Here is a 71,245-nt window from a genome sequence, read left to right as displayed (position 1 = left end):
TAACTGAACTTATATACCTACTGATATACATATTATTAAACAATAATATTTACTAAAAGACTTAAATGATTAAATATCACAAAAGTACAACTGAAAATGTTAACGGCAACTTTCGATTTTGTATGGCAAAAATGAAAACCCAATAACAATGGCTTTTAACCTCTTGTCAAAGAGATAGGTTCCAATGTTCCGTATACATTTTTTTAGTATTTCTTATTTACCTTCAAATAACAATTAAGGCAAAAGTATCGTTATTTATGTAACGGGAAGTTAAATAAAAGAATGGCGATTTTATAACAAATTCATTTAAACCCAAATTTCAATTGCTTATTGTAAAAAAAACGTAATTGGAACGTAAAATGATCTAGTGTAGAGAAGTAGCATTTTCTGCACACCTTTTAGAACAACAATGACCCTCTTTCAGAGCATGAGAAATGAAAAAGTCGTTTGTAGTGGCACTTTATCACGTTAAAGCCAGCGCAGAGGGCCTACCGCCAGCCACGTTCGACGTAGTGCCTCTCTGTCGCACTTGTAAATTCGTACGTACGTGTGACAGGGAAGGAGGCAACACGTCGAACGTAGTTCGCTGTAGGCCCACAGCTACGAAACTACGCTTTCAGTAGCTGCACTGTATTTGTGTGATTCTGTCCTATATTTATTTAGTTTAACTGCATGACTCGCGGACACGGTAGGCTGCACGCCACTCATCACTTATCCTTTGTTGCGAACGCGAACTTGGTCGTGTATCATAATACCAGATATTTGCATGCTGTACAGACTCAATTACACTTGGTATAAGTCAGGTGCATCAGCTATGAAAATAATTACCATTAGCGGGTAACATTTATGCGGAGATCTCTGCAGTCCAAACGGCATCCTTCTAAATTCATACATGCCTAAATAGTCGCAAGACTCGCAACGTAAAAGCTGTCTTTCCTCGGTGTCCCGATTCGCGGACACGGTAGGCTGCGAACGACTCATCACTTAGCCATTGTTACGAACACGGCCGAACCTGCGCATGTATTATAATACTAGATATTTGCATGTCGTACATATACACAATTACACTTGGCTTTGGCTTAATTAGTCGTGCACATTGGCTTTGAAAACTGGCGTGGGGATACGAGTCCTATAATTACTTATTACATTCCACTGCGGCGCTGTTCGACATTTTGGTTTGCTTGTGACTTCGTCAATTTTGTAACAGGGCGATTTGCTACTACCCCTGCCAGTTGGAAAGCGGTATGAAATTTAATGAGTTTTTTCATTGTTAGATACGCCTATTATGCGTAGTGGGGCACGGGGCACTAGGGCATCATATATTTGTTTACAGTGCATCGATCGGGGACATTTTGAAAATTATATTGATACAGGGCAGCGACTGGAAGCTCGTTTGTGAAGTTTTATAAATGTTACAGTCAACTTGAAGATACAAGTAGCATCCAAGCAAGGGGTTGAATCCCATTCATAACGCTATTTTTTCTTTTTGCTGTACCAGGCCTTTTTGCTGATGATGTAGTAGTACGCTATGGGAGCCTCCGTCAGCAGATTCCTCCGATTTCTGATGTTAACGAACTCCGCACTTGACAATGCTCTTGATAAAGCGTCGTTTAGCGACTTCACTGTTCCCATCATTGTTAGGCCCGTTACTCGCGTTATAGGATAATTACTGTTAGACAACTATATTACCAGAAATAGACTCTATGTCTTTGGGATAAGGGTTACGAACTGTCGGTAACTTTGTGGTCTTTACATAAGGTAATAGTCACGGTAAAAACTGCACATTCCTAACAGCACTGTACATATCATAATTGTCAATCATTAGAACCACGTACGAGTAGCAGTGTATTGGATAAGCAATATGACTAGGGAATAATATGCACATATTTTCCAACAGCCCTAAAGAGGTTTCTGCTTATAGATATGTAACTGTTTGTCACTAAATATTAATGTAAAGTTCTTAAATACAAGCATAGCTAAATAGCTCAGCTCAAAGAGCTGGTTTGTCCAGCGTTCCCTAAAATATTCGTTCTTAGAGGTTGCAATTAGGCTGTGCTCTCTAATTGTCTATACAAAATTAGTACCGAAATCGTGGATACCCGGTTCTCTCTATACAAATTTAGTCTCGAAATCGTTCCCTAATTCCTAAAATTTAACAGATGGACGGATTGCAATTAATGCTAATTGCACAATTCCTATAAACTTCGGGGACGTAATATAATATTTATTCTCACGAAGCAATTAACTCGGAATTGTGGACTTAACCATTTAACCTACGAGTAAACCTTTGTTAGGTAAACAAGTCGATTCTTGTGAACTTCCTATTTATATACACATAAAGGACCCCGTGACACGTGATTTTAATGTAATTTAACGCTCCGCCGACGCCAAGTTATGCGATGATTGTTTAAAGTTAAATTTAAATTTAGCTTGATAAACGAGCTTTGTTCTTTACGTAGATGTCTATCTAGAGTCTGAGAAGTCATTATCACTTTGCAAAATAAGTGTAAAACTGTATTTACTATAACGCAATTAGGATTGTTTTACGAGTACCAGTTTTTTTTTGTACGCGACGCTTTTCAAAATTATTGTGGTTACGTCTGATACATCTGGACAGACGACAATACCGTCACCCTCATCTTAAAAATTACTTATTCTGTTCCAGTGAAATAGTACTTGGCAACACTACCATGGATATCAACATTTGCTGAATATCTAACAATCTTAGTGTTTTAAGATATAGGATGCATGCATGTCTTTTTTCATTGACTGTAGAAAAATTGACAGAAAAATAGCCAAACTGATGAGAATCGAGTTTGGAAGCCTGATGGCCACTGCTGCAAAAACTCAAACGGACTCCACTGCAGATACTAATGACGTCAGAACAGAACAAACGACTTCAATCGATGCAGCTGGTTCAGTTCCCATAGTTTCTCCATACAGTGGCGATGGCAATAAGTTTCTCTACAATTAGCACGACCATAGAGTAACTTATACTAGAGCGGTACTATCATAGTAAATTTTGTAACCCCAGTAAATTCACTGCCATCTGTCGACACACTTTAAAACTAAAAATTAAGATTTATAAAAATAACAGTAACCTTCACTCGGCTCCATAAAATTAAAAAATCATTCATGGGTAACTGTGTAAGATTTTATAATAAACTTCCAAATATCATCACTGAATTATCTGTTAATAAATTTAAAAAATATGTAAAACGTAAACTTATCTCTAAAGCCTATTATAGCACACAAGACTACATGAATGATGAAACACCGTGGGATTGTGATTGAAAATAATTAATTATTTATTATTGTGTTAATAATGATGAAATTGATAATTCAATGAATACCTATATTAGGTAATCTGTATTTTATGACATTTAGATTTTTATTCTAGAAAGTTTCTAGACTAGTATTTTTTATACAATTTTGGTGTTTTTTTTTTTTTTTTATTACAAAAAGGCAAGCACTTGACCGCAATCTCACCTGATGGTAAGTGCCGATGCAGTCTAGGATGGATCATGCTTACCTAAAAGATGTCTATTCACTCTTGATTTAAAAAGATCCAAGTTATAGTGGACTGGGAATATATTTGCAGGAAGTGAATTCCACTCCTTAGCCGTTCGTATGATAAAGCTGGATGCATAGCGCTTAGTACGAATCAGTGGCAGAGTAACGACGTAAGGGTGAAACGCAAGTCCGCGTCTAGTCCCACGGTGACAGAATGGAGATGGGGGGATTAAATTATGTAATCCCATCGCACACATCCCATGGTCGTGCCAAAGATAGATATAACTCCGTAATAGATGTTTACAGTCTAAGGAAAAAACGTGCCTCGAAAATCAAGAAAATTTGATTCTCGTTCAGAGGGCGCCACTAGTTTTGGCCCACTGTCGTATAGATGGCGTTGACTGTTTCGTTTGTTATTTAACAAATTTAACGCATATCAGTGAAAGAACATGGGTCAAAATCATCAAAATAATTAATGCAATAAAAAAAATCATTTATCTATATTTAAATACATTTTATCGTATTTTTACAAATCTTCAATTTTAGTTTTAAAGTGTGTCGACAGATGGCAGTGAATTTACTGGGGTTACAAAATTTACTATGACAGTACCGCTCTAGTATAAGTTACTCTATGGCACGACGAAGAAGCCATATGCACACAATGCTTATTGTGCCATTCCAAATATATCCACACAAGAAACGTAAGTAGTCATTGATAAAAACTAATTTCGATTGGTTGTGATTGTGATTTGTATGTAACCGTTAAGGTTTCTTCTTACTTTTTAACGAGTTTTTGAAAGCATTGGTTTCCCCTTGAAGCCATAATTAATTTATGCATGTACAATGACACGGAATACAATAATAAAGTATTAATATTTTCTGTGTTCAACCTGTACATTGCGTATCGAGTTAGGATTTCCCCTGATATATCAGGATTTATTTCTGGTCCTTCGTCAGGTTACGGGAGGACTTGATTAGAAGCTAGCTAAATGAGTTGGGCAGAGAACGGTTATGCTATAGCTATAGCACATGGCGGCGGCGGCGAGTTAAGGGGCTAAGTGGTCAAAAATAAAGTTGTCTTCGATTTGAAGCAGACTGGACGAATTCAGAAACATTACAGAAAATACACAACTTTGGAACAAATCTTTTTTTTTTTACTAGCCTATTATGGTGTCCCACTGCTGGGCAAAGGCCTCTCCCCTTGTCTTCCACGACTCCCGATATAGAGTGCCTCCTCCGGCCAGTTGTTGAGAAAGGTGTCTAGGTCGTCCCGCCATCTCCGTCTGGGCCTGCCGGGTCCGCGACCCTCTTCTGGCAGCCACTTGGTAGCTACGCTAGCCCATCTGTCTGGATGCATGCGGCAGACGTGACCGTCCCAGTCTCATTTGAGCAGTCTTCTCGCCGACGTCAGCAATGCGGGGTTTTTGCGCGCAGCGTGGACTGCGTGGTGTTCCGGATACGATCGGTCCTCTTCACACCTAAAATGATGCGCACAATAGCCCGTTGGCAAACCTTCAACTTGGACTTCTGAGTCTCTGTGAGTGACCGTGTTTGATTATTTCATTAAATATTTTGATTTGTGTTTTTAAATAGTCACACTACTCACACTACTATATATGAATTAAAAACTGAAATAGATCCGGCCTTCACCACTGGAGGGCTTCGTCACTTTTTCTTTAATATATGACATCTATTTCAGTTTATAATTACAGAAAGTGTTTATCATAAAATAAAGTGTAGGTACTCTAGGTACCCATCTACATTATTGCCAGTTTGCTAAGAATAAAAACAAATATTTTTTTATAGAAGCCATTTTACGTTTTCATTTTTCAGAAAGAATAAAAACAAATATTTTTTCCCCTCCCTAGCTCGGAAAGCCGTCTTTTATCCTATAAAACAAGCGGGGAAAAACGCATTTTATCCACTAGTGGGGAAAGTAATTTGACCTTGGATGGAGCGTGTTTAATTAAGTAGCTTGACAGATAACAAAACGTAAAACGCTCATAATAATGGTTCGTTCGATATTAATTATCATTAAATAAATGGTTTGAGAATTTAATAAAAAATACCAGATTCAGCTTTATTTAATGATTTTAAGTCATAAACCTTAAAATAAACGTTTGTTTTTTAATAATTATGTTAAATATAATTCTGAACGCACAAGATAAGTCGATGCAATTTCAAAACGCATCATTGACATTTCATACGTCAGAAATGTCAACAGTCAACAAAAATTTTACTTAAAAAGTTCTCACGTAAAAGTACAGAATTTCCAGAGTTTTTTGTTATAATATCGTAAAAAATTAGTGCTTCCAGTTGATGAAGATGATCTAACGCCTGTAGATGTTGCACTTTCCTCGCTATAGCGAGGGGAAAAGTTTGGTGTTACACACGGGTGCAAATGTATTTTACTTCTCGTGTGTTAAAACACTCGCTACGCTCAGGATTCTATTTTAAAACCACTCACTTCGCTCGTGGTTCAACTATAGAATCCTTTCGCTTGCTCGTGTTTCAATTCCACACTCGCGGGTAAAATACAATTTTGCACCCTTGTATAACAAATAACTATTTATAGAAGCCATTTACGTATCCTCCGAGTACCTTAAAATTATCTCTAAAAGGCAAATCCGGCAAAAACACGGCCATTCGAAATAATTTACATACAAGTCTTAAACATTAAAACGGACTCTCATTTTAATACCATTTTATGATACGAGAAATGATGCATATATGGTGTTAGGGACCCTCATTAAAGATCTTTATAATTTATTAGTTTATTGCTGATCCGGCTGACATACAAACGAAATGTATCAATAAATATTTAATATAACTAGGTATTAATTGACATATTATAAGTTAGGTTTTCCAGCAGACCTACGCACGAGGTATGCTGCTGCTACGAGTATCCACGCGATATAGCAATGCAAGTATTATTAGGGTTCCGTATAGAAATGAAATGAAATGAAATGAAATGAAATGAAATGAAATTTATTATTCATAACACACAGTTATAGGTCAATACATAATTAGATTATTAGATTATTTCACATTTGGTATATTTGAGTACTTATTTTTAAGTATTAATTAATTAATTTATTACAATACATTATATATATTTAATTACAAAAAATTATATTATTTATACTGCAAGAGGCAGATTGAAAAAATCTTGATAATTATAAAAATTATTCTCCTCGAGCCACGTCTTCAGTCTACTTTTAAAGCTTTGGGCGGATGCTGCATTTCGTACTGTGCTTGGCAACCGATTATACACGGAAGGTCCTAGGTAGTATACTGATCTTTCCGTTTTGGCGAGTTTGTGCGAGATTGTACTTAGCCTATATTCATATTTATTGCTACGCAAGCTGTATCTTGGATTCGTACCCCTGCGCTTGAACTCATCGATGTGTCCATAAGTGAACATGGCTACTTGGTACAGATATAAGCAAGGCAGGGGTAGTATATGGAATTCTTTAAACAGCTCGCGTGCTGAGGTGTCGTCGGGCACGCCGGCCATTGCTCGGACTGCTCTCTTTTGCATCGAAAACACTCGCTGCCAATCCGAGGATCGACCCCATAGCTCGGTGCCGTACGTTAGCAGCGAGTGGACCGTTGCGAAGTAACAGTCGCGCACCGCAGCCCGCCCAGCCGTGCGCGCCAGCCGCCGAAGCGCGAAGCATGCGCGCCCCAGCCGGCCGCACACCTCATCTATGTGAGTGTCCCACACCAGGGCGCCGTCAAGGTGAGAGCCGAGGAGACGCGTGCAGGTCACATGCTGTATCTGGGCATCGCCCGCACTTACCTTCAGGTTCTGTGTTGGATGCCCATTGAGTTTGAACGTGATAAAGCACGTTTTTTCTTTATTGAGTGCTAAACCGTTCGACTTAAACCAGTCCTGTAGCTGCCCCACGACGCTGTTAAGAGCTCCCTCTAGCTCTCGTGCAGATGGCGTGCTCACCACCACTGGCTGGCTAGTCAACTAGGATAGGAACCTTTATAGTTTCGCCATGTCCGTGCGTCTGTCTGTCTGTCTGTCTGTCTGACCGAGGCTTTGCTCCGTGATCGATAGTGCTGGAAAAGATGCAATTTGGCATGAAATCTATAAAGTAAAATGTAAGATAAAAATTGCTTAAGTTTACTCATTCGATTGTGATTCAATATTTACTTTCTCTAAAGTTTCATTGGCTGAAATTGCTGAATGAGTAATGCAACGCCGTTGACTATTGGCAGTTTTAGAACGAAAAAGTAAAAAATTAATAATAAAAAGTAAGAGGCATCCCGCTGATTTTCATGGGTACTTTAATTAACAAATCATTTTAAAATTACTGCAGTTTCTTAAAATATGTTTTTTTTTTCATAAATATTGCATTTTAATATTTTTCGCTATGAGTTATGACCTATGACCAGAGATGCAGTCTCCGATTGAAAGTAAGTTCTAAGGAAAAAATCATGGCCATCCGGACACGTCTATTCGTCGGACACTTTAATAAACTACTGATTGTCTTTTTGGTTTCCTCGTATTCGATATGAAAAGTAGATTGTTTGACTCGGGTGAAAGGCACCAAGCATCATTTCATCCCTTTGTTAACAATCTCCTATACCAATAGGAGGGTTCCAGGTGAGCCTATTGTGACGGAAGGGTAACTACGGAACCCTACACTGAGCATGGCTCGACATGCTTTTGGCCGGTTTTTTTTAAATTAAAAGAGACAGCCGATGACTTGTTTATTACGCAATCAAGTCGACAACGGCGACCATCATATCCGTTAAAGTTAAAAGCAAACAAGTTAGGGTCGGTTGCACCAAACTGGTTGTATCGTTAAAGAGTTCGCTAAGTTTTATTGTATGGAATTTATGGAAATTTCATAGTAAACTGCCGCGGCGCGCCGGGTGACTTTGATCAGTCTGTCAAGTGCAGATGGTGCAACTGGCACTTAGAATAATACTTGTACGGCAGCCGGCTCCTCCTGTCCAGTGTCCAGTATTGAGTGCACCGACAAGCTGCCTTACACGGAGGGTCGCGGTCGGCGCGGCGTGGGCGCAGCTTTTGGGCAGGGGAGGACCGGCCGGCTGATGAGGCATGCTCTTACAATCCAGCAATTGACAAAGAAAACTGTTTTATCAAGCCAAGGTATTGGCAAGGAAGGATGTCCTTGTTTAGACAATGAATTCAAAGATAACAGGCGCGTGGTGTGTCCAAGAGTTTGGCCAGAGTTCTACGACACGAGACTTCTACGGAATATATATTTTTTCTTGAATTACGGCGCAATAATTTTCTGCTAAATGTGTTGTTGACACAATCAAACGTTAATCTACTCTACACCCCAAATGCAGATAACGTATATGTGCCTGGGTACTTGTAACCAAGCCGATCTACCCGACTTAGTTTAAACGAACTACGGAATCGCCTAAACAATGAGAATTCTGACCAGCATTGCTAATACGAATCATTGAGATATCTCCAATCGGACAGTTACCCACAAATTACGTCCATCTTGAGTCGTAAACGTCGCTTAGCGGCCGTAAACCCAACCAACCGCGTATCTAGCAGTGCATGCGTGTGGGTGTGATCGTTAACTATTTTTTCTATGCAAAATTTCTCACTAACTGTACGAGCACGAGCATATGTAGTAGTAAATATGTAATAAAGCAAATCACTGTTATAAAATAAACAGCGGAAACTAATGACACAGAATCATCATTCGCTTGCCCTTATCCCATTCATTTGGGGTCGGCGCAGCATGTCTTTTTCTTCCATACCTCTCTCTCGCCCGTCATCTCATCACTCACTCGCATTTCGTTTCATATCATCTCTCACACAGTCCATCCACCTTTTCCTCGGTTTTCCTCTCCTGATACTCGGTTTCCCTCCACATTCATTCGTAGTGGCCTTTCTGGTCACATGACTTTCATCCCTCCCCATTACAAGTCCGTGCCACGCTAGGCGATTCGCTCTGAGTTAGGAGTGATATCAAAATGAAATCATAATTTAAATTACGCGCATCTGTGTACCGTGTGTACGTATGCACATCGCACAAGTGCCTAAACTGAAAAGCACTATATAAGAGGGCCACATTTTTTGATAAGTTACCCGTCCGTTCTTGACTTGAGTTTAGCCAAAGAAACGTGATTTCTTCCTTCCTCCATCTGTTAACACCGCTCATGCATGCAATATTCTCATGTATCAATATATTATACATCGATAAACTAGAAAAGAGCATTCTTTCCATTCAATATTCCAAGAATTATTAATATGTTATCAACCGACGAAATTACAAGCGATAGGCAACCTTATTGCTATGTAGTAATAGCTATTATTGTTTGGTTTGCACGGTTGTAAATAGTTCACAAATACAGCTATCACTTCTGTCAATAGGTTTGTGTGTGACACGTGTTTTGCGATAGCCTAATCTTTTACTTAAGGAAGCATAAGTTAGGTCACATAGGCACGGTGAAGATGGTACGCAAACATGTAGATTCGGTGTATTATTATTTTATCGTTATAGATTTGTCATTTTATCTTCATAGAAATCAAATTTTGGAATCGGTAGGCACGTAGGCAATCAATAGGTGTACCCATAAGTCGAGAGTATATGTACATGATAAGTACAGTCAGCTACAGAGATAACTGACCGCAGCAATCAATTTGTTTGCAGGAGGAGTCAACTATCTCTGCAGCTGACTGAACATTCATATAGCTCCCTTATCGTCTCGCCCTTCTCCGATTCGGTCGGATTTTCGCCTAGACTCACGACGAGTGTGTGTGAATAGCCAGCATATAAAGTCCTTCATGTGCGTTTAGCTTAGCGATAAAATTAATAGTTCAGTATAAATGAAGCGTAAAAGAAATGAATACCGTGATAGTGAACAATAAAACCGAATAAACACAATAAATCAACGACAGCGACTTAAATTTCCTACGAACGATGGAGGTAGTGTAATGAAGTGTGAAATGAGATCTAACAACGAAGCGTAGTCGGGATAATTAAATTCATTACAGATTATGATCCGAGGTAATGACCTGATTGTAATATCATTACACTTCATTAGTGGTTAGTGCGAAATGTGTGGAAATATAAGATTTTCACACCTATACACTTAATTACTGACTTGATACACTAACATTGGTTCTCTCACCAAAGGTCATACGTCAGGATTTCCCCTGACTTGTCAGGATTGTTGATCCTTTGTCAGGATTACGGGGGACTTGGCGAGTGTCAGGGTTCTTAAAAACCTCGACTCACTACTAAAAGCTAGCTAAAAGTTTGGAGTCAAGCAGAAAAAATGAAAGGTTTTGCTGCAGCTACAGCAATACTCGTATAATGGCGATGGTGAGGCAAGGGGTTAGAGGACCACTAGTGGCTCTTTTTTGGAGAAATGGCCGACCAAGAATTGTCAGGATTTTTAGGGAGTTGTTCGGACTTTAGTCAGGATACCACCCTCGCCGTTCACCATGCATAACAAGCGAATAACCATTCCATTGGATTGGAAAACCAGTTCGAACTCGGTTCTACAGTGCGCGAGAATACGGCAAACAATTGAATTAATTTTCCACTGTCACATACGGTTGTTATATGTGGTAGCGTTGTAGGGCATAGGGCGGGCGTTTCGTCCTGTATTCTGCCATATCCTGTTAACATCCCTTTGAGACGGGATGCGTAACCGCACTTTCCCAATAAAACTATTTAATTTCAAATTTTAAAAAAACCCTACGCTAATCATAAGATTTTAAGGGGGTAGAAAAATAATATCAGACATGAAGCCCATGAAGGTGACTACAGAGAGTCACAACGTAACATTCTACACTAAAACAGTAGGAGACAGGAAAACCTGTTCGACAGACGACGTAGTAGCGGTCACCTACTGAAAAATTCCTCAAACCAGTTTCCTTTTTCGGCTAATCAAAAAAAGGAAAATTAAGTCTCACTATATGTCTTATATAGGTACGAGTAAACGGACTAAACTATAAATAGTGTACAAAAATAGTGTAAATTGACGCCTGCTGTTGTATTTCTACCTACTTGTAAACATATCTATTCCTAGCCTAAAACTATACTATAAACTAGGAGGACAATTCAAACGTACGTGTTGATATCTAAATTATGTCGTTTGTATATCATTCGCCTATGCGTGCCTCGCGCAAATGATAACAAATGAAATATATAGTTTTGATATTAAAGTGTAAGTTTGAATTGGCTTCTTAGTAAGCCTATCATCGTTTCCGCTGTTAACTGGTACTTCGTAAACCTTTTTACAATGCCATATGGTTCAGATGGCCAGTTAAATGTTGCTGTTAAACTATCATGTGAAAATACATCGCAATAAAACTTGTCCAAAAGTTCCACAACATTAAAAAACGCCTTCCGAAAAAGGATTGCTTCCTATTACGTCGGTATTTGGCCGGGCGTTGTTTAGGCTGCTTAGTATGTGGGAAGTGGCGGACGGACGAAATGGCAAATATCACCGCTTTGGAATTAATAACTAACCGCAGCGCTAGGGTTACCAATCAATCCTTTTATAATGTATATATGTATGTTTATTTTTTGTAGTCGAAAACGATAAAATGGTCATATATATAATTGCAGATATATAATTTAGTCACCTAATAGTTAATAAGATTAACCCTCTCAGATTTATGATTCTACAAAACAGATTGTATCAGATATTCATTCGCGGGTATCTATACTTGTCAATTAAACTAAATATCCTGCAACCACTATTTTTATCGATTTATACAATACAAAACAACAACATCCATCCACTTTAGCCTAGTCGATACATAGTATCTGTCTATAATGCGACGCAGAGGACCGACCGCGTAACACGAAAATCGAAATTTCGTTATCTGCCCTCTACCACTCTTGCATATTTGAGCGATAGAGAATTTCGTGTTTCGGGGTAGGCCCTCTGGAATCAAGTTGTAATCCCGGTAAAGACGTTTATTTGTATGATTGAGTACGAATACAAATATTGTTCCTGAATGCTTGGTATACAGTCACGGAATTTGAAGGTTCGACTTTTCGATTCTATTATGTCATTACATGATGTAGTCATCACGCTTTGCATTTTTAAATGTAAAATTTGACCGCTTTAATTCCGTGACTGTAATTAATTTGATCAATGTTCTTACGTAATTGGTACGTGTATCGTTGTATAGTACAGTCGCCATCAGATATATCGGAGCGGCCGAGGTGCTCAAAAATATCTGAACACGCACCTAGCGTCTTGACAATAGAGGCGTGTTCAGATATTTGTGAGCACCTTGGCCGCTCCGATATATCTAATGGCGACTGTAACTAGCTACAGCTAGGTAATAGGTTCCCATTATATAAGCTGAGTTTGCTTAGTTTTCCTAGGTCGAAGGGATGTCTGTAAATAAAAGTCTGTTTCTTAATATTGATTTGTTTCGTTTTTCTTATATTTGACAGCCCTAATAATATAAGAGCCCGACACACGTATCGGCGTTTACTTCCTAAACGGGACAGGAAGCGGTCGCCGGGACCAGGGACGACCCGAGCTTGAAAGCTCCAACCACCGACTCTCCACAATGTGATAGCGTGTTATACAACACATATTGACTTGTCACCTTTGGACATACAAACAATACTGTGGACAATGTCCTAATGTACTGTTATATCGGCCAAAGGAAGTAACTTGTGTTAAGTACTCATTGTGTGTTGTTATGAATATTATACATCCTTTAAATATGTATGTATTCATTAAGTAGGTATAATACCTATGCTTTATTATTATAAGTTCAAGTGTAAAAATATGGGTGCATATAACTTCTCAAAGATATGTCCCATAGTTATTAATTCGCTGACATAAGAGCTATGGGAGAGAGTATTTTTGAGTATGATATGTGCACCCATATTTTTACGCGTATGATTGTATAAGATATTGTGACTCTATCTACTATCCCTATCGCTCATTTAAAGCATTTGACAAGGGTCACAAGATGGACGCAATTCCAATACTGTCTTGGTACTACTTAATGAGAGCATAAAACTGCAATTCAAAACACCTCCATGTTAAAAGTATCTCATAAAAATTACTAATGGGACACATTTATTGTACATGCACTTATTTTTGTCGCCTCTAAACGTCGGATACGATCACTGCAAGCGCCATCAAACATGATTTACCTACTGCATCATTTTTAGTATCGTGTCTCCCTGTACCCAGTACCCACGCCACACGCATAAAATCGACCACTCAACCGCATTTTCATAACTTTCGGATATAAAATGACGCAACATCCACCTCGTAAACTGCTTTAATTACAGTTGTCTTGGCATAAAAGGACGGAATCCGATAGAAAAAACAGTTTCCTACGCTGTTTCATTATTGGAGAATAATTAAGTAGTAAATAAGAAGACACGTGGCGATGCTGATGCGTACGACGGGGGCTGGAGGCAGTTAAAAAGCTGTTAAAGTGATATTTTGATGGATAGGACTTTCAGAAGCTTGTATTTTGGGAAATTCTGTGTGGGGTGAGATCTATTGACACTCGTTTAGTTGGTTCAGTACTAATAGTAGGTACCTACCGCTCTTAGCTGACCATTTATTCAATCGTAGCGATATAGTTAAACAGGCAAAATAAAAACAGTGCGTGGAGTCCCTCCGCGCGGAAGAAGTGAAACTTCGTAATGTGGAAATGAAAATATTATCAATGGTAGCGTTAAACGTTTAACGCAACTGTCAGTTGGAAGTCCCATAAGAAGTTTCAAATCAATATAAAATAATATTTTCATAAGGCAACATCCAAGTTTTGCACTCATTTGCACAGCATCGGGGCACAGATTATATAATATCGGGGGTCAAGTCTATTAGATCCAGATGGGCTTTCCGTGTATAATGCGCGGAGTGGGCACGTCTTTCGAATAAAAGTGTTGGCTTAGAATTATTATTATTTATTTATTTATTTATTAGAATTTACTATTATTGACAGATATTAAGTAGATTCTAATTATTAAATTGCACAGTGAAGAATACGAAATGTGCTTATTAAGTATAAATTAACTTTTATTGAGTTTCTATATTAAATAAAATTACAAAGGTGATCGCGGGACGTGTCGTTAGTTCGGATCGAGAAAGAAAAGAGTTGCCACATTCAAATTATAAGGCAACTACAAAATATGTTGCTATATTAAAAAAATACCTTAAGCTAAGCCTGCACTCTATATGTCTTGTATTATATTAAACACACAGGAATGGAACATGTTGATCAACTTACCTGCTCAGCGAGACGTATATGGGTAACGTGGCCATTTTCTCATCAAATCTGTAATCAAAAAATGTTTTTTAAATACTTATTTTTGCGAAGATCGAAAGTTATTTAATAGGTTTATGATTATGATGTAACCTAATGTACAGTTAAGTAGTTACCTGCAATAATATTTTTGACTCATAGAACTATAAGAGTTGTGTCAGATATTTTTGCTGCAAAATTTTATTGCAGGTCACTTTACCAGTTTGCCAAAGAAAGGGATAAATGTTATAATACTTTGTTACACAACAGTTTTACCAAAGTATTCAACAAAATGGTCAAATTGGTCAAGTTCACGGCATTGTTTTTGTGTTTTTCAATAAGTCCATGTTGGGCGGATGCGGTTGTTTTTGACCGCCATAGACAATAGAGTTCGATGAGCGTGTGTCTATTGTTCCGATTCGGATAACACAATGCCATCGAGTTGAGGTGACGGTTTATTTTTAATTACATGAAACAGGGATCGTTGACGCGTAAAGGTTGACACTCTGACGGTGAAGCCATCGCCGAATCCGCGTTCGTACGAATCATGGAGACTATATAAAGGAGCCAAATCTCTATGTATGAAAAGTGTCCATCAAAAAACAGTAATTAGGCGGCGCCACCATACACCGAAATACTACCAAAAACAACCTACGTAATTTGGTCGGGTTATTTGTTGGTTCATGTTATACTCATGTCCCAGAGCCTAACTAGCGCCACCGGAGAGATTAGGAACTATTATTTAAAGCTGAAAGCGGTCACTTTTGCAACAATTCTGCCATAAGAGATTTGCGTCCTTTCTATACCATCCATAGTACGAATACTTCTTAGCTCCTAAATGGGCTTATAATATGGTTTATAGTATAATAAATGGGGATATTACGCCTAAACGAGGTTAAAAATTCACAGATTACAATGATTTCAATTCATCCGATGCGCCGTTGGAAATGCTTCCGAAATTACGATATTTCCACATGGAATTTTTTTGGAAACTTCTCATATTTCTGTATGGAGTAGAAATTTACTATTTCCAACATTGAAAGATTATGTTTCTTTGGATTTACCATATCTTTGGCATAAAGACATTTTTTTTAAACGACTTGCAAAATTATCTTGCACAACGAAGCGTGCAACTCGAAATGAGACACTGTTAAATTAAATTATTAAATTAAATTAAATTCTTTATTCAACGACCAACTAGGATCAATCAGTGTTAGTAATGCTTATGGGTAATCTTATACTACGGTTAGTAACAGCAAAATTAATTATATTATTATCAATTCCGTATTACATATTTATTTACATATTTAAATATTTATAAGTTCCTGCGCACATGAATGAGGCGGCAGTTGTTCAAATAAACACCGTCAACCCTGTCTGCAATCATGGTCAGGATGCTGTTGGAGCTAGCCCGGACTCTGCGCACCAGGGAGGTTGCTCTCTTGCGCATAGTGGTGTAGAAGCAGTCTACCCGCGCCTCCGCGAACATCCCTGACGCGCTACAGAACCTAGGCAGCCCCATCAGCACCCTGTACGCGTTATTATATTGAACGCGCAGAGCGTTGTACCGTTTACGCGTATAGTCTGCCCACAGACTGCTGGTGTAGAAGGAAGTACAATAGGCTCTAAAGAGACTGAGCTTTACCTCCCTCGAGCAGTGAGCAAATCTGCGGGCTATCATATTCGCTCTGACGGACAAACTGTTAAGGGGCCCACTGACTATCAGTCCGCCGGACGATATCGGCATGTCAGTTAGAACAAAAATTTGACAGGCCCGAACAACTGACAGGCCGATATCGTCCGGCGGACTGATAGTCAGTGGGCCCCTTAAAGGTTAAGCCTTTATGCTAGTACGCTCTATGAATAAAATTACTTTAGATATATTATTTATGTTTTGGCGCTTCTTACACATATAAGAATGACAAAAACCGTATAGTACCTACTCGTAAAAATATATTAAGGCCGTGCCATCGGCTTGCCGCTGTCACTGTCACATTTCGCAAGAAAGAACGGGAAAGATAATACGCGCCAAGTGTCAATTTTGATCGAACTTTGTCGATTTTTATTTATTTTAAAAACCTACTACCTTACAATATCGAAATTCGAAAGCTATGAAATTACTATTTAAGTTAAGATTGTTTTTTCTTCTTTTTTTGTTTATAGTATCACATAATAAATAACCGAGTAAAGTAGGATTAAAAGTCCGAGTTAGAGGTTACTTTGGGAATTAATTGTATCGAGCGAAGTGTCATAATTCTTGTATCGGAAGCTATGTTGCTAAAGATAATATAGTCAAGAACTATACATATTTTTTTTTTACGTCTACGAATATCAACGCCTCTTAGAAAAACATGATCATATAAGGAGATTTTTCGCCTTCTGGCTCAGGGAACCGCCTTAACTCGTTTCGATTGATCGTTAGTACAGACTACAGACGTGTAGACAGGGTAGCTTTATAGGGTGAAAATTTAACCTTGAAGTAAACAAAGTCCCTAATGTACATTTAGTTTGTATTGGGGGAGTCGTTCGATCAAGTGAGGGTGCAACAGGAAGCTCAAAGCTGTCTCTGCTAATAAACGCGCCTGTGTTTATCAATGTTGCCAGGGCCAATAACTGGGTGGGACGTGGGACGCACCGCCTAATTTTGGCTGAAAGGTGGAAAAACTTTTTCTTTGCCTTTTTTTCAAGTAGGCATATTACAATGCGCTTATGAACGTCAAATAAAGCTTTACTGTGTTACGCTATGGAAACTGGAGTCAGATACATATATATTACATACATAAAAGACGACAATCGTTGAAAGAAAACGCCGAACGAAACATAGATGACGTATGGACATAGTCACGTGACTTTTCGAAGCAACTGTCACCCCCATACATTTTTTTCTTTTCGTTTGGCGTTTGTCGATGTACGATTATCTTGGCTAGGCCCCCTGTACCGACTGATTTTTCCGACAAAGGCACTTATGTAGAAATCTTGGTGATTTGAAATAAATTTATTTTCTTCATAGGTAACTAATATTTTATCAAGGTTGTATCCAAGAATTTTCGTTAGTTATTTGTGAATAATAGCTATTTATGCAACAAGTGCGGAAAGTGTATGATTTCCGACAGTGGAATTTTATTTACGAGCGAGTGTATAAAGGAACACGAGTCGGAAATCATCTTAACGCACGTGTATCATACAATGTTTTACTATGCATTGTGCGACTAAATAAAAAAATATATCATGGCAAATAAGTTTAATTATTAATAGGAGTGTTTTAAATCGACACGAGTTGCAAATTACCTATTCGCACGTGTATCGTACAACGTTTTACAGTACATATGGCCCTTTAAACTTTCGACATATGCACGAAAAGTGCTCTTTTCCGCACTAGTGCGAGAAAGTAGCACCATATGTACAGTCAGCAAAACTATTCGCTTAGCACCCCTGCATACATTTTTAGCTGACTGTACTGTAAAAAAAATTGAAAACAAAAAGCACTAGTGCGGAAAAGTAGTACTTTCCGCATGATATGGCTCCCTAGGAAACGCACTTTTCGAACACATGCATTGTAAAATATGTAGCATCAAGATTACTGGATTATTTCCATGCAGAGAAATTACAGTGTTTACCACTCTATTGAATGAGTGATTCGGTATTAAAATTTTACCTTAGCTTTTGTAAACACACGATTTTCTTTCGAGTAGGTATAAAACAGTCAACACAAAACACAAAAACTTATGTCGCTCAACAGTCCACAACTATTGTCAATCATCACCAAAACACAAAAAAGAAACTCGCGCCAAATATTTCCCGCGCTTTCTTACGTCACTCGCGGCGCGTCACTCCTTACTCTATGGACACAATAAAAATGGACGCCAAGCAAAGACGTGCGTTATTTTTATTGGAACTCGGCATGGGGTTGCGGTTATTATAGCGACCAACTTCACTTTACCGACGACCAACTTAAACATTATTGTCGCTTCTTATAAATTAGCTTCAGCTTCAACTTCAGTTTGTTGATGAGGGCGCCGCGCTTGGCTGCAAAGTTAAGTTTGCCTGCTATAATTTGGGGCAACAAGTGGTACGAGTATTATAGTGTTCGCGCATGCGCGGTGGTCCCGCTTCAAGCGGCGCAAATAAGTATTTATGGAAATAACAATTTCGCGTGGGGCAAGTACTCGTACTCGTAATTACGAGAAATGTAATTGGACGTAGTTTCTACTGGACACATAAAGACTAATACCTAGGTGTATGGGAAAACGGGGTAAGCGGAGGAAAACGAGATTCAATTTTACTTGGATTTCCCATGTGCTTGATGTCCATGGATTGGAAATAGATATGACAATTGACATTTATTTGTTATGGATTCGACTGTTCAATGGGGGGAAGTCGAGTAGGTATAAATATGCATATACCTATATATATGTAGGTGGCGTAGTATAGTAGCGACTGTAAAATTATTGAGCTACCTGGTGCAGAGCTTCAGAGAAAAGAAATTAGGAGTTCGGGTTCTGGAAAACTGGGATATAGACCGTGATTACCTTTTGTATTATTTATTTTTGAAGTCATACTAAGTTAGTTGGTAGGTACCGATGTAGAGTCCATAACTCTACATAGGCTTTGCCGTAACGACGTGTAAAAGGTGTGTAAAAGTGCGTGTGAGTGCGTACGTTTATGGTGGCACTGCTACATTCTATCGATTGCCAGGTTTAAGCAGACATTTCTTTGTCTGATGACCTCTAGTAGACTGAATTAATTAGTACACCAGACCGAACAAAAAACTACTTAACTTTCTAATTGTCCTACACGAAGAATAAAATACATCATAAATCAAATCTCAAACTCGCAATACGCAAGCTTTCGAATAGTAACTTTTTCTTACCTATCAACTCTTCAAAAAGTTTCAATATCTTATGTACTTACATACCTAACAATTATACCCGTATTACTTCAATAGCTTCATGGAGACTATATAAAGGAGCCAAATCTCTATGTATGAAAAGTGTCCATCAAAAAACAGTAATTAGGCGGCGCCACCATACACCGAAATACTACCAAAAACAACCTACGTAATTTGGTCGGGTTATTTGTTGCCTTATATGGTTCATGTTATACTCATGTCCCAGAACCTAACTAGGAGAGATTAGGAACTATTATTTAAAGCTGAAAGAGGTCACTTTTGCAACAATTCTGCCATAAGAGATTGGCATCCTTTCTATACCATCCATAAATTGCTTTTTTCTGAGTGCTCGCAACTCGCAACGCTCAAAAACCGAGCTATCTATGTTCTCATCTCAAGTTCTTAATCTATGCATATTTATTGTTCATACTGTTTATAGGTATCAGCAGGAGAGTTGTGGTGAATGATTTTATTACATTTATTAATTATACACACTGCTACATATACAATAGTAGAGCACTTATATAGAGTACCTACCAATCGCAAAAATAGTAGTAAATGAAGTCAATGTAACTTACCTAAGTGCTTCTTCTTCTTTCTCTTTGCCTTATTCCCATTATTTGGGGTCGGCTGTCCTTGTTCTCATGCGCCAGGACCGTCAGTCCTGAGTTGTCCTTGGGGTAAGTTGGTCTCGTTCATGGATGTAAGTAAATGGTCTCGTTCCGCGTTTTTATAATGCAGCTGCCATTACATGACAAAATGTTATGAGCGTGACCTTCTCGTATTATACCTATATCTATTCGTAAAGCACCTCATGCTGGTTGGCTTATGGAATACACCCCGGTCACAGGAAGCGCGCTCCGCCGCACGCGGCGCGGCGGACCTTATGGTCCAAGCTTTTCTTTCTTGCAGTAAAAACGTCTAATTACCTTTCGCCAACACTTTACTTATACTATTTTAGATTACACTCCTCGAAATCTATGGACGTAAATAAATAGCCGCATGTCTGTTTCAATCAAAGTGGTGGAGTTGTAGATTCTCTGATTCTGAGATTAGATCTGAGATTAGATTATAGTATTTTTCAAACACGATGGGTAGAATGACAGCTGACATTTCAATACAATTTTGCGAGATTTGGCGATTTTAGCATAAATTATATGGAGATGACACCTGTCATCCTACCCTTCGAGTTTGAAAAATATTTTAGTGTGGTCGGACAGAAAAAAAAACATATTATTCACATTTAAAATCGGGTCTATCGCGAATTTATTTTGTTACCTTTATTTACCGACGTTTAAATGTGATTAATATGTGTTCAAAACGCGAAAGTTTTAAATGTTATAAAATAATTCGTTCTCGCGACTTGACATGTTGCCACCTGCCATAGGCTGCCAGTAGGCTGTATAGTCTCAGGTTAGGACTCTTAGGTCTATAGGTAGCATGTACTAAGTATAAGGGGTATGTCAGAAAAACATACAACGCGTCCATTTCAAAGGTATTTTTCCCTTATACATAAATTATTTCAGTTTATAATCTCGCTACCGCATACACTTGGATTTAGATTTATTTATTTCATAATATGAAATTACAATATAAATTATTTTTACACTAATCTATACGAATTTATATTATGATTGTGCCATTCATTTATTACGTATTACTTGATTATTACCAAAAAATTAAAAATACTTTAGATTCTTACGTAATAAATATTAAACAGAGGGGAGGGGGTCGGCCTATTCTTATTTTTTCTTACATAGGGGTGGGAGGGGGTCATAAACTGGCAAAAATCGTCTTACTCAATAAATGAATGGCGCCATAGCATAGCATATGCGTAGCTTCTAATAACACGCTAATTACCATATTGAATTTCTCATTAGCTTCCGTAAATCAATTACCACAATAATAGAACCCCATCAACCATCAACATTCATTAAAAAAACTGTTTCCAGGTAATATGTCAGGGCACGCGCTCTGCGCACAAAAAGCCCTTCGCTTCGGGAGCGTTCAGCGGAACGGTAGCGTTAGGGATTTGTGATTTTATTGTAGTCTGTGCGGAAAGAGAAGTCGTGTCGTGGTATACATATATGGGAACCAATACATTCTACGACTCTTCTCTTCCCGCACAGACTCTAATTGAGAATCTTTTATGACTGTGTGTGCTAATTTTGCCTCATATTTAACACCAAGCTACATGATGCTCTCCATGACGCCAAAGACAGACAGATGGAGGAGCATCATCAACGAGAAATTGATCTCCTATCGGGGGAAGCACGACCCTCAGCAATGAGGAATACGCGACGCGAGGAGAACGAGGAGAGTTTTCCAATTTTATAGGGTTCTCCATGTGTGTGATGTTATATTAGCAATCTGATCTGTTACATTAAATATATTTAAAAAAAAAACATTTATTTCGGACGATTTTACAATCCATATTTTGTAAATATCGAGACACTATTACCACTAAAATCCACACGCATTGGGTTGATAATTATTTTTCATTTCTCATGCTCTGAAAGTAGGTCGTTGTTGTTCTAAGAAGTGTGCAGAAAATGATACGTTTACGCACTAGAACATTTTACTTTCCAAGTACGTTTTTTTCTTATTTTTTACGATAAGAAATTCAAAGTTGGTTTTCAATGGATTTGTTGTACAATTTCCAATCTGATAATAAAATTAACTCCCGATTCTATAAATTTTAATTTGCCTAAATTGTTAATTGAAAGTACCCTCAAGAAATGCTAGTGAAGGTTATACTTGGTCGTGTTTTTTAAATGCACATGTATTTTACTTTCCTCGTATTCGAAATGAAAAGTAGTGTTTAAATCGGGTAAAAGGCACCGTTTCAGTATCGGACTATTACTATAAACAATTAAAATTAAAAAAAAAATGTTTATTTCAGACATTGTGTCAATAAAAAATGTTAGTTGTAGTACAAACTTAAAAGGCTATGTTAGTGTTACATGTTAATTATAAATAAATAAAGAAGAAAGATAATAGGTGTCGTCATAGACGAAGAGCTGGTAGACATTTTGGAGAAGGTCCTTGAGGCAAGCTGAAAATTTGCCTGATACTTCTCCTATTTTTATGTCATCATACCCGAACGATTTAGAGCTCTTGAGTGACTTTATCACTTTTGGTACTTCATATGGACATGTAGGTTTGAGGTAAAGTGTGTAGTTGTTGTGAGTACAGCTAGCAGCCAGCGTAACAGTTGTTCGAGGGAGTGCATCAGTATCCCTGCCTACATCAATGAACTACTTGTTAAAGGCATTAGCCATGTCGACAGGGTCAGAAATGAGTTGATCTCCAAATCGCATTTTATCAATCTAAAATACAAATAAACATGATGATGATGATTTCAAAATCCCAATACCTATAGGAATAAGGAACCCACACTACCCACAGGTTGCTGTAAACCATAGAGTAACTTATACTAGAGCGGTACTGTCATAGTAAATTTTGTAACCCCAGTAAATTCACTGCCATCTGTCGACACACTTTAAAACTAAAAATGAAGATTTATAAAAATACGATAGAATGTATAAATGAATTTTTTTATTTGCATTAATTATTTTTTTGATTTTGACCCATGTTCTTTCACTGATATGCGTTAAAATTGTTAAATAACAAACGAAACCGTCAACGCCATCTATACGACTGTAGGCCAAAACTAGTAGCGCCCTCTGAACGAGAATAAAATTTTCTTGATTTTCGAGGCACGTTTTTTCCTTAGACTGTATCTCTCTATTACGCAGTTATATCTATCTTTGCTGTAAACTAAGGTCTGTTTTTTTATTAGACTAAAATGACGTTTCATGTGTAAGACATGACATTTCTTAGTACCACATGAAATGTCATTTTTGTCTACGGAATAAAAAAACTGAATATAGCACCTTGGATTTTTCATCGACGAAGGGCTTCGCTGCCCTCACAGACGTCAGGTCAGGTGTCCACGGACCATGACCGAGCCACTCAACAAAACAACTTGATCTATTGCCTGCGCCAAGCGTGAATATGAATACTTATTATAAAGGTTAATGCCATGTATAATGCACTAATGCACTTTATAAACTGGTGTTTTTATTCAGAAATCACTGGCATTTAATTTCTCACTATGAATCAACAGGAACGCGGTAACGAGCTACCTGACCTACTAAACTTATACTTAATTCGCTTCGGTGAATGTTTCCAATTTTTTTTTAACTTGGGATCGCTGAGCTTTGGTGGATTTCGTATTACTTGATGTTCCGCAGCTATACTGAGTCCGACTATTTATTTAGTAAATAAAACTTTCAACCTAGGTTAGTTTTCCACCAGTTCCACCAGTAGTCAGTTTTATGTATGTATCATACTGATGATAAATTTAAAAATATTAATATCCAAACGCTTAGGTATTTAAATATTATAGGTATTTATTCTTTACTTGCGATTACTATTGAAAAATAAATCAACGTCAATTAGACAGTTGCCATAGTGACATCAAAAAAATAAGATCTGTGGTTTGAAAGTATGGTGAAATATATTGTTTATCATGGAATATACCAGCACTAGTTAAAATAAGGATTGTTACTTGACTACTATGATATACACAAAGCAACAATGGTACACACCCGCCGAGGTAGGATGACATAACAGTTAATAAGTACTTTGAAAAGAAATAAAACTATGAAAACGGATTATATCGCGTATGTTGAATTTATAATACATCCCGACGTTTTGAACCCTTTACAGCGTTCGTGGTCAACGGGTGACTGAAAGGGGGTATAAATTCAATATACGCGATATAATCCGTTTTCATAGTTTTATTAACTACCTATCGCGGTAACCGAAGACAATATTAATTTTTTTCTGTTAGTATTGTTAGCAGTTCTATATTCTAGAAGCTTTGAGTTGTATAAAATTGAGTTTTTTTTTAAATGTATTAATCGTGATAGCACTGTGTGAAATTGCGCGCAAAGTTTAATATTATTGCTTATTTCATTTCTATATGTAAGTATGTGTAATTGGTTTTGTATTGTTACCTAAATCAGCACAATGTTTTTGTAGCTGTTGGTAGGTAAAAGTACTCCTTAAAAAAACAAAATTATAAGTTATAAGTAAGTACCTAGGTACCTAACCTTCCTAAAGTTCTTAGGGTCCACGAGGCTGATATTGAAGAATTAAAACATATAAGTACATCTATATACATTGTTTTGAAGGTGGTGATCCACAACTCCGCGCAGGACTGCTGGGTGTCCCTGAACGGCAGAGTCCTGGACATGACGGGCTGGCTGACCGACCAGTTCCGGCTCTGCACCTGCCGCAAGAACTGCTCCTGCGTGATAAAGAACTGGTACTGCGCCGATGACTGCGTGGAGTACTGCCCCTGCTTCAAGCGGGGGTTCCCCTACTGCGACAAGAAGAGGGTATGTAGCGATTTAGTAGCCTAGTAGGTAGTTGTTGTTACAAGAACTGCTCCTGCATCACCGATGACTGCGTGGAGTACTACCCGCTGCTTCAACCGGAGGTTCCCCTTCTGCGACAAGAAGAGGGTATGTAGCGACTTAGTAGCCTAGTAGGTAGTTGTTGTTACAAGAACTGCAACTGCATCACCGATGACTGCGTGGAGTACTACCCGCTGCTTCAACCGGAGGTTCCCCTTCTGCGACAAGAAGAGGGTATGTAGCGACTTAGTAGCCTAGTAGGTAGTTGTTGTTACAAGAACTGCTCCTGCATCATCGATGACTGCGTGGAGTACTGCCCCTGCTTCAAGCGAGGGTTTCCGTATTGTTTCGTGGTGTATCATATCGCTCTATGCTTCATTTGACTGAACGCGTTGTTTTAAAACCGTTAAGTTTTGAAAAAAAATGCGTTCGTACAAATGAGAATTTGGCAAACTAAACATCGAACAAATAATTTGCAATAGGCAACCTGAAAAAATTACGCTTGTAATGTAGATGGATTGGCAAAGCCAACGTGTATTTCAATTTGCCACACACTATTTCAATAGCTAGAGTATACTGTGTATAGGTAGAGTATACAGTTCTTATCAATCGGGCCAATTAAAGCGCACCTTACAACTCTTATCCAAGAATTAAACAGATAAACGTATAACGTACGTGAATGTGATATGGGTGTATATGGTTTTACTCTTGCACTGTTACGATACTTACTAATTCCATTTACGTCTCCCCAGCTTGCGATGACGCTCCTGGCGTACGCAGGCAAGGACATCTCGCACTGGTTCCGTGGCGCTGGCGCGGAGTGGGTGCGGCGCACGCACCCGGTGACGGGCGCGGCGGCGGCGCGGCGCCCGCACGGCCTGGGCACGCGCGAGCCGCAGGTTGCCATTATTGTCTTATTTATACTTACTCTTTACTTGCGTATTTTTACATGCAATTGTAATGTTCCCCCTATTAAGAGGAAAGGGGACGGCCGCTTTTCCATACAAACGTAATCCTCATTTTCCTCTCTGCGGATATTGACATTATGGAAAATATTTTTACATAACTTGATGTATTTATGCCCCTACGTTCGACTTTTTTCGATAATAGGGAATATTACGTGAAACTCTGCGAAGCTGGCGCCACTACCACAATCTCAGGGTCTATCACAAAACATTAAAAATTCTAAAAAAACAATCAATGGCTGTAGCTTACATACAACAAATTGTATCAAAATATTTTCAATAATGTTAATATCTAGAGAGGAAAATGAAGACTACGTTTGTATGAAAAGGCGATTTCGCACGAGTCCTCCACTTCCGTCTTAAGTGTTTTGCGAAATTGGATCTATGTTGACGCCGCAGGTGCCCTCCACCAAGTGGCGGCCCTACACTAAGCCCTGGTGGCTGGACGACAGCCTGGTGGTCGGGAAGCTGACCGCTAAAACCAGGCCTATTAGGATTACTAATACCCTTACTGGTAAGCGATTTACTATTCTTTGTAGTTCTATTTGCTCGACTGTATCACTGAAGTCACTGAACTGCCTACAACATAACGTCTAAATTGGTATTGGTGGAAGACGGTCGGTTCAAAGCGGAGATGAAAAGAATCAACAAATACCATTGGTTGTAATCCACATCTCTTATCCGCTCCGCTGAATTATATAACCAATGGTACTGCTTGACTTCTCTTATCTCCGCCTCACAGGGGACAGGCGGCCTAAGCTGATGCTTTACGATGTAGGTTTCCTGCTAGCCGCCTGATATCTAATTGCCTGTCTAGCAACCTTATTCACTAAGTGCAAAAACTACAAGGAAACAGATGCAATGTTATTATATATAGGTAATTGCTGTCCATGCTCATCTCTAGACAATGAGGCGTTGGGACGGTGGAGTAAATAAGGAGTAGTATCTTCAGCTGGGCTGCTTTGAGTTGACGTGAGATTTTTGTAGCTTTCGTGAATACATTTGACGCTTTGTCTATTCGTCTTCCATGAAGGTTCGACGGTGACCCTGGAGGTGTGCTCAGAGGAGAGCATCTACGAGATCATGCAGCGCTACCGGCGCCACAACACGCACCTGGCGTCCTACTCGTGGCGGTGCCGCGGGCGGCGGCTCTGTCTGCAGCACACGTTGGCCGACAACGGGATTCCGGACGAGAGGGAACGGTTCTCGGAGGTGCTGCTGCCGGAGAATATCCACGTGCCGGCCATTTTGATTTACTACAATGACGACTTGACTGAAGGTGAGTTCGGTCTAAACCTATTCGTTTAACAGAACAGTAGTAGTCTACTCTAATAAGAATGTCCTACTCATATGGCGTGCACTATACGCAGATACGTTAGAGGAGAACGAAATCCCGGTCGGAAGGGAGCGTTTTTCAGAGGTGTTGTTGCCGGAGAACATACATGTGCCCACCGTATTAGTATCCTTATTACTTAACCTACCTGTTACAATGATGAGTTGACTTAAGGTAAATTAAGTCTAAACCCACAACATGGTCGTGGTAACATACTCGTAGCTAGGTAAAATAGTTACATCTACATACATCCTGGTAACTATGGTTGAGTCACCTCAACGTCACATTTGTATTAAATTATGGCGTTGATTGAGGCACTGCCACAATACTTTACGACGAGGTTTAATTTACGGCCGAGTTTATTTCCATTCTGTTGTGTTGTACGAGTATTTAATGTAGTTTGTAAAGATTATCCTAGTATTTACATCTGTGGTGATCCACAGAGCCGGCGGTGGACGACTGCTTCTGCCGCGACACGGACTGCATCAAGGACAAGCCTGAAACCTACATCCCGCTTTAATAATATATATATGGACCTCAACCCAAACACGATGGGCCAAATAGTGAGCACGATAAGCTTTCTTTGCAACGATTTTATTGTTTTTACGTAACGGTTAAATTATGCGAAATCCAGTCTTGTTATTTTTTATAAACTTATTTTTCAAAATATTCACATGTTATTTTTTATCACAATTACTTACCCTACAACTACCTACATGGTATTATTAAGATATGGCAATGGCACCTATTCACTACCTATACTATACCTATGCATATGCAAATTAAAAGTTTGTAAGTTTCTGATATTTCGGCCCTCTTTATTTCGTCCCTCGTTATTTCGGCCCTCTTTATGTCGCGGACGACATGGTGCTGTTGAGCGCGTCACCCTGTGGTCTCGCGAAGCTTATAACGGTCCGCGAGCGATACGCTGCAGCACACGGGCTTAAATACAACGCTGTTAAGAGCGAACTGATGGTGTTTGGAGTCAGAGGTAAATGTCCATCAACAGTCCCATTATTGAAACTAAACAACAACCCGCTTAAGTTGGTAAGCAGTTTTAAATACCTGGGACATATGATTACCTCTGACCTCAAGGACGGTGCTGACGTCGAGAGGGAGCGCAGGGCGCTGGCTGTTAGAGCGAACATGATTGCCCGCAGGTTCGCTTGTAGCTCACCGACAGTGAAGGTAACATTATTCCGAGCCTTTTGTACATCTTTTTACACCAGCAGCCTGTGGGTGAACTACACGCAAAGACAGTACAGCGCCCTGCGAGTACAGTATAATAATGCGTTTAGGGTGCTGATGGGGCTCCCTCGCTACTGCAGCGCATCAACAATGTTTGCAGAGGCGCGCGTGGATAGTTTTGCTGCCATCATGCGCAAAAGAGCCGCTTCATTGTTATGCAGGGTGAGGGACAGCACCAACAGCATCCTGGCCATGTATGCTGACAGGTTAGATGGGGCATACCTGAACCACTGTAGTGCACTCCACATGTGCTTTAAGTAAATAGATATGTAAAATATTACTGATCTCTGTTCTGTTTTTAATTTAATTTAATTTATTTAATTGTAATTATGCTTTGTTACATTGTAATGTGTGGACCTATGTTGTCTTTTAATAAACTGATTTATTTATTATTTATTATTATTTATTTATTTAAGTTACTTTCAATCCCCTCACTCCCCTGAAGTCCCTGCGTACCTAAAGTTTTCGAACAACTACAGGTTTGGTAATCTTGCTAAAAAAAATGTAACCGGTTTCTAATAATTATTATTATATTTCATTTACAATATACATTAATTACACCAAGTAAGTTTGGTAAAGGAGCTCTTTCATACAAAATATACAAAAAATCCAGTACAAAATACTAGAAAAGCTGTTTTAACAACGTACGATTAGCCGCCAGATAGCCAGTTCCCAGGCATTTTTGAAATACGAATAATTGTAGAGTTCATAGATACAGGTCAGATCCACATTTAATAAATTTATTAATATGTTAATAAACATTTACTACCACCTACAGGTCATTTGGCTTAGCTCTCGGGATGGAGAAGTTGACTTTTATCGTAAATACAATTATTTCACAATATGTATTCAGTTTTGAACGTTTATTTTAGAAGAAGGATATTCTTAAACGCGCGCTACTTTTCATGAAGAGTTGAGCATGTTAAATGAAGACATCCTAATAGCGCAGTTTACGCCGTTGTTTACTAATGAACAAGTTTGGGAACAAATCAAATTATTTTATTAAATATTTTGATTTGTTTTTTTTTTAAGTAGTCGCACTACTATATATAAATATATATAAATTAAAAACTGTAATAGATATTAAAGAAACAGTGACGAAGCTCTCCAGTGGTGAAGGCCGGATTCGAACCGGCGTCTTTAGCTATCGCGGTTAACTCCATGAACCCCTAGGCCACCCCGCCACGGCGGTACCCCGTCACAATTTCTTAACTATATGCCATCTTAGTAAGACTAGGCGTCTTTAGGCGTCTATTATAGAGGTGCAAGCGCGCACTGCTCGCCCTTAGAGCTGGTCAAAGACGCCTAGTCTTACTAAGATGGCATATAGTTGAGAAATTGTTACTACAGTTTTTTGTTTACTTATGGAAATCTTTTCTAAATGCGTACAATTTCATAACTTAATCGTTGAGCGTATCCTTAAATTTGAAAATACCAAACGTAATATCTGATATTACCGACTATATATGGGAATTTTAATGAAAGCATTGCTAAGGTCACGTTATAATAATCTTAAGCGGTGTTCGGTCACGCAGTAGTGAGCAGGCTGACGGGGAGCTTATTGTTGTGTTGGACGATGTCGACCCGGCCCGCGGCCCCTAAGGTCCGCCAGTGTTTCGCGGCAGCGGCAGGTCGTGTGTAGGTGTAAGTGTTACACGGTAGGCGTGTGCGTGTGCGGGACTTGCGAGAGGTGTTTGACGATGTCGACCCAGTCCCAGCCGCGCGGGCGCTCCCCCGCGCGCCCCATCTCCGCGCGGTCCCACGCGCGCCGCTTCTGCGCCTTCGTCAGCTGCTCCTTCTTCTCCACCTGCTTCGACTCCGACTGTAGGGAAACGAGTGCCCGTTACTTATGAGGTACCTCGAGGAAGCGGTTTGGGTCCTACCCTGTTCCTTTTTTTAATGATTTTTACAATTTGGACATTTCAGTGTTAATTGTGGTGCACGTTGAGACTCCATACGACTATTAAACTACATTTGACTATTTTTTTAAATACCCGCAACAAAAATACCGACAACACGCTCGGTGGTGATGAGTAGGAACACTAAGAACTGAGAACCATATATTGCTGATGCGTTTTAATTTTTTATTTCAAAAAACCGCTACCATACTTGCCAATTAAAAGTCAATTTTATCTCAGAAAGTGTCATTTTAAACACAAAATGTGTTCAAAACAACGGTCCCTAAAATTACTTGTTGCTGGCAACTATAAATCGATCACTGCATTTTGGTGATAAATAGAATTATCCTTAATCAAAGACGTGTAATACCACCTCTGTTCGATTATAAAAATAGAAAGCACAACTTTGAACAAACATCAAATAATCAGAACTGTCACCTCCTGGTCCTCAATAACTATCTTCTCGACCCTCGCGACTATCGCCTCCCCCGCCTGCTCGGACAGGATGTCCCCGGCGCGCTCCTTCAGGCACTCGAACAGCGTGTACGTCATGGCGCAGCCCAGCCATTGCTCCGCTTCCTCATTTACTATTGACAGGATTTTGTCCTTCACTGCTGGTATTCTACAATGAAATTAATATTGATAACATTTTCTTCAGTATAAAATAGAGAAAACACTTTATTTTATTGCGCTTTAAAGGTACAGTAAGCTGCGGAGATAACTGACCCCCCTGCAAACAAGTTTCCATGCAGGGGGGGTCAGTTATTTATGCAGCTTCTTCCTGCAACCACTTACTATATTGAAACGTCTGCTCATACCTGATCGCGAAGTGCATCCGTGCTAACTAGCGGACGCCCTTAAAAAAATTGTTTATTCGGTAAATATTCGGCAGTTCGAACCGAACTATCCGGCCGAATACGAACATTGAAAAATATGCCGAATACCGAAACCGAACCGAATATTCGGCCTATCTCTAATTTAAATGACTTTTATTAACGTATATTCGACCTGCAAATCCTGCAATGTAAAAACTTACTTACTTATATTACTTACTATACGAGTACCAAGTACATTATTATTGTACTATGTACAGTCGCCATCAGATATATCGGAGCGGCCGAGCTGTTCACAATATCTGAACACGCACTCTAACGCCCTGACAATAGAGGCGTGTTCAGATATTTGTGAGCGCCTTGGCCGCTCCGATGTATCTGATGGCGACTGTACAGTCAAATTATTGAAAAAACAAATATACTTACAGGTGTTGATTATAAAAGATTTCCAGATTAAAGTTAGGCTTCTCTGTGGGGTATGTGTCTCCCCATGATATTTCTAATATAAATGACTTCTCACCATCAATGTACTGGAAATGTAAGACAGAAAAATAAGAAACCATCTAAGATACAGAGAACACTAATAAGAAGGGAAATAGAAACTGAGTAAATTCAAATAAAATTTAAAACAATCACTAGACTTAATGTAAATTGACTACATTATAGTCACAATCAACACATTTGCAGTTTCACAAACCATAAAGCTCTGGCAGCATCTGTTCTAGACAAGTTCTAAGGAAAGGTTCAGAAAACTTTAAATCAATCATCATAAGGTACATGGGGGGAACTTCAAAAATGGGATAATTTTGAATATCACTAATATCTATTAACCAGAAGCACTTTGGAAACACTACGAGTCAGTCGGTACTTTGTCTAAAAGTCCTCTAGAAATCGATTTTCGCACAAGTCATCTTAGATATGAGTGTATTTGGTATTTTCATTGAGTATGATGTCTTGAATACAATTTTTTTTTACATACAATTTCTGTTAAAGTCTGTTAATTTCAAGGGTGCATTCTTGAGCTTCGATTAAGTAACTTTCTCAAAGAAACCGGAATCAATTTGATACCATATACAGGGTGTTTTTCACATGGTTGGACAAATGAAAACAGCGAAGAGGTGGGATCATATGCTACTTGCTTAGCCATATAAAACTGGCCTGGGCCCCATGGTTTAGGAATAAAAAAAATTTTTGTGTATTTAAAAAATAATGCCAAATTTCATCACATAAACTTAAATAACATATCAGATATCACAATACGGATAAAACCATCAAAATGCTTATTGTTCTAATCTTGTGTTGTTTAGTACGACCCTTTAAAGTTTGTGAAAGAGGTAAAAAAATTCAACTTTGAATTGTATTTAAAAACCTGAAGACATCGAGAAGTCCTAATTCCAGGAAAACATCCCCAGTACCCTTTCCAACGATGTGTTACATGCATAGGTAAATTTATATTCAATGACTAGATTTATATGCAAATTTTGTCTGTCTGAACCGAACACACGCAAAAACCCTAAATTACCTATTAAAGTAAATCTATTTTATTTTCCGTTGACCCAAAGCAGGCACAAATTTTTTTTACTGTAGGCCAGATTTATATGGCTAAGTAAGTAGCATATGGCCCCACCTCTTCACTGTTTTCGTTTGTCAAACCATGTGCCGAACAGCCTGTATACCCATATCCGATATGACTTGAACGGAAAGTAACCTGAAACCTGATTTACTGACCCACTATGTACTGTAAATATATACACTGACCGCTGATATATCTTGCTTCCTGTTGCTGTAGCAGAACGCAGAACATGCTTCTAGTTCAGTAGGTATGTGTCATGTTCAACACTACCCTGGTTTCATAATCACCACAATGGTCCTTACAGTTTTTTTTGATACTATATAGGCTATGGTGAACCTGTGAAGTTTACCTTATACTGATATGTTTTAGGATTGACTTGCTTGAAGTTCTCGTCACCCTCGTAAATAGACTTCAACACTTCCATCTCCTCGGCTTGCTGCTCTGCATCCTCACACATTCTCACTGGCTGGAGGCACACAAACTGCAATGAATTAATCAAGAGTGTTCTACGATATTACTAGATTATGTTTATAACCTATAAATAAGACTAATAAACTAAAAAGCTTGCTTCTTAAAAATAATGGATGGCATTTGTAAGATCCTAACAATGAACAAATATTATAATGGCTAACACTTTGCCTACAACTATACAAATAAATGGGTACGAAAAATTTACCAAAATACCTCGTATTACATACATTTACGTTTAAATGGTGTGACTCCCCAAAAACGATAAACCAACCATATAAATACAATTAAGTTTAACAAAAATCACGGTTATTTCCTAAAAACAAGCAATAATATACGTATTCATTTCTAAATTCAGGTTTTATCTTGGTTGGTTTGGTAAATTTTCTACTCTGAACACGAAATGTCAATTTGACAAACAGCTGACTTGACAGCCTGAGCCTGATAGGTCAATGACATGTCAATGACCGAACCAGCTCACAGACCAAATTATACAAATGAACTACAATACCAAACAAACGATGTTTTCTTTTTTTTATATTAGCCTATTTTGGTGTCCCACTGCTGGACAAAGGCCTCCCCTCGTTTTGTCCACTCGACCCTGTCATCGCCATTTTCCCACCATTTGGGGTAGAATGCGTCCAAGTCGTCCCGCCATATCCTTTTTGGTCTGCCTGAACCCCGGCCTGCACCGTCTATGGTGCTCCGTGGGTCCCACTCAGTAACCATTTTGGCCCACCTTTCCGGGTGCATGCGACAGACATGTCCCGCCCAGTCCCACTTAAGCTTAGCGGTCTTGACGCCTACATCTGCAACTCTAGTTCTGGAGCGTAGTTCCGTGTTTCTGATTCGATCAGTTCTACGAACACCATGAATCTAGTATAACTGGATCGGTCATGAGGGGTGGGGGAAAATGACCGAACGGGATAGTCTTATGTATCTTTCAGTAGGAGTAGCAGAGAAAGCGCTGTTATTGTTTGTCCTTGTCATAGTTTCACTTTTCCACCGCTGCCACAACCGAGGTTGTGGCAAACAAATAAGTACGTGACATGTCATGTTTGTTCGTTGAATGTTTAATTATCGTTGTTTTGTATGAAATTGTGCTTTCTCTTATGAAATATAGTGATGGTTAGCGTTTTGAATGCTTGAACTTTGATAAAATACTGGTGAATTGTTCTGTAATCGGCTGTAATAGCCGCTCTGAGCAAAAATATGAGATCATAACCTTTCACACGTAAGCACGGTATTTTACACCTTCCTCTTAACGCAATATGTGAGAATAACATCGTAAAATTACGTTACACTCAAAGCAATGTAGAATCAAACGATTTCAATAAAAATATCACAATTATTTACGCAAATTAACAAAACATTATTTGTAAAATTATCCGCCCAAATTACGTAGGTAGGTAGGAGTCTGAAGTCAGCCATTTTTAAACTTCTTCTTAATTTAGCTGCATAACAATCATGTTAGGGATACCAGATGAAAATATCATAATTTTATGGGTAATTTTGACCTCGAAGTTTTTTCGTACTTCTAATTCCAAAAAATAAATAAACAAATGTTGTGAAGATTAAATGTGGTGTATATTAATTGGTGTGATTGCGATTTGTGATTTCTTTAAATTAAAACCCATAATACATTTTATTTTACGTTTTATTTACTAAACATGTTTAGTTTTGTACCACCTGCGCGAATTATAGGAGGTATTTCATTGTTCATACGCCTAAAAAGAACGGCCCATTGACATTTTATTTAACAATTTTTTAATACCGTCAAACAAGCTAATTTTGCCTCCAGGGTAATCGCCCCAACGTGATATCAAATATTGGGGTAATTTTTACCAATATGGTATCCTCACGTTTATGACGTCATCTATGTCTATCCCTTACGGGCGCACGCGTATAGCTGGTCTATGTAATGCTAGGTCTATGTACGAACCTCCTCAGGCCTCAGTTAATGACTAAGTTTGTGCACCGTAAGTTAGGATGGGCAGGATGCACATGACAAACGATGTTAGTTTATTTTATTAAGAGTGCATGAGATTTGATATTTTTTATCCAGAATTGGTAAATTCACTAATCATTCTTATCAAATTCACTTATCTTAAAAGATCTTAGTTCAATAAATAAAAATAAAAAAGCTGCATTTTTCGTTACTTTTAGTATCCATTGGACCCAAGTGTTGTTACACATCAATGGTATTTTCCATGTTTTTTTCCAATTAGCATTTTTCACATTTGCAAAATCAATGTGCTCTGTTATAATAATATATAGTACCTTTATTATACCATTATGTTATTTGTAGAAATAAATACAGTTTTATTCAGTTTGCTTAGGACTTCACTTCAGGCTATATTTTTTAAACAAATCTCCCACACACACGCTAGTATGGCAATACTTTTATGACTGACATTGTGACATTCAAATCGCTGCAGACAGCAAAATACGTTATTGATTTGAAACGAATTTCACTGCCGTTTCCCTAAAATCCCACGAAGTGATATATTTTTTATAATTATAATAATTATTTACGGTTACTGAATGTTGATATAGTGTAAACTTATGAAATGCTCGCCTGACAAAAGGACATCTTAAAAGCTTCTCACTGTGCTTGCACTCTTACAAAGATGGAGAACAAGAAACCCACTGGTGACAACTTCAAAGTGCCAACGTTGCCCGTAGGCCGCCCCCTGCAGTCGAGCAGTCAAGCTAACATCCCCGACACGAATGAATCCACTTCAGCGGGCCTGAAGAGTGCACACGAGAAGAAGAGTGCACACGAGAAGAAGAGTACCTGGGCACTGACAGACTTCGACCTCGGGCGGGCACTGGGCAAAGGTAAATTTGGAAATGTATATCTGGCGCGCGAGAAGGAATCCCGGTACGTGGTGGCGCTGAAAGTGCTGTTCAAGAGCCAGATCCTGGACGCGGAAATCGAGCACCAGGTGCGGCGCGAGGTGGAGATCCAGTGCCGGCTGCGGCACCCCAACATCCTGCGCATGTACGGCTACTTCCACGACGAGAAGCGCATCTACCTCATCCTTGAGTACGCCAAGCAAGGCTCGCTCTACATGCTGCTCAAGCAGCACGGCCGCTTCGACGAGAAGACTGCTTCCGTCTACATCCGCGACCTCACTAAGGCTCTCATCTACTGCCATGCCAAGAAAGTCATACACCGGGACATCAAACCTGAGAATATACTTATAGGACACAATGGGGAGCTGAAAATAGCTGACTTTGGCTGGTCCGTGCACTCACCATCCTCTAGAAGAATGACACTCTGTGGAACCTTGGACTACTTATCACCGGAGATGTTTGAAGGGAAGCCCCACAGCTATGCAGTTGACATTTGGAGTCTCGGTGTGTTATGCTATGAGTTACTTGTAGGATTACCTCCGTTTGACAGCAAGCACTCAAATCAGATGTATTTGAAAGTTAAGTATGTAATAATTAAGTATCCAGAGTATGTGTCTGAAAAGGCAAAGGATCTCATAGGCAAGCTGCTGGTGGTGAACCCCGAGAACCGCCTGCCCCTCGCCAGTTTGCTGCAGCACCCCTGGATTGTAGAGAATGCCCCACCGGGAGCACAGCCACTTGCCTTCAACCCTGACCCTAATGTGAATAAACAATAATTGTGCTACAGGCTGTGCATGTTAATTACTAGTGGCTTTTTAAATCATGACAATAGCATTATAACAAAATGCCTATGAACACACATTTAGCATATTTTTCATTAAAATTTAAGGCCATCTGTAAAATAATAATGCCATTTTATTTGTAATACTGTTTGTAGTAGGTAGTCTAATTTGTATTTTAATTTTATGAAATGTCGTTAGATACTAATCTATTTTGTAAGGGGCTTGAGAAATAATTTTAGTCAATGTTGGCATCCCTGCATTTATTAGGTGTAGACATTTGGAGTCAAGTTTATTTGGTAGTATGAAAATAAATAAATGATTATGATTATGTATGTAGTATGTTCATTCTAAAAAGACTTATTATGACTGAACTAGAATTAAAGAAATGTTAACTTAAATCATGATCTTATTAATTATATAGTTTAAATACATAATACATTTAATGCAAATAAAGAATTTGTTTACTTTTTTTACTTTATAAAACCAAAATATTATTTTTTCTTCATATAATAGAGATCCATAGCATACTTGTCAAAATTAGGGTCTTTTTTGACAACGCAATTCCAATATCCGAGTTCCCCAAACAGACATATGAAGCTCAAAAAATATCCAATAGCGAGGGCTATGAAAGCTCCATACAGCTTTTTTAAGTTCATGAGAGCTTTTACTTCATTGTCAAACGTGTCCAGCGCTCTGATAGGGTACATGGCGTCATTCAGCCACTTCTCAACCAAGCCTACTTCCACCGTGCGTCGCATATACACATCGGCTAGCGGCTTTAACGGGGAATTCTTATGGAAACCTATAGATATCGGTATATTGACCACACAGTCCGTCATTATATGCAACTCTCTATCGGATGCCAGTTTCATAATAGTAGTGTTCGTCGAGTTCTGCGTTTCCATGCTCACATTCCACTTCTTCCTTTTAACGCTTAAATACTTCAAGTAATGCTCGTTTTCGTAATACGCGTAGACTCCTCGAGCGACTCTAGCGGCGGCCTCGTCCGGATCGTCTATCGTTTGGAACCTCTCGCCGATCTTCTGTCCGATCTCGTCTAAAGATTGTTGAAAGAAGCGCTCGGTTTCGGTGCCCCACCCGCCGCAGACGAGCTTACTGTCGACGAGCTCCTTCAGGGAGTCGATGGTGACCCTCGGGGCGGGGTTGGCGAGGATGGCGGTCATGCTGGCGCGGTACGACACCACCAGCAGGATGCAGTACAGCCAGTACCAGCCCGTCAGCAGCCGCACGGCCCAGCCGGACGGCAGCGTGGGCAGCGACACCACCAGCAGCATCCCGTACGTGTACAGGATGCTGTTCATCACTTCGCCGAACAGGTATACGCCCACTGGTTTTGAGGCTGCAAATAATTAGATAGTTACAATCGATTCTCTTTGGTGTAAGTAAGTAAGTCTCAGACTGAGATGCTATATATTTATAGTTCGTTTAGAGGTCATCAGTGACTTGAATATACTTATATACCTAATGTCGGACTGTGTGGTCAATATGTGTACATGTTTCGTTATCCTTTGAACAGTTTGAACTACTCTTTCTGCGCGTCGGGGTTAAAAAGTTATTTATTAAAATTATGAAGCAATGTCGATGTTTACCTCTTGTTCTTTTATTGAAACATGAGCGAAAGTTTCCGAATATGAAACCGACCATAGCGAGGGGTTCAAAAAATAATAATATTAAACGGGATTTCAAAGCATGAGCGAAAAATAAAAACATTTCCGAGCGGACATGGTGAAAAGGTGATAGGCGGAGGTGGCATATTGGCTCTCTGTTTGCAAAGCCATTGGAGTGTGAAAGATTATTAACGTAGTGGTGACGTAGTGTACCCTGCTCCTCATGTTTCTCTGTGATTATCTTGTGCTCGTTCCGGTACTCCAGCAGGCGCGCGTAGTAGCGCGCGAGCCCGTGGAAAATGGCGCCCGTCATCAGCAACACCAGCACCACGGCTACCCACATGTATAGTCTGCGAAATTATCCTATTTATTTAGACAAGCTCATTTTAGGTATCTTCTTCTATCTCTCTTATAAAAGTGGACTCTTGTACGAACCACTCGCTCGTACAAGCCCTCTCGCGCATGAGAGGAGGCCTGTAGACTGCTGGCAGTGGGACGTAGGTATATAGGCTGTTTTTTTATTATTATTGATAAATTTACCAATACCTATCTACAATTGCCGATTTCATTAAAAATAAAATTGCCGAATATGTGGCATCACACCAAGGGGGAGGGGTATGCCAAATGTGACAAGGAGGGGGGAGGGGGTAAAGAAATCTTTAAATTCGTGTGACGTTGAATTCCCAAAGTCGTGTGATGAGAAAGGTGTTGGGAATAAATGTGGAGGAACTTTTTTGGAGTAAATTCTATTCTATTCTTTCAGGAGTTGTCGGTGCGGTGAGTGCCTCCGGAGTCCGGAGGAAGGAAGCATTGTGCTGTACCTACATGGGATGCTGAGGTTGAGGTCCATCGGTCACTCACTTGAAGGGCAAGATGAGCGTCTTCCAGGAGTTGTCGGTGAGCGCCTCCGGCGTAAGGAAGGTGAAGCATTGTGCCGTGTATGGGATGCTGAGGTCCATGAGGTCGAGATGGTAGGGCGTGTACTGCAGGTTGCCCAGCGCCAAGTCCGCGCCGCTCATCATCTCGCCGATCAGGCCTGAGATAAATAACAGCCAACCGTTTAGGGTTCGTATAGCTTCTCTTAGGCTGGGGAAGTAGTGTTCATTAACTAGGGAGGGTTCTGTACACCCGCTCTAGAAGTTACCTGAGAACGAGCCATTGGCTTGCTTCTGTCCCCACTTGTGATACTCTGCGTTCACCGACTGGTATAGATTTGGCTTGAAATTCATCTTATCCGCCAATGTGTTCAGGATCTGTGGAAATATGCGAGCGTATGTACGTAGTACTCTCAAAAGTAATAGGAAAGTTACTTGTTACCCGGGCCCGGTAACTCTGCGCCGATTTGTTATTGGTAAAATATAGTACTCAATTTTTTAAAGGAATTGGACGTTGTTGGTGGAAGATGGGAATAGGTGCATTCATATGAATCATTCCCATCTGTCCCCGTCTCGTGTATGGCGGCGGTCACGTGGGGCGGAGGCAAATGGGAATACACATAGTTGGTGGCATTTTCACACTGTCCCTTGGCAAGTCGGTGTACTTGAGATAGAAGTAAGTTATTGTACTAAATAACTTACTTCTATCTCGACGCCTCCAATCTTGTTGGTGTCGTTGTTCCTCATGAGTAGCACGGAGGGCGCGTGCTCCAGGTACACCACGTTCAGCACCTCCGCGTTTAAATTCTTTGTCTTGTCTGCAAACAAAGGCCTGAAACGAGTAGGTATCAGTATTAATGAAGACTCCCTACTAAGCCTGCTGGTTTCAGGTGCGGATCCAGGATATCGTTCAGGATTTTCAATTTCCAAATAAGTACTTATCGAAACAACTAGATCCTGAGACCGAGATGATGTTTAAATATCGTAACCGGGTACTTTCGGTTCTCGTCATATAAAATCTGTGCTTTATTTTTTATTCTTTATTGTATTGTGCTGGTAGAACTCCCTAATGAAAACACAGTGAAATGCTCGCTAGTAAACCATGGTCTTCTGGTAACCGACCTGTTGTAGTGAAACCTTCCATTCCTCCAAATATCCACCCTCCTGGACACAAAGACGGCCTTGATCGGGTTCGGGAAGGGCACGGTGGAGAGGTCGAACCAGGCCTTGCTCTTGTCGCCGCCGACACCGCCGACACCGCCGAGGGCCTTCTTGTGGTAGCGCAGGAACAGCACGTTGACGACGCGCTTCCACAGGTAGTGCAGCTCGCTGTGGAACAGCCGGAAGTCGTGCAGCATGATGTACTTGGCGCGCGTGTCCAGGATGCGGTGCCTGCATGCGATATGCAATACAGGACTATCAAGATGAATCTTAAAGTAGCAGCCGTAGCAGGATAAGAGAAGAAGAAATGCTGCCAAGTTTTGTTGAAAAATTCCAAATGGTTCAGCCGAGAAAAAATAATCTCCGAATTCAAAAAAGGAGGAAGTATACCACATACTTACTCGTCCATACAAAAAGAGAAAATGTTTTTCCACTTTTAAATATTTTCTATTCTCCATGGATTTTTAACCGACTTCAAAAAAAGGAGGTTATCAATTCGACCGTTTTTTTTGTATGTAAGTTTAATAGTTAAAAAAAAAGTCATATTTCATGAATTCGGATTTAATTTTTTCCTGGCTGAACCACTGGGAATTTTTCAACAAAACTTGGCACAACTGCAGTACTACTAGATGTAAGTAACTATAGAAAAAAAACAGCTCTTAATCGTACAAGGGCATTTTTTCTTCCCTTATTCTGCTACGGCCAAATCGGGGTGGAACCCCGAGGAATTCTCAAGGGCGATATTATCTGTGGGTTACTTCAGACAGCATATTTATTTTCAACACACTTGCTCAAAACGACGTTTTTATTCCACCGATTTTTGGCTCATAATCCTAGATATTAAACAAGCGTGCTCTTTCAGTGTATTATTCCACTCGTGCTTTTTCATTATATTATCCGACTGAGTTAAGAAGCTAAGTGATTTCTAATAATATGCATGGAAATTGAGCCTTCTTTAATTGGTCGGACTGGCGGGCACCGGCGCGCCCCGCCCCGCCGCCGCGCCGCCCGCGGCCGGGGCGAGGGCCGGCCGGCAGTACGAGTATGACAGATGAAACACACAATACTAACTGTTTTAACTATTAAAATTTGATTAATATGAAAGTTTCTTTTTTTCTCGCAAGTTTGTTGAAAAACGTCGTATGAAACGCGTGTGCATTGGTCATTACACACATCGACTTTCTTATTGCGCGCTCGCTTACAGCTCGCGCGCACAATATCGCCTCGTATGTAATGAAATGACCAACTTAGCACACTTGTATCATAATGTACTATTATCTTCGCGTCGAGTCTGGTTACGCGGGTGATCCACCCACTTTGCGGAAAGTCGCTCGAGCCGGGAGATTCCTAATGCCTGACAATTAAATTATCACTCGCCCGACTTACACAGGACAACAACTTCAAACGCCATGCAGATTATAAAACATGAATGGAGCTTCACTAGTTTTGGAGAGGAAAATAACAGACTTGAAAGCCATATGTGTGTATTACCTGTCCCCGAACCGCAGCAGCCTCGCAGCTTGCAGCCCGTTGGCGAGCAGCGCGACGTACACGTTGCAGCCGTCCGCGCGCGCGCGCCGCAGCGACTCCAGCGTGGCGAAGTTCGGCGACAGCAGATCCTCGTACTCTTCCACCACTATCTACAACACGATGCCACCGGCGACGTTCAACGTCAGGGAAAAGTATGTAATACGACGGAGCACGGTCACGAGGTGATGCGGCATCGGGCGTTTAGGAACCGTATCCGACTCGGCATTACATCATTATGACCAGAATTGATCGTGAAATAGAAAAAAACATAGACGAATTAAACTAATTACGGTAAAAATCTTAAAATAAGTCGCCTCAATAGAAGGGCGGGAGCGGTGCGGGGAGAAACTTTCCCCCCGCCGGAGATGCTCGGTTTCTGAATTATTCATGGTTATAATTAATTGAAGTTTATAATATATTACAGTGTATAATATATATACAGTGCCAAAGATTGTAATGCAGAGAGGGAGGGAGAATGAGGTGGACTCCGTGGTGGGTCCGGCGCGCGGCGCTGCGGGGAGCACAGCCCCGGCGGCCGGCGCCGCCCTGGCGTCTGGAGTGCGACGGTGCGGCGCCGCCCTGGCGTGCGACAGTGCGGCGCCGCCCGGGCGTCTGGCGTGCGACAGTGCGGCGCCGCCCTGGCGTGCGACAGTGCGGCGCCGCCCGGGCGTCTGGCGTGCGACAGTGCGGCGCCGCCCGGGCGTCTGGCGTGCGACAGTGCGGCGCCGCCCGGGCGTCTGGCGTGCGACAGTGCGGCGCCGACGCGACGCTCGCCTCCGCAGCTTCTGCTTTCTGCCTCGGCCGCTCCGGCGCGCTCGGCGCCTGCACTTTCTTACGGCGGGCGGGGCTGCCTGTGCCCTCCCTCCGCGCCTCCGAGCTGTTAAGCGAGGTTTAGACTACCAAGAATTTGAATGCAATTTACATTACATTGTTGACTACTAAGGTTAACTGCATTCAAAATGTTTATCAGATACCGCAATGTAATGAAAATTGCATGCAAGTTCTTGCCAGTCTGAACCTCGCTCTTTATACACTCTAGGGGTAGGGACCACGAAGACCACGGTCGCGGGGTCGGGGTTGACAAATTCGGTTCCGTGACAAAGAAAATATGCTCGGCTCCGGATAGTGGAGTGCTCCGATTCGATTTTTGGTATGTACAGTGTACAAAATATTCAATGAAATCAAAAAAATAAAGCCGCCGTGCGTTTTGTTTCACGTAATATTCAATAGAATAAAATAAATAAAAACTTATTTCCCACGGCTAAAATTGCTTTAAATCATTTTAAAACGACCCAAAAGAGCCCCCCGGCGTCAGTTATCCTCAAACGAGGCGACTTATTTTAACCTCCGACCCCTAATTACCTCGTTTTTAGGGTTTCCAAAATTCGCTAGTAAACAAAGCGATACACGTCCAGCTGTAATTTGGCTGACAGATTTTTGGGGACAGCTCCGTTTACTATTGCAAGGCCGCAAACCACCGGCACCGGCAGGCTCACCATGACGACAGGCAGCGGTGCGGTGCGGCGCCACAGTGCTCCCTCCCACACGCCGAGGTGCACGGCGTCGCACACGACGGCGACGCACGTGACGTGTCGCGACAGGCTCACCATGACGACGGGCAGCGGTGCGGTGCGGCGCCACAGTGCTCCCTCCCACACGCCGAGGTGCACGGCGTCGCACACGACGGCGACGCACGTGACGTGTCGCGACAGGCTCACCATGACGACGGGCAGCGGTGCGGTGCGGCGCCACAGCGCTCCCTCCCACACGCCGAGGTGCACGGCGTCGCACACGACGGCGACGCACGTGACGTGTCGCGACAGGCTCACCATGACGACGGGCAGCGGTGCGGTGCGGCGCCACAGTGCTCCCTCCCACACGCCGAGGTGCACGGCGTCGCACACGACGGCGACGCACGTGACGTGTCGCGACAGGCTCACCATGACGACGGGCAGCGGTGCGGTGCGGCGCCACAGCGCTCCCTCCCACACGCCGAGGTGCACGGCGTCGCACACGACGGCGATGCACGTGACGTCACGCGACAGCGCGTCGAGCAGGTCCACGAGCACCCACTCCAGGTCCTTGCGCTCGTCCACGCCTCTTAGTATGGGGGAGAGCGCTGCGTGCGCGTGCGCGCTGGAACATAAATAGCCATAAACACGGATTGCGTTTCAGTTTTCGTTGTAGGTTAGAAGTTAGAACGCAGGATAAATCGCTTTTAAACGCGTCCGCAACATCTTTATGAAACTTAGATACTTGAATAACAAAATGTAAAAATTATTTAAAAACATATATATAGGTTCATAATGAACCTTTTGAATTTGTTAGGCGACACTCTTTTACTCAAATTTATCGACCTTGTCGCGTTTCAGTGAAATTAAGTGGATAGTTTATAATGTAAAGTTCTTTCTAAATATCTTGAATTATCATTGATGTACTTGCCTTGCAATTACAATGAGCCCAAAAAGTACACATTTCATCATATCTCCACCAGAAACACAACTAGACATTACTGAAGAAATTCGGAAAAAGAACTCGTATCTTAATACCCGGCCGAGCCGACCTACACAGTACACAGTCTCCCCGGTGATTGACGGGTGACGGGTGACGGGTGACGGGTGACGGGTGACGGGTGACGGGTGACGGGTGACGGGTGACGGCGCTGATTCCGTATGCGCGGCCAATTACAAACTCCGAGACGCGGACAACTTACAAATTAGTTCCATGCATTTATAATGAGATCGTATTCGTATTGCCCTCTAGATAGTCTACAGGAAATAATTTAATGAAATAAAATGTAACCCTTGTATAAAAAACATTTATTAGGTAACCATAACCGTGTATAATTGTATATCATTATAGTAACAAAAATATATTCCGATTGTAAAATTATTACTTATAACTAAGTGTAACTTAAAGTACGTTATACGTAACAAAACAAATATCGAGCATCATTCTGAATATTTTAAAAACAGCTGTCATTTTAGTAACAAATAAAAATACATAGTATAATTCAATATTGAACAGAATCAATAAAATAAGTAATTTTGGCGCCACTGTACGTCGTATTCCCAATATTAACGTCTGTCCCCACATCACGTGGCCGAGGCGGGGACAGATAGAAATACAACAGGTATTTTATTATTTTTAGGTTTTTATTATTCTTTCATTTTATTACAAAATATACGAGTAAATAACAATGGAACGCATCACACATCGCTTGTCAGTAGCTAATATGATAATTACATTATATAGTATTGGACTTAGAAGATAAAGATTGGTCAATATAGGAAAGGTTTGTTTTGAAGTATTTTTGTTCATTTAAAAGTGCTATTACAATAATTGTTGTACATTTTTATCAAGTCAGAGGCAAATAAAAATATGCTTAGGTTTTTTTTTGTCAATTCAGTAATGCATATCGCACCCGGAAGGTATTAACTTATGAATTGTGGATGTCGCCTTGTATTTTATGGACTCTACCAGCTGTGTTTGTGTGTGTGTGTGTGTGTGTGTGTGTTGTGTGTGTGTCTACAGCTTGGAGGGGACGTAGGTGTCCCAATGCACGACGTCGCGCCACCACTGCGGCCGCGCCAGGGCTCCGGGGCACGTGAGGATGCCGTCCTGGATGTGCTTGTACACCTGGCGACAGATTGTAGGCTTTAATGTCGAAGTTAGGCAACAATAACGCAGGTACTCGAGTATATGGAAAGAAATCACCTCTATAATCTGTCTCCTACGGATATAGTTTCATATCTGTTAACGCCGCGGAGGACACCGGGGACAAACGGGAAATAATTTAATTCCTATCTGCCTTCAGGGGACAGTTATGTTGATTTAAATGTTACAAAAAAATTCGAGGCATATCTGCGTGCACACAGGACGGTACGTACCTCTCCGTCGGCATATCCGAGCACGGAGTGGAGGCACCAGTCGGGCGGTGCGAGGGAGTCGGCTAGACTCACGGCCTCCGCCGACAGCGTCGCACACAGCGACAGGATGCCCTCCCGGAGGAGCAAGCCTTGGTTCGCGGAGAAGAACCCGCCCTACAAATAATACAACGAAAACCGATGTTACCGTCTGAAGATTCGATTCGGTAAATAAATAAATAAATAAAACAGCTGTTGGATCTCCGAATAATTATAAATAAATAAATAAAACATAACTTGGTTCCCGAAACACATTGAAATAGCGGTTTATTCGAGGCTTTAACGGGGCCCATTTTATTGGATTTTACCTAGCAGTTACAGTCATTTAGCATATTTTTTTATATTCTTTTTTCCTTAAAAGTTTTCAAAACTAGATAAATTTATAGTAACAGCTAAAACTCATTCATAAAATGACTATAAAAGGATTTAGCTTAACTTCGTTGGATACTTACAATGTACAAAGTGGCCATGTGCCTCTCGAGCATGAAGGCGCCGTACAGCGCCACCAGTTTCAGCAGCACGGCTCTGCACGCCGCATCTTCGAACGCGAGCGCCGTTTTGTAAAAGTGATTTAAGATGAAATGCTGAAAATAATGACGATACTAAATAACAGTAGCTAAAATTAATTACCCATTCATCTGCGGTCACCGAGGACAAGTGGGAATAGTGCCTTTAACATTTATAAGACATTTTGTCCCGCCTGATGACCCGCCCCGGCTCGCGTCACAAATGGAAACCAAACTTTTCTTACCTGTCCCCAGCGAGCCCAATAAGAACCGATAGAAGGTGTATTCCCATTTGTCCCAGCTGAGCACAGATCGTAATAGGTGCATTCATATGAATCATTCTCATCTGTCCTCGCTTCATGTATGGCGGCGGTCACGTGGGGCGGTGACAGATAATATCCCCATTTCCTCGACAAATCGAAAGATGTCCGTGCCATATGGCAATCATAACAACAAATATGTATAACAAATAGTAACATAAAACCTATGAAACATATGTAATATATAAAAGTGCATCGTACGTATTTGTATTGTACGTACCTCCCCGTAGACCACTGACAACGTGACGGCCGTGTAGGACTGCGAGTCGTTCCTCACTCGGTAGCTGCTCTTGCCCTCGCCCTTGAGTTGTGACACCTTCTCCGCGGTCAGCTTCAGCATGTAGGTCGTCAGCCACGCGTACATGTGCACCACGTCTGAACACAAATACATGCATTATGTGATAATAGGCATGAAACGTAGCCAAACGAAATTATTCCTCATACCATCCACCGATGCCACCGATGTCGCTGTCAATTTACTGACAAAGCTCTTTTTTATTACCGACTAAAGCTGGCAAGTCGGTTTACTCGCCGGTTCGACAACTTCTGTTGTAGTAATTACACTTGTACTCGTATTGATTGCTGCACGCTCGGAAGATTGCCTCCGGAAGTCTGGACGAGATTAGATTACAATTAGCAATAAAAGGCTGAATATACCCGAACGAAGTGTCAACGGCCAGCAGAAGTAGTCAGTGTAATCCCATTTATTCCCGTGAACGGGAATAGGCGAACCGATATGAATAATTCCCATCTGTCCCCGCTTCATGTATGGCGACGGTCACGTGGGGCTGGGAAATGGGAATACATCCAGAAGTGTAATACCACGAGTATATACTAACTGGCCGGTTGCACGATCTCCTCGCCGTTCCACTTGCAGGTCTCGGCCAGGAGACCCTGAGCCCCGGCGAGGAACCGTATGGAGCCGAACGGCGTGTCAGCGAAGCCCGGTTGATCTCTCCCGCCCCAAACATTGAGGAGCCAGTTGCTGGTCTGCTGCAGCAGCATGCTGTTCTCGCCCTCGTACGTGCAGTTGGCGTCGTTGTCGTTGCGAAGCTCGCCGATGCCGGCGGCTGGAAGTTGATCAATTTGTAAACGTAACGTTTAAACATATACAACTTCGAATATTTAATAACTGATGTAAGTGTCACATCGCGCGACTAGTTTAATATCACAAGCCAGAACTGCCCTCCGCACTCTCCGACCCTATCCGATCAGAAGGATAATACCTTTAAGATATCCGTGTCCGCCGCAACACTCGCGGCAGTTCTGTATGCCGTCGCGCGCGGTCCAGCCGCACACGGGCTTGGCGGCCGACGACAGCGCGTGCATCTCCACCCCGCGCTCCGCACTCTCCGACCCTATCCGATCAGAAGGATAATACCTTTAAGATATCCGTGTCCGCCGCAACACTCGCGGCAGTTCTGTATGCCGTCGCGCGCGGTCCAGCCGCACACGGGCTTGGCGGCCGACGACAGCGCGTGCATCTCCACCCCGCGCTCCGCACTCTCCGACCCTATCCGATCAGAAGGATAATACCTTTAAGATATCCGTGTCCGCCGCAACACTCGCGGCAGTTCTGTATGCCGTCGCGCGCGGTCCAGCCGCACACGGGCTTGGCGGCCGACGACAGCGCGTGCATCTCCACCCCGCGCTCCGCACTCTCCGACCCTATCCGATCAGAAGGATAATACCTTTAAGATATCCGTGTCCGCCGCAACACTCGCGGCAGTTCTGTATGCCGTCGCGCGCGGTCCAGCCGCACACGGGCTTGGCGGCCGACGACAGCGCGTGCATCTCCACCCCGCGCTCCGCACTCTCCGACCCTATCCGATCAGAAGGATAATACCTTTAAGATATCCGTGTCCGCCGCAACACTCGCGGCAGTTCTGTATGCCGTCGCGCGCGGTCCAGCCGCACACGGGCTTGGCGGCCGACGACAGCGCGTGCATTTCCACCCCGCGCTCCGCACTCTCCGACCCTATCCGATCAGAAGGATAATACCTTTAAGATATCCGTGTCCGCCGCAACACTCGCGGCAGTTCTGTATGCCGTCGCGCGCGGTCCAGCCGCACACGGGCTTGGCGGCCGACGACAGCGCGTGCATCTCCACCCCGCGCTCCGCACTCTCCGACCCTATCCGATCAGAAGGATAATACCTTTAAGATATCCGTGTCCGCCGCAACACTCGCGGCAGTTCTGTATGCCGTCGCGCGCGGTCCAGCCGCACACGGGCTTGGCGGCCGACGACAGCGCGTGCATCTCCACCCCGCGCTCCGCACTCTCCGACCCTATCCGATCAGAAGGATAATACCTTTAAGATATCCGTGTCCGCCGCAACACTCGCGGCAGTTCTGTATGCCGTCGCGCGCGGTCCAGCCGCACACGGGCTTGGCGGCCGACGACAGCGCGTGCATCTCCACCCCGCGCTCCGCACTCTCCGACCCTATCCGATCAGAAGGATAATACCTTTAAGATATCCGTGTCCGCCGCAACACTCGCGGCAGTTCTGTATGCCGTCGCGCGCGGTCCAGCCGCACACGGGCTTGGCGGCCGACGACAGCGCGTGCATCTCCACCCCGCGCGCCGCCGCAAGCTCCGCACTCTCCGACCCTAGCCGATCAAAAGGTCGCTTTCAAACAAACATTAAGAGTGTAGAGTCGGTAAAATTGTAGGTACCAGGGACCGGACAACCCTTTCCGCGATAAAACCCTTTCAATGGGCGACACTTAAACACGGCTAACACATTGAAAGACTTTCCCTTTTGAACTGCAAGCCCATTCATACCCTTATTACCTTTGACTAACCCTTACCGAAAAGCTAACCAAAAATAAGGCTAGCTCTTAATAAGGGTTACCCTTATCTTTAAGCGCTTTTTATAAACGTTTCCCTTTGCGTGAAAGAGACAGGATTAGTATATATCTACGGTAGTGTATGAAAAGGAAAGAAAATACGTGCCTAGTCAAAGAACGCCGCCGTCGCCGCCGACGATCGCTCGGATTCGAAGTAATGTGTGCTTTATGAACAAGGTAGACGACTTAAATTAGCACGCTTATATGCTAAAAGGGAAGCCCTTTATAAGGCTGACCCTTATAAGCAATATGCAAGGTGTTGGTGAGCGGATGATAAGGGTTTTGTAAGGGTATTTGGGCTACCGATTACTCAAATGTGGTAGCTTTATATAAGGGTTTTTAAAACCAAAACAAAGGGTTTCGTCTGGCAAAGGGTATGGTGAGTTAAGGCTTCCCTTTGCGTGAAAGAGACAGGATTAGTATATATCTACGGTAGTGTATGAAAAGGAAAGAAAATACGTGCCTAGTCAAAGAACGCCGCCGTCGCCGCCGACGATCGCTCGGATTCGAAGTAATGTGTGCTTTATGAACAAGGTAGACGACTTAAATTAGCACGCTTATATGCTAAAAGGGAAGCCCTTTATAAGGCTAACCCTTATAAGCAATATGCAAGGTGTTGGTGAGCGGATGATAAGGGTTTTGTAAGGGTATTTGGGCTACCGATTACTCAAATGTGGTAGCTTTATATAAGGGTTTTTAAAACCAAAACAAAGGGTTTCGTCTGGCAAAGGGTATGGTGAGTTAAGCCTTATGCAATACCCTTATAAAACCCCGATAAGGGATAGCGGGCCGGTCCCTGGTAGGTACACCTTTTGTTACGTAATAGAAAAAGGAATAACGAGTACCGGTTTCTATTAGCACATTTTCTTATCTTTCCCATTAATAGATAATTTTATCGAAAACGGGCTCCTTAAATTAATAATGATTTTTTTTTCTGATAGACGTTTAGGTAAACGCGCGTAAAGCACTGATTTTTACGCTCTTATTTGTAAATTTCGTAAAGTTTGGACTGCTAAAAATAGTAATTTTGTATTACACATATCCTGTTCTTCGACTTTAATAGACTACATTTTTGTTATTATGACTGAAGTAGCCTAAATGAAAGTTAGATGTGGTCAATTTTCTCCAGAAATTACTTCATAACGAGTGACAATTTCTCTGAAAATCTCTTGCGCATTATCGCCGCAAAACTGTCAATGTGTGCCGCAAAGCTGCAAACATACCAGAGGCACTACAAAATCGCGGCAACCCCATCCAACCCCAACGCCCCGAACGCGTTATTATATTGGACGCGTAGGCCGTTGTATCAGTTGTATGCCCTCTGCTCTGCGTATAGTTGGTCCACAGGCTGCATGTGTAAAATAATAATACGCATCTCTTACCCATCATATTATCGATGGACATCCTCACGTGCGTCTCCCCGAACCAGTTGCAGAACGCGCGCATCGCGAACGTGGCCGCCAGGTACGGCAACAGCCGGATTTGCTATATGTACACAACACACACATTTTATTATGTTCTTTATTATAGGATAGGTACGAAATGACAAAAATACGAAATGAAAAGCGCTGGTAGCCTCCTAGCGGTAAGCGCGTGCGACTTGCAATTCGGAGGTCGCGGGTTCAAACCCCGGCTCGTACCAATGAGTTTTTCGAAACTTATGTACGAAATATCATTTGATATTTACCAATCGCTTTTCGGTGAAGGAAGACCGTGACCGTGAAGGAACATCGTGAGGAAACCGGACTAATCCCAATAAGGCCTAGTTTCCCCTCTGGGTTAGAAGGTCAGATGGCAGTCGCTTTCGTAAAAACTAGTGCCCACGTCAATTCCTGGGATTAGTTGCCAAGCGGACCCCAGGCTCCCATGAGCCGTAACAAAATGCCGGGACAACGCGAGGAAGATGATGAGGTACGAAATGACAACATAAACGTAAACTTGGCGCCTTTTACTCTGTCATTTATACTCCTAAGCTAAGAATCACGGATCCCTAAGCTATTATGCTTTTGTTAAATGCTAAAAGTCAGCAGCAAAAGGTGAATTCTTATTTGTCCCCTTCGATTGAGTGGGACAAAGACAGCTGGTAATTATTCTATTCTCACGGTTACAGATGGCGAGGGTAATATTCCCATTTGTCCCTGATAGGCGTAGATAAAAATAAATTAAATTCATACCCACGCCTAGGTTACAGGAAGTAGATAAGAATAAGATAAGATAGATAAGATAATATTTATTCATTTAAAACTTATGCTAATTGGTTTTATACAGTGGTAAATATACAATCTATTATTTTAATTATAGAATGATCCTATTCCCAGCTGTCCCCGAGGACTGGAGATGGGAATGAACTATTTACATCCGCCTTGGTCAGGTGTAACGGACACAGGTGGGAATGGGAATGAGTTAAGCCTGAGTACCTCACGGCGATCACTACCGCCTTTGCCTACCTGCTGCTGGTAGAGTAGTACCGGTGTCTCCTCAGCGGCGCCCTCCTCCCCGAACTGTCTCCTCGCGGCGGAGTACCTCACGGCGATCACTACCGCCTTTGCCTACCTGCTGCTGGTAGAGTAGTACCGGTGTCTCCTCAGCGGCGCCCTCCTCCCCGAACTGTCTCCTCGCGGCGGAGAACCTCACGGCGATCACTACCGCCTTTGCCTACCTGCTGCTGGTAGAGTAGTACCGGTGTCTCCTCAGCGGCGCCCTCCTCCCCGAACTGTCTCCTCGCGGCGGAGTACCTCACGGCGATCACTACCGCCTTTGCCTACCTGCTGCTGGTAGAGTAGTACCGGTGTCTCCTCAGCGGCGCCCTCCTCCCCGAACTGTCTCCTCGCGGCGGAGAACCTCACGGCGATCACTACCGCCTTTGCCTACCTGCTGCTGGTAGAGTAGTACCGGTGTCTCCTCAGCGGCGCCCTCCTCCCCGAACTGTCTCCTCGCGGCGGAGTACCTCACGGCGATCACTACCGCCTTTGCCTACCTGCTGCTGGTAGAGTAGTACCGGTGTCTCCTCAGCGGCGCCCTCCTCCCCGAACTGTCTCCTCGCGGCGGAGAACCTCACGGCGATCACTACCGCCTTTGCCTACCTGCTGCTGGTAGAGTAGTACCGGTGTCTCCTCAGCGGCGCCCTCCTCCCCGAACTGTCTCCTCGCGGCGGAGTACCTCACGGCGATCACTACCGCCTTTGCCTACCTGCTGCTGGTAGAGTAGTACCGGTGTCTCCTCAGCGGCGCCCTCCTCCCCGAACTGTCTCCTCGCGGCGGAGAACCTCACGGCGATCACTACCGCCTTTGCCTACCTGCTGCTGGTAGAGTAGTACCGGTGTCTCCTCAGCGGCGCCCTCCTCCCCGAACTGTCTCCTCGCGGCGGAGTACCTCACGGCGATCACTACCGCCTTCTGCAGGTAGTTCGTCGAGATCGATGTTATGTGCACGCGCCCACCTGATCGTGCACCCGTGCAAATTACACATATAAATTACATTTAGTTGTCACCAAAATAATTATTCATTTTTCAAAAGACTAGCACTGACGTAATTTCCACATGCCAGTGTGATAATGATAACAGACCAATTAAATTTGACCTTACGTATAAATTTAAATCAGTTTACACACGATTCACAGAATAAGAAAATCATAAAAATAGCACCTATTTTAGAATTAGTGTTTTTGAGGTAATAAATGATGAGTAGAACGGGACATTTCGTCAAAAGCATGTTATTGTTTGCTGGTACAATACGTTTACACCGTGTACGTCAGAAACGTATTGTATAGACGATATATATCCCTACCCGAAAGGATGCCGAGCGAGGCCCCGAACCGCTTGGCGGGGTCCCGGAAGGGCGAGCGGTACTCGCCGCGCTCGTCCACGCCGCCGAGCCGGTCCAGCGCCGCCGACAGCGGCAGCCGGTACTTGTTGAACATCACCAATCTGAGAGGAAACACTATCAATCTTCCGACTTTAGTTTATCCTTGACGGGTGGGTATTATAGGTAAGTAGCGGATGATTAGATAGAATCCCTAAAATATAAACATCGCAAATATTAAACATCTCACAGATTATCGATGCCGTCGCGTCGAATCGAATCCCACCTTTTCACCAAAATCAACATTATGGCGTCCTCAGTCCTCACCCGTTGTCGACGCCGTTGAGGCCGACCTTCTCGCCGAGGTCGCCGACGGTGACCCCCGCGAGGGGCCGCAGCGTGCGCGGGTCGCGGACGGGCACCACGAACGCGTGCAGGCCGTGGTTCTTGCCCTTCGACACCAGCATCGCGTACACGATCGCGTGCGTCGCGCACTTACCTATAAATCAATGAAAAAAAGGAAGTGTTTTTTTTTTTATACTACGTCGGTGGCAAACAAGCATACGGCCCGCCTGATGTTAAGCAGTCTCCGTAGCCTATGTACGCCTGCAACTCCAGAGGAGTTACATGCGCGTGGCCGACCCTAACACTCCTCTCCCTCGTTGAGCTCCTGTACCTAGCCTTAAGTGTACCTACTATACCTAGCTATTGTATTGTATTGTAGTTCGGGCGATTTTCCGCAACTCGACGACTGGCGCCTATTTTGCGTGTATACCTAGCTATTTCTTCAGTTGTTAATGAGAACGCCGAAATAAAAATATAGTATTTCTCGATAACCGAGTAGATAGACATTTTTAAATTGTAATTTTGAATTTATTTGATAATGTAATGTATATTATGTAATAAAATTGTATTTTTGAATTTATCAAATAATGTAAATTGTATGTACTGACGATCATAATATAAATTCGTGTAGATTAGTCTAAGATAATTTATATTGTAATTTTATATTATGAGAATAAATATCTAAATCTAAAGATACACTTTTTAAAGATCTAAAACGTATGTGTTTTGTGTTATGTATACTTGTCGACGTTTCCTAGCTTTTTAAAAAGTAGTATTAAAGAAAGTTTTAACAAACAGAATGAGTTTTGCTTTAGCAAAATTCATTCTGAAACAAACAGAATGAGTTTTGCTTTAGCAAAATTCATTCTGTTGTGTTGGGTGAACAACTAGCAAAGTTATTCAGAACGCATATCACTTTTCTACGCAATTAAATGTACCTACACCATATTTACATAGGAATTTCGTCGGACGCTCGGCTCGGCTCGACTTTTTATTTGAATACCTAGGTCATTCAATTGTAATTTAAAGACAATGGAAATATTTTAATTACAAATATGTTTACTGACTACAGCCCGTAAGAGCCGGTATACGGATTGCATTTGCATGTAAAATAAAAGCTATATTTTCCGACTCACAACAGACTTGCCTGACCGTGACCCGTAACACTCATAATAATAATAATAAAGCCTTTATTTCTCGTTTACATAGTTACGTTACAATTTAAATTGACCCCATGTGACCTATAAACACCGGAATCTAATTTTCGTGCAAAAACAAGACCGCTATATATTCTCAATGTTTCTCAATGTTAATATGATTGTGTCATTGTTAACTCTAACAATATGAAAATTAAATATAGTGGAGAAATAAAATAAAAAAAATGATGTTTATTACTTATATCACGCATGCAATCAGCAATTCAGAAGATAAAATCGATAAAAAAAACGTTTATTCAAAAATCTTACTTACAACTAAATACATATTTTCTTCTGCCAAACCACATAGTTAAACTAATATTCTTTGAAATATCCTATCCCTGCCGCGGCCATGTCAAATTATTCCCATGTGTCCCCAGAAGGTATAGTGACTACTCTCATCTGTCCCTCTGCCTCTGCCTTGGTTACAAGAGTGGAGTGGAGGCTAGGGTTTGCAATCCGGATATCCTAATTATCCGGACATCCATCGAATCTAGGATCCGGATAATCCGGATATTTCGGATCTCACGGATCCGTTAAATATTGGTCATATGGAACTCATGGACAAACAATTTTCGAATAAAATTAATGAATAATTGAAAAAGAGGCTAATTATTAAGTGATATCATTGTTAAAAATACTATATATTGTAAAACGCATGCAAAATAAAAAAGAATTTGATTAAAATTTGGTATTTTTATTTGAAAGTTACTTGGTTCCTATTTTATTTCAAAAGATCCCGGGATTCCGGTATTGAAGTCGCCAATACCGGTATTAATACCGGCATTGCGAAAGGTCCGGTATTTGGAAGCCCTCGTACATGAGGTTAATCGAGTTTTGCCTCACTAGTGGATATTTTGTGGGCGGGGTGAACACAACCTGCAAATAGGAGTGGCAATGGGTTCTCCGATAGCACCAGTGGTAGCCAATATTTTTATGGAGGATTTTGAGCAAAGAGCTTTGGAGAGCTGCCCACATAGACCCAGACTGTGGTGGCGATATGTGGACGACGTGTTCGCTGTAGTGCCACACAGAGATCTGGACCCGTTACTCGAGCACCTGAACGCGCGGCATGCCAAGATTACCTTCACCGTTCACCATTGCCGAAGCTGGATGTTGCCACCTGCATGTCAAAATTTAATGAGAAACGGTTGACAAATGTGACGGGTCGAGGTGAACAGCCGGACAGTACACAAGCATTTTTGCCAAGTCGAAACTGAGTCAGTCTGAGGCACTTTTCGCTTCGTGCTCGCTCGGCGCCCGGTGATGATTAGACTCACCCAGCGAGCCGACCCAGCACTTGGCGGCCTCGAAGTCGGGCGTGTGCAGTATGAAGCACTTCTGTTCGGGATCATATGTGGCAGTGGTCCGCATGCCCTTCGCGTTGGAGCCGTGCGCGATCTCCGTCAGCGCGAAGCAGCCGCCGATCTTGCCCGAGTCGCACGCCTGCAAGTGCAAGTGCCACCACTCCTTCATTAGGCCGCATTTCTCCAAACTTATTAGTCTAGTTACATTACTACCCACTTGTCATTTTTAACTAGTAAACTAATAGTTTAGAAAAATAGGGCTCGGTCGGGCGGTCACATAACAGCCAGGAAGTCAATAAGCTAGCCAGAATGTTCTAAAAAGGAAGAAGAAAGAAAGAAGAAGAAGACCGCTTCGAGACATTTTGAAATCTAATGTAAACAGATATTTGGGAAATTATGAAAGTTCTAATATATTTACATTGTAGTTTATTCTTAAGGTATTTGTAAAGAATTTATAATATTCTTGGATAATCACTGCAACTGCTACGGTATGTGTACGCAGTGAGTATACAGCCGTACCTCTATAAGCGGGAAGTGGTGGTCTCGTCCGCTGCCGCGGATGGTATTGGAGAACATGCGGAAGGTGAGGGACAGTTTGATGGCCAACGAGCTATCAAACATGAACATGGCCTCAGTGAAGGATTGGAACAACCGTGGATGCATGGCTATCTGTAAACAAACAAAACATAAATGATCCTTGTTTTAGGCGAATGCTGCAGATACAGATGCACATGACATATGACATGACATATCAGGCTTGATCAGGCCTTTACTACTTGCAACTACATAATTATGTGGCTTTCCATCACAGAAGGGTCACGGGAGAAGTGATGCACATGGAGCATATTTTAAGGACCCTTCTCTGATGGAATGGCACATATCTTGTGGTTGATATAATTTAAATTTGAATATAAAGACTATCTTTATAAATAAATCTAGTAAAAAAACTGAATAGGCTTACTTGTGTGACATATTAATATTACTCATATTAGCCAAATTGAACATAATAATTTGTTTGATCACTAACCTCTTCCAAGGGCACGAGGTCTGCACTGTGGATGACATACATGCGCTTGGTGGTGACGTGTCTCTGCTCGTCCAGAGTCATTGTGGCCTCGGTATGTTTGAACAGCGGGTGCTCCTCCATGAAACTCCATATTTTGTTCTGAAAAGTAAACTGGTTAAATATCTATGCTGAAAATGTCAATTAACTTTGTTATAGTGTTAAGTTATAGTGTGGAAAAATATTATATTCCCAAGTGGCAAAAGGAGATCAGGAAAACCAAAAGACCGCTGGGTCAACAACATCAAAAACAGCGGGGCAAACAGATTGGATGGAGAAGGCAAAATACCGAAATGATTGGAGGCAGTTGGAGGAGGCCTATACCCAAAAAGGGGCCATGACTTAATATAAAAAAAAAATGTTTTTAACTTTTTTGTATGTAAAACTATGTAGTCATGGAAATAAAGGCTATATTATTATTATATTATACTTGAGAATATAATTTTAGCACAAAATTCATACAACAGACAGAACCAAATTGACTCGTTGACAGAGAGATCCCTTATAGGGATAAGTCCGCCTTTGTACATTGTATATATTTATGTTCTTTTATTGTGTTTGTAATCTGTCTTATGTACAATAAAGTGTTTACATACATACATACATACATACTCGTCAATCAAACTGTCATTTTACTATCTGCGATATAAATCACAGCTTAAATAGATAATGTAAGCATGTTTGTTCATTAATCAATACTGATAATTAAACAACACAACAACAGTTAAGACGATTGTTGAAGCAACTTCCTGGCCTACTTTATGATGAAGAATGATTACTATTACGGTTATAAGTATGTATGGACATTTTTATACTGATAAGTTATTATTGGTATAAAAATGTCCATAACCGTAATAGCAATCATTCTTCATCTTAAAGCAGGGACCGGACAACCCTTTCCGCAATAAAACCCTTTCAATGGGCGACACTTAAACACGGCTAACACATTGAAAGACTTTCCTTTTTGAACTGCAAGCCCATTCATACCCTTACCTTTGATTAACCCTTACCGAAAAGCTAACCAAAAATAAGGCTAGCTCTTAATAAGGGTTACCCTTATCTTTAAGCGCTTTTTATAAAGGTTTCCCTTTGCGTGAAAGAGACAGGATTAGTATATATCTATGGTAGTGTATGAAAAGGAAAGAAAATATGTGCCTAGTCAAAGAACGCCGCCGTCGCCGCCGACATCGCTCGGATTCGAAGCAATGTGTGCTTTATGAACGAGGTAGATGACTTAAATTAGCACACTTGTATGCTAAAAGGGAAGCCCTTTATAAGGCTAACCCTTATAAGCAATATGCAAGGTGTTGGTGAGCGGATTATAAGGGTTTTGTAAGGGTATTTGGGCTACCAATTACTCAAATGTGGTAGCTTTATATAAGGGTTTTTAAAAGCAAAACAAAGGGTTTCGTCTGGCAAAGGGTATGGTGAGTTAAGCCTTATGCAATACCCTTATAAAACCCCGATAAGGGATAGCGGGCCGGTCCCTGTCTTAAAGTAGGCCATAAAGTTGCTTCAACAATTTTGAAAAGTCAAAAGTACCTTTGTTCTAATAGCTTGTATGGAGTCGTAGGCGAGTTTCATGCGCCGCCAGTCGAAGGAGGCCTTCTTCCTGAAGGCCGTGAGCGGCCCGCGCGGCGGCTCCGGGAAGCATTCCTGCAGCTCCGCGTCGCTCGCCGGTTGCACGTCCGTCACTTCCATCGTCCTTCTTCAAGTTCTTCACCCAAAGATTCAAAAACAATTTCAAAGAGAATGTCACTTCCTACTTTACCAAAGTTGACTGAACTTTTGAACTTTGGACGACGTAGTAACACTAATAACCGACGAGCACAACAACTGTATAATCAACTTTTCAAGTTGTCCTGTCACGATGGCTTTCAGAATATGTAATTTACAGTTGTTCAAAACTTTGTAAATTATTCTAAAAACTTGCAATTCATTGGAGCAAAATAAACGGACTTTGTTAGTTTGAATGTATTTTATTAAAGACTTGGCCTTATTATTGCATACACAAAATGCTAAAAAGTAAAACAGAATGCTAAAATAAATGTCTTATAAATATTCACGGTAGAAAACTAACTTCACTTGTAGCTGGTAGCGTAGCTGCCAGTGTCAAGTGTCAAATTGTCAATGTCAACACAAACGTCACAAACTTGACATGACACATGACGTTACTTGATTGAATAAGCGTTCGGATACTGCCCAGGTTACAATGATAATGGATGTACGTATGGGCCAAGTATGGGCTCCCTTACATTCCATGACTCTTTTCTTTCCGCACAGACTCTACCACAAAGGTCAAAAAATATATTGAAGATATTACACTAAACTCTCGCGTTTTGAACACATATTTAATTATACGAACGGGTCTACCGCAATTTAAAAAACAATGAAATAGTTATTTGTGCAACAAGAAAGTTGGTTTTTCTTGCGAGTGTTTATTTTGAGTCCCGAGAAAGCGAAAGATTCTATAATTGAATCACGAGCGAAGCGAGTGATTCTAAGGTAGAATCTTGAGCGTAGCGAGGGACTCAAAAACACGAGATGTAAAATAACTTTGCTCTCGTGTTGCACACATAATTTTTCACCTCAGTAGTGAGAACATATTATAAAGGTTAAAATGTATTTCGAATTACACAGAATAAACAGAAAAAAAAAAGTATTATAATATGTACGATACGATAAGATACGATACGATACGAGACGGGACGGAACGGGACCGGACCGGACCGGACCGGACCGTACCGTACCGTACCGTACCGTAGTATGAAGTTCATGGCCTTCACTAAATTAAAAAGCTACATTGTTTCACTCCCTGGAGTGACGAAAGTAGGCTTGTTCGAGCTGCTGAGGTGAAAACAATAAAATTAAATCGCGGTAGAACCGATCCAAGGGCCTGACACTCTTTGATAGAGAAAGATAGTCTTATTGCGATTCCTGTAAGAGGAAAGAGAAACTAGTGCCATGCTTTGTCTTTATCACCCGCTGGGCATTTTTTCATGGTCGGGTTATAGCATCATAGCAAGGTGGCCATGGCCAAATACCGAAATTTATAAGAGTGAAAGAGAAGAAGGTACGCCATACATGAAACTGTCAATACATGAATTATGTCTTTCTCTTACCCCTGGTCGCTCGGTTTCATGTCTATAAAATAAATACTTGTGTAAACTATGTCTATAAACCGTTTGTATAATTTTATAGTCGGTCAAACCAAATTGGCAGCAAATAAGAACCAAAAAAACTATACCCATTCTTTTTTTTGGGTGCTAGTACTAGTGTAAGACGAGAGAAATAAGACAGTCCTTTGACAAACTATAAATATTAGGGATGTACCGACTAGTCGGGAAAGCCGACATTTGTAGTCGGCGATTAGTCGGCGACTAGTCGGCCAAAATGTCCGATTAGTCGTCCTACTCATACATTTTACTCAAATTAATAAAATTATACTTTGTACCTATTGAGGGTGCATATGAATATTTTTTTTCATATTATTATATTAAATTTATGTTTAGGGAGTAGATAGATACTATAGATAGGTTAATTTACTTCAAAGAAAAAGACATAGTATTTTACACAAAAGGATAAAACAAAATGCTTTTATTAAAAGATCGTTAACTTAAAATTAAGCGGCAAAATTAACAATTTATGAAGTAAATATTTAAAAGAAAAATATTAATAAACAAATAAACAATGTCACACTCAAAAAAAAGTGTTTATGTATGTGTATTTTTTATTTAAATTTTATATCTAGAAATTTTTCTATGAAGATAGTTGGGGTTATGATTATTATAGCTGCAACAACAAAGAGAGCTCAAATTCCTTTTAGATCTTGATTACCTGCAGCGCAGCCATATGTATTGTCGAAATATCTAAAAAGTATGTATATATGTCGTCGCAGACCTCACAATATTATGTAGTTGGTTACAATTGCAAACGTTTTATTAGTTTTATTACAGTACCTTGGTTTTTTTTTTAATTTCAATTATTTGAGGCACCTACAACACTACCACTTACTAAGATGATCAACCGCACAAATGGCGGGTCACTTAAGGAAAGTCTATTTTCCTCAAAGCAAAGAAAAACAAAATAAGTAAAAACTGTAATAACGTAATTTCAATTCTTTTTCAAAAAAAGGGAACCGCCTTTAAAAAACCAACCCACTGAAAAGCACAAAATATTTTTTATATACCCCACCCCTATCCTTATCCAGTCCCTATTCCGTCGTAAAGAAAATTTCTGCCAAAAAGTAATAATAATACCTAATAATAAGCAAATTAATAACCATCCGGGTAATGACTTAGGTTTTGAAGGCGGTGCTAAACCAAAAAAATAAACATATTTAGTTCTTGCACTGTTGTAGTGCACTGTTGTTATACTTCTCGTATTTATTTTACAGTTTTTACTTATTTTTTTTTAATATATTTTTTAAATTTTTATATAGTGTTGTAGAGTAGTTTACTCCGAGAGGGATGGGGCGTGCGGGGTGAAGGCGAAAGCAAAGACGTTTTACGATGTAAATTAGAAGTCTATTCCAGTCGGCACTAGTTACGATTATTATACACTAAAATACTACTAAACTAACTGCCTAGTGCCTAAAGGACAGCAGTCGAGCGCCTAGGTGATGTGAAGAATTTACCGAGTTAACTATGTATGTCACCAAGAAGGCCGGTTAAGTCCCAGATGCTACCGTTCGCTTATTTGACTCCTAACTATTTCTCAACATTTACAAAAATCACTTCATCGGGTCATTAATCTAGGAAAAATCTTGACACCGCGAAGTAGAAACGGCGTGTCCTATGCACAGTGACATCTAGTGAGATGGTTTGGTAAACAATTAAGTTGTACAAACAAGCCCATTGTTTTCAAATGTTAAACTATTTGGATACATTCAATATGTTTTTAGGGACATGTTACATGATGTTCCGTATTTTTACAGGTCTTCAGAAGTAAGTAATGACGTGATTAATGGCGTGCTAACGCCATCTCTGTCTACATAGACGAATGATACATATGTATGGGTCGACAATGTTACATTAATCTATATCTATGCACTTGCAACGTTGTAGTAAAATACAAGTACTACGAAATGCTTCTTTTCATAATTTTAAAGCTTCAAAGACAGGAATTAAGTTCAAACATTGCGCGTCACTATAGTCATCTCGTGGGAGCACTTTGAACTACAGTTTGTATAGGAATTGGCTATTTCCTATTTTACATTAATCTTGATTTGCACATTCGTTATGTTTGCATAAAAACTAGTCAACAAGTAACACAAGTTACACAGGGTTTTAAAATTTTAAAGCTACGGGAAAGATAAAATACGTCTAATGTTTACCTTGAATTGGAGGCCTACTAGCGCCATCTAGTAGCCTTCGTATGAACTAAACATAGCTTATGATTTATTTGAATGTGTCGCGTTACAGTGTTTCTTTTTATTTTATTTATTAATTATTTTTTTTACTTTTTAGTCTTTTTTTCAATTTTTTTTATCATCTTTTATATTTATTTATTTTATTTTACTTTTTAGTGATTTATTTTATATTTTTAGATTTTGGCTAAAATACTAGTTTGCTTACAGTTAGGTTCTCCATTTAGTTTTAGGCTAGTAGTGACTAGTAGGCGATGGCCAATCTCGATAATTATTTGCTACGAAACTTTGACGTTTCGGTGCTAAACGATTTGTAAATGTATTTAGGTATAGGTATTATGTTTCGTACTATTGTAACTAAGATTTAGTTTACCTAGACACTCCCACTCCCAGTCCTAGTCCCACTCCCAATCTCCAGGCTCACAGGTCCCAGGCTCAATCCGACTCCGACTGACTCCGACTCCCACTCCCACTACCACTATTTCACCTAAACACAAAATTTCATCTCAATCGGTTTCAGAAAATCAAAGACGATAGGTATACCGATAGCAGCGAAACCTACCTGGTACAATTACTTTTTCAAACCATCCATGTATACTTAAACCTTCTCCAGAATGTAACAAACACTTTTCTGAAAACCACATCAAAATCGGTTCAGCCAAACGCGAGATAATCGCGAACAAACATACATACATAATTACATACATACAAACATACGGGTCAAACTGAGAACTAGTGAGAACCTCCTTTTTTTGAAGGCGGATAAAAATATTTTTATTTGAATATTTGTTGCCGTAATATCATGTTACATATTATGCATTACCTTTATTAAAAAGTGGCCCCCCCGTTTAAAATTTGTTTACGTTACGTCTTTGGGTCAAAAAATTAAATATGTATAACAAATTTAAACTTAACCAGTAGTTTCGGAGAAAATGGGCTGTGACAGACAGACGGACAGACAGACGCACGAGTGATCCTATTATTATAAGGGTTCAGTGTTTTCCTTTTGAGGTACGGAACCCTAAAAACCGGCCAAATGCGAGTCGGACTCCCGCACGAAGGATTCCATACATTATGCAAAAAAAATTGTTATAGCCGCAACAGAAATACATCATCTGTGAAATTTTAAACTGTCTAGCTATTACGGTTCATGAGATATAGCCTGGTGACAGACGGACAGACAGAAAGACAGACAGACAGACACAGACAGACACAGACAGACACAGACAGACACAGACAGACACAGACAGACACAGACAGACACAGACAGACACAGACAGACACAGACAGACACAGACAGACACAGACAGACAGAAAGAAAGAAAGACAGACAGACAGAAAGAGAGAAAGACAGACAGACAAACAGACAGACAGCGAAATCTTATTAATGGGTCTCTTTGGGTAAGAAGCCGTAAAAACTGGAATTGTTATAAAGTAATTTAAAAATCCGGTAGATGGCGCTTCCATATCAAGACGTTCAAACTAGATCGCGCTGTTAAGATTTTTCTACCGAACACCTACACGTTTTACTGTTGGGTTGGTTAGGTAAGGTTCGGAGTTAGGTTAGGTTTTGAGTTAGGTTAGGTTTTGAGTTAGGTTAGGTTTTGAGTTAGGTTAGGTTTTGAGTTAGGTTAGGTTTTGAGTTAGGTTAGGTTTTGAGTTAGGTTAGGTTTTGAGTTAGGTTAGGTTTTGAGTTAGGTTAGGTTTTGAGTTAGGTTAGGTTTTGAGTTAGGTTAGGTTTTGAGTTAGGTTAGGTTTTGAGTTAGGTTAGGTTTTGAGTTAGGTTAGGTTTTGAGTTAGGTTAGGTTTTGAGTTAGGTTAGGTTTTGAGTTAGGTTAGGTTTTGAGTTAGGTTAGGTTTTGAGTTAGGTTAGGTTTTGAGTTAGGTTAGGTTTTGAGTTAGGTTAGGTTTTGAGTTAGGTTAGGTTTTGAGTTAGGTTAGGTTTTGAGTTAGGTTAGGTTTTGAGTTAGGTTAGGTTTTGAGTTAGGTTATAGGGTCTATTCTCGGTCGATTTCGTTCAAATTTGGCATAGGGGCTTTTTTTTACCTGATCTATCTATGGTCTTTCGCTTTTGGTATTGAATCGCCCTGCGTCTGGTACCTCCCATACATTTTTTTTTTAAATTTACGGTTTTTAATTTTTTATTAAAAACTTATAATAATTAGGTATTTGGTTTCTACCCTACCCCAAAATTTCAATAATTGCGCATCGAATGACGTTTTTTACATTAAAATCGGATAATAAATAAAGATTTTAGACCCGGGTTAGATTATTTTTGCATTTTTTTTAATTTTTTTTTAGCGTCCAAAAATTTTGAAAAAAATATATAAGGTAGGCATGCCGTACCTCGTGCACCTACTATGTGGTGCCGATAGCTCGAATTTCAAGTCCATTTTTTTTTATCTCTTACAGTTTTTGAGATATTAATTTTTTAGAGGTAAAAATATAGAGAAACATTGCTATTACCTTCATCAGGCGCCTCGACCGATTTTGTATGGAAAAAGTTAATTCCGACTCGAACTTGACCGAAATTCAGTTTTAGGAAAAATTCTGTATCTTCTAAACGGCTGGTCCGATTTTGATAGGACTTTCAACATTGGTCATGGGATGGAAAATGTAGTTTGACGCATCTGTCAAAACTGTCAAAATTGACAGTTTGACAGTTTTTGTCATTTTTACTGAAAATTAACATGTTTTGTTATTGTTTGGTACTAAGTGACATAGTTTAATGTACTTAGTGTTGTTTGACATATCTGTCAAATTTGACAGTTTGACAGTTTTTGCCATTTTCAGTGAAATTTCTCATTTTGGGATATAATTTAGCACCAAGTGACATTGTTAAGTGTAGATTTAAACTATCTGTCAATTCTGTCAAAATTGACATTTTGTGAAATTTTGACAGTTTTGGGTCCAAAATCGAAACGGCTGGTCCGATTTTGATAGGAACTTCAACAGTAGTCATGGGATAGAAAATGTAGTTTGACACATCAGTCAAAAATGTCAAAATTGACAGTTTGACAGTTTTTGTCATTTTTAGTGAAAATTAACATGTTTTGTTAAAGTTTGGTACTAAGTGACATAGTATAGAGTAGTTTGACATATCAGTCAAATTTGACAGATTGACAGTTTTGGTCATTTTCAGTGAAAATTATCTTTTTGGGATATAATTTAGCACCAAGTGACATTGTTAAGTGTAGATTTATACTGTCTGTCAAAATTGATATTTGTGACATTTTGACAATTTTGCATCCAAAATCGAAACGGCTGGTCCGATTTTGATAGGACCTTCAACAGTAGTCATGGGATGGAAAATGTAGTTTGACACATCTGTCAAAAATGACAAAATTGACAGTTTGATAGTTTTTGTCATTTTTAGTGAAAATTAACATGTTTTGTTAAAGTTTGGTACTAAGTGACATAGTATAGAGTTGTTTGACATATCAGTCAAATTTGACAGATTGACAGTTTTGGTCATTTTCAGTGAAAATTATCTTTTTGGGATAGAATATAGCACCGAGTGACATTGTTAATACTATCTGTCAAAATTGACAGTTTGTGACATTTTGCCTGTTTTGGTTCCCAAATCGAAACGGCTTGTCCGATTTTGATAGGACCTTTAACATTAGTCATGGGATGGAAAATGGAAAATGGAAAACCTATTAGGTTAGGTTAGGTTAGGTTAGGTAAGGTTAGGTTAGGTTAGGTTAGGTTAGGTTAGGTTAGGTTAGGTTAGGTTAGGTTAGGTTAGGTTAGGTTAGGTTAGGTTAGGTTAGATTTTCTATCTCAATCCCTTCCTCAATCTTATTTTCTATATCGTGCCTTTGTGTGCTAAACTGAGGGCACTCCGCTATTAAATGCGGAATGCTCTCCGGTTTGCCGGGTTCACATATGCATGATGGGTTCTCCTTGCACTTAAATCTGTGTAAGTACTCGGAGAATCCACCATGCCCTGTCATTAGCTGTGTCATTGGATTCGTGAATTCGATTTTGCGCACCGTCCTGTACGCCGCCACCGCATCCGGGAAGAACAACTTTGTTGTTGAGGCTGTCTCGCCTGTCGTGTATCTCCGATTCCATTCGTCAAGCGTCGCCATACGAATGTTTCGCTTGACGAATGAAACCGGGCACTGGTCATAATCACGCTTACGTTTGGAGTCTGCAGCTGCTCTCTTGGCGAGTTCATCCGCCCTTTCATTACCTTCCAACCCCGCATGTGCTTTTATCCAATGCAAAGCGATAGTTTTGCCTTGGTGGGAGGTTAGGTTAGGTTAGGTTAGGTTAGGTTAGGTTAGGTTAGGTTAGGTTAGGTTAGGTTAGGTTAGGTTAGGTTAGGTTAGGTTAGGTTAGGTTAGGTTAGGTTAGGTTAGGTTAGGTTAGGTTAGGTTAGGTTAGGTTAGGTTAGGTTAGGTTAGGTTAGGTTAGGTTAGGTTAGGTTAGGTTAGGTTAGGTTAGGTTAGGTTAGGTTAGGTTAGGTTAGGTTAGGTTAGGTTAGGTTAGGTTAGGTTAGGTTAGGTTAGGTTAGGTTAGGTTAGGTTAGGTTAGGTTAGGTTAGGTTAGGTTAGGTTAGGTTAGGTTAGGTTAGGTTAGGTTAGGTTAGGTTAGGTTAGGTTAGGTTAGGTTAGGTTAGGTTAGGTTAGGTTAGGTTAGGTTAGGTTAGGTTAGGTTAGGTTAGGTTAGGTTAGGTTAGGTTAGGTTAGGTTAGGTTAGGTTAGGTTAGGTTAGGTTAGGTTAGGTTAGGTTAGGTTAGGTTAGGTTAGGTTAGGTTAGGTTAGGTTAGGTTAGGTTAGGTTAGGTTAGGTTAGGTTAGGTTAGGTTAGGTTAGGTTAGGTTAGGTTAGGTTAGGTTAGGTTAGGTTAGGTTAGGTTAGGTTAGGTTAGGTTAGGTTAGGTTAGGTTAGGTTAGGTTAGGTTAGGTTAGGTTAGGTTAGGTTAGGTTAGGTTAGGTTAGGTTAGGTTAGGTTAGGTTAGGTTAGGTTAGGTTAGGTTAGGTTAGGTTAGGTTAGGTTAGGTTAGGTTAGGTTAGGTTAGGTTAGGTTAGGTTAGGTTAGGTTAGGTTAGGTTAGGTTAGGTTAGGTTAGGTTAGGTTAGGTTAGGTTAGGTTAGGTTAGGTTAGGTTAGGTTAGGTTAGGTTAGGTTAGGTTAGGTTAGGTTAGGTTAGGTTAGGTTAGGTTAGGTTAGGTTAGGTTAGGTTAGGTTAGGTTAGGTTAGGTTAGGTTAGGTTAGGTTAGGTTAGGTTAGGTTAGGTTAGGTTAGGTTAGGTTAGGTTAGGTTAGGTTAGGTTAGGTTAGGTTAGGTTAGGTTAGGTTAGGTTAGGTTAGGTTAGGTTAGGTTAGGTTAGGTTAGGTTAGGTTAGGTTAGGTTAGGTTAGGTTAGGTTAGGTTAGGTTAGGTTAGGTTAGGTTAGGTTAGGTTAGGTTAGGTTAGGTTAGGTTAGGTTAGGTTAGGTTAGGTTAGGTTAGGTTAGGTTAGGTTAGGTTAGGTTAGGTTAGGTTAGGTTAGGTTAGGTTAGGTTAGGTTAGGTTAGGTTAGGTTAGGTTAGGTTAGGTTAGGTTAGGTTAGGTTATAGGGTCTATTCTCGGTCGATTTCGTTCAAATTTGGCATAGGGGCTTTTTTTTACCTGATCTATCTATGGTCTTTCGCTTTTGGTATTGAATCGCCCTGCGTCTGGTACCTCCCATACATTTTTTTTTTAAATTTACGGTTTTTAATTTTTTATTAAAAACTTATAATAATTAGGTATTTGGTTTCTACCCTACCCCAAAATTTCAATAATTGCGCATCGAATGACGTTTTTTACATTAAAATCGGATAATAAATAAAGATTTTAGACCCGGGTTAGATTATTTTTGCATTTTTTTTAATTTTTTTTTAGCGTCCAAAAATTTTGAAAAAAATATATAAGGTAGGCATGCCGTACCTCGTGCACCTACTATGTGGTGCCGATAGCTCGAATTTCAAGTCCATTTTTTTTTATCTCTTACAGTTTTTGAGATATTAATTTTTTAGAGGTAAAAATATAGAGAAACATTGCTATTACCTTCATCAGGCGCCTCGACCGATTTTGTATGGAAAAAGTTAATTCCGACTCGAACTTGACCGAAATTCAGTTTTAGGAAAAATTCTGTATCTTCTAAACGGCTGGTCCGATTTTGATAGGACTTTCAACATTGGTCATGGGATGGAAAATGTAGTTTGACGCATCTGTCAAAACTGTCAAAATTGACAGTTTGACAGTTTTTGTCATTTTTACTGAAAATTAACATGTTTTGTTATTGTTTGGTACTAAGTGACATAGTTTAATGTACTTAGTGTTGTTTGACATATCTGTCAAATTTGACAGTTTGACAGTTTTTGCCATTTTCAGTGAAATTTCTCATTTTGGGATATAATTTAGCACCAAGTGACATTGTTAAGTGTAGATTTAAACTATCTGTCAATTCTGTCAAAATTGACATTTTGTGAAATTTTGACAGTTTTGGGTCCAAAATCGAAACGGCTGGTCCGATTTTGATAGGAACTTCAACAGTAGTCATGGGATAGAAAATGTAGTTTGACACATCAGTCAAAAATGTCAAAATTGACAGTTTGACAGTTTTTGTCATTTTTAGTGAAAATTAACATGTTTTGTTAAAGTTTGGTACTAAGTGACATAGTATAGAGTAGTTTGACATATCAGTCAAATTTGACAGATTGACAGTTTTGGTCATTTTCAGTGAAAATTATCTTTTTGGGATATAATTTAGCACCAAGTGACATTGTTAAGTGTAGATTTATACTGTCTGTCAAAATTGATATTTGTGACATTTTGACAATTTTGCATCCAAAATCGAAACGGCTGGTCCGATTTTGATAGGACCTTCAACAGTAGTCATGGGATGGAAAATGTAGTTTGACACATCTGTCAAAAATGACAAAATTGACAGTTTGATAGTTTTTGTCATTTTTAGTGAAAATTAACATGTTTTGTTAAAGTTTGGTACTAAGTGACATAGTATAGAGTTGTTTGACATATCAGTCAAATTTGACAGATTGACAGTTTTGGTCATTTTCAGTGAAAATTATCTTTTTGGGATAGAATATAGCACCGAGTGACATTGTTAATACTATCTGTCAAAATTGACAGTTTGTGACATTTTGCCTGTTTTGGTTCCCAAATCGAAACGGCTTGTCCGATTTTGATAGGACCTTTAACATTAGTCATGGGATGGAAAATGGAAAATGGAAAACCTATTAGGTTAGGTTAGGTTAGGTTAGGTAAGGTTAGGTTAGGTTAGGTTAGGTTAGGTTAGGTTAGGTTAGGTTAGGTTAGGTTAGGTTAGGTTAGGTTAGGTTAGGTTAGGTTAGATTTTCTATCTCAATCCCTTCCTCAATCTTATTTTCTATATCGTGCCTTTGTGTGCTAAACTGAGGGCACTCCGCTATTAAATGCGGAATGCTCTCCGGTTTGCCGGGTTCACATATGCATGATGGGTTCTCCTTGCACTTAAATCTGTGTAAGTACTCGGAGAATCCACCATGCCCTGTCATTAGCTGTGTCATTGGATTCGTGAATTCGATTTTGCGCACCGTCCTGTACGCCGCCACCGCATCCGGGAAGAACAACTTTGTTGTTGAGGCTGTCTCGCCTGTCGTGTATCTCCGATTCCATTCGTCAAGCGTCGCCATACGAATGTTTCGCTTGACGAATGAAACCGGGCACTGGTCATAATCACGCTTACGTTTGGAGTCTGCAGCTGCTCTCTTGGCGAGTTCATCCGCCCTTTCATTACCTTCCAACCCCGCATGTGCTTTTATCCAATGCAAAGCGATAGTTTTGCCTTGGTGGGAGGTTAGGTTAGGTTAGGTTAGGTTAGGTTAGGTTAGGTTAGGTTAGGTTAGGTTAGGTTAGGTTAGGTTAGGTTAGGTTAGGTTAGGTTAGGTTAGGTTAGGTTAGGTTAGGTTAGGTTAGGTTAGGTTAGGTTAGGTTAGGTTAGGTTAGGTTAGGTTAGGTTAGGTTAGGTTAGGTTAGGTTAGGTTAGGTTAGGTTAGGTTAGGTTAGGTTAGGTTAGGTTAGGTTAGGTTAGGTTAGGTTAGGTTAGGTTAGGTTAGGTTAGGTTAGGTTAGGTTAGGTTAGGTTAGGTTAGGTTAGGTTAGGTTAGGTTAGGTTAGGTTAGGTTAGGTTAGGTTAGGTTAGGTTAGGTTAGGTTAGGTTAGGTTAGGTTAGGTTAGGTTAGGTTAGGTTAGGTTAGGTTAGGTTAGGTTAGGTTAGGTTAGGTTAGGTTAGGTTAGGTTAGGTTAGGTTAGGTTAGGTTAGGTTAGGTTAGGTTAGGTTAGGTTAGGTTAGGTTAGGTTAGGT

At 40.7% G+C, this 71,245-nt stretch overlaps 6 protein-coding genes across 6 annotated transcripts; 3 read left to right on the top strand and 3 right to left on the bottom strand.

Moving 5' to 3' along the window:
* Positions 1 to 24,146: 24,146 nt before the first annotated feature.
* On the top strand, positions 24,147 to 27,934 carry LOC134742515 (cytochrome b5 domain-containing protein 1). The gene is made up of 6 exons (XM_063675735.1): positions 24,147 to 24,273; positions 24,854 to 25,060; positions 25,831 to 25,977; positions 26,443 to 26,557; positions 27,077 to 27,322; positions 27,820 to 27,934. Exons 1-6 carry the CDS (start codon positions 24,235 to 24,237, stop codon positions 27,894 to 27,896), a joined length of 831 nt encoding a protein of 276 aa, XP_063531805.1. The 5' UTR covers positions 24,147 to 24,234; the 3' UTR covers positions 27,897 to 27,934.
* Positions 27,935 to 28,240: 306 nt separating this feature from the next.
* LOC134742314 (uncharacterized) lies at positions 28,241 to 30,226 on the top strand. Its single transcript, XM_063675364.1, has 2 exons — positions 28,241 to 28,830; positions 30,160 to 30,226. Exons 1-2 carry the CDS (start codon positions 28,241 to 28,243, stop codon positions 30,224 to 30,226), a joined length of 657 nt encoding a protein of 218 aa, XP_063531434.1.
* On the bottom strand, positions 29,498 to 33,793 carry LOC134742514 (RWD domain-containing protein 4). Its single transcript, XM_063675734.1, has 5 exons — positions 33,627 to 33,793; positions 33,278 to 33,409; positions 31,782 to 31,885; positions 30,961 to 31,144; positions 29,498 to 30,446 (listed from the first exon to the last, which is right to left on the bottom strand). Exons 2-5 carry the CDS (start codon positions 33,383 to 33,385, stop codon positions 30,276 to 30,278), a joined length of 567 nt encoding a protein of 188 aa, XP_063531804.1. The 5' UTR covers positions 33,386 to 33,409; positions 33,627 to 33,793; the 3' UTR covers positions 29,498 to 30,275.
* A 2,018-nt stretch (positions 33,794 to 35,811) lies between these two features.
* Positions 35,812 to 37,384, top strand: LOC134741921 (uncharacterized). The gene has a single exon (XM_063674788.1). The coding sequence runs from the start codon at positions 36,027 to 36,029 to the stop codon at positions 37,029 to 37,031; it is 1,005 nt and encodes a 334-aa protein (XP_063530858.1). The 5' UTR covers positions 35,812 to 36,026; the 3' UTR covers positions 37,032 to 37,384.
* A 25-nt stretch (positions 37,385 to 37,409) lies between these two features.
* LOC134742313 (glutamate receptor 1) lies at positions 37,410 to 44,961 on the bottom strand. The gene is made up of 9 exons (XM_063675363.1): positions 44,945 to 44,961; positions 44,172 to 44,367; positions 42,193 to 42,341; positions 40,663 to 40,932; positions 40,243 to 40,372; positions 39,810 to 39,918; positions 39,527 to 39,701; positions 38,879 to 39,015; positions 37,410 to 38,397 (listed from the first exon to the last, which is right to left on the bottom strand). Exons 1-9 carry the CDS (start codon positions 44,959 to 44,961, stop codon positions 37,529 to 37,531), a joined length of 2,052 nt encoding a protein of 683 aa, XP_063531433.1. The 3' UTR covers positions 37,410 to 37,528.
* A 165-nt stretch (positions 44,962 to 45,126) lies between these two features.
* LOC134741919 (peroxisomal acyl-coenzyme A oxidase 3) lies at positions 45,127 to 59,570 on the bottom strand. The gene is made up of 15 exons (XM_063674786.1): positions 59,381 to 59,570; positions 59,086 to 59,251; positions 57,508 to 57,645; positions 57,000 to 57,149; positions 56,454 to 56,619; positions 53,960 to 54,131; positions 53,618 to 53,757; positions 53,128 to 53,270; positions 51,215 to 51,317; positions 49,450 to 49,593; positions 47,823 to 48,053; positions 47,204 to 47,358; positions 46,610 to 46,741; positions 46,122 to 46,274; positions 45,127 to 45,870 (listed from the first exon to the last, which is right to left on the bottom strand). Exons 2-15 carry the CDS (start codon positions 59,242 to 59,244, stop codon positions 45,760 to 45,762), a joined length of 2,097 nt encoding a protein of 698 aa, XP_063530856.1. The 5' UTR covers positions 59,245 to 59,251; positions 59,381 to 59,570; the 3' UTR covers positions 45,127 to 45,759.
* Positions 59,571 to 71,245: the final 11,675 nt, after the last annotated feature.

Source organism: Cydia strobilella, chromosome 6 (genome assembly GCF_947568885.1).
Source record: "Cydia strobilella chromosome 6, ilCydStro3.1, whole genome shotgun sequence".
NCBI lineage: Eukaryota > Metazoa > Arthropoda > Insecta > Lepidoptera > Tortricidae > Cydia > Cydia strobilella.
The sequence above is the reverse complement of the archived record's forward strand: the minus strand, read 5'-3'. Positions and strand labels throughout refer to the sequence as shown.

Excerpts from the sequence above, each read along its gene's own strand:
- LOC134742515 (XM_063675735.1), top strand. The coding sequence starts at position 24,235 with ATGATATACACAAAGCAACAATGGTACACACCCGCCGAG. Across the intron at positions 24,274-24,853 it reads AATGGTACACACCCGCCGAG|GTGGTGATCCACAACTCCGC; the intron begins GTAGGATGACAT and ends ATTGTTTTGAAG. Across the intron at positions 26,558-27,076 it reads GATTACTAATACCCTTACTG|GTTCGACGGTGACCCTGGAG; the intron begins GTAAGCGATTTA and ends TCTTCCATGAAG.
- LOC134742314 (XM_063675364.1), top strand. The coding sequence starts at position 28,241 with ATGGTGCTGTTGAGCGCGTCACCCTGTGGTCTCGCGAAGCTTATAACG. Across the intron at positions 28,831-30,159 it reads CTGGCCATGTATGCTGACAG|TAGTGAGCAGGCTGACGGGG; the intron begins GTTAGATGGGGC and ends TCGGTCACGCAG.
- LOC134742514 (XM_063675734.1), bottom strand. The coding sequence starts at position 33,385 with ATGTGTGAGGATGCAGAGCAGCAAGCCGAGGAGATGGAAGTGTTGAAG. Across the intron at positions 31,886-33,277 it reads CTAAAACATATCAGTATAAG|TACATTGATGGTGAGAAGTC; the intron begins GTAAACTTCACA and ends TTACATTTCCAG. Across the intron at positions 30,447-30,960 it reads TAGTTATTGAGGACCAGGAG|TCGGAGTCGAAGCAGGTGGA; the intron begins GTGACAGTTCTG and ends GTTTCCCTACAG.
- LOC134741921 (XM_063674788.1), top strand. The coding sequence starts at position 36,027 with ATGGAGAACAAGAAACCCACTGGTGACAACTTCAAAGTGCCAACGTTG.
- LOC134742313 (XM_063675363.1), bottom strand. Across the intron at positions 40,933-42,192 it reads CTGCTGCGGTTCGGGGACAG|GCACCGCATCCTGGACACGC; the intron begins GTAATACACACA and ends TATCGCATGCAG. Across the intron at positions 39,016-39,526 it reads ACGCTCATCTTGCCCTTCAA|ACTATACATGTGGGTAGCCG; the intron begins GTGAGTGACCGA and ends ATAATTTCGCAG.
- LOC134741919 (XM_063674786.1), bottom strand. The coding sequence starts at position 59,244 with ATGGAAGTGACGGACGTGCAACCGGCGAGCGACGCGGAGCTGCAGGAA. Across the intron at positions 57,150-57,507 it reads ACCTCGTGCCCTTGGAAGAG|ATAGCCATGCATCCACGGTT; the intron begins GTTAGTGATCAA and ends GTTTGTTTACAG. Across the intron at positions 51,318-53,127 it reads TACTACTCTACCAGCAGCAG|CAAATCCGGCTGTTGCCGTA; the intron begins GTAGGCAAAGGC and ends GTGTACATATAG.